General features: G+C 40.5%; 1 protein-coding gene across 1 annotated transcript; it reads left to right on the forward strand.

Annotated features, from left to right (window-relative positions):
* Window positions 1-16,986: 16,986 nt before the first annotated feature.
* MTNR1B (melatonin receptor 1B) lies at window positions 16,987-38,707 on the forward strand. The gene is made up of 2 exons (XM_058799890.1): window positions 16,987-17,203; window positions 37,839-38,707. The coding sequence occupies exons 1-2, from the start codon at window positions 16,987-16,989 to the stop codon at window positions 38,705-38,707; spliced, it is 1,086 nt and encodes a 361-aa protein (XP_058655873.1).
* Window positions 38,708-72,089: the final 33,382 nt, after the last annotated feature.

The following is a 72,089-nucleotide window of genomic DNA, read 5'->3' on the forward strand; positions in this document are numbered from 1 at the left end:
GCTTGAACCCTTTGCAATGAAAGCACAGCTATGGCCTATCAATTTTCAGAAGACCTTGGGAGCACTTTTATGTTCATAATCAGCACTCCTACAGAGGGGAAATTTTTATCTATTTGGTTTCACACAGGTTTGGAAAACCTTGAAGCTGTATTGTGTACACTAAGGAAACCCGCAATATCATATTAAATGGAGGAGGTTTTGGACTGCTCTATGCTGCAATGTTGGGAAAAGATCAGAATAACAGAACTCAGAGCTCAGAGCACAAGGAGTTATTTGCCTGTTCACAAAGAGAATTTAACACAGTAAGCCCTACAGTACCCTTGTGATCTTCTTATTATATGCTCAAAAAATTAAAGCTGGAGAAGAGTCTACAAGGAGTGACAAACTCCTACTCTGTAGTATCCTTTAAAAACATTTTTCTTAAATGAAAAAAATAATTGCCTTTTAAGATCCATCCTAATAGTAATTTTGTGGAAAGGAAGAGATGCTTCTGAAGAAACAGGAATTCAAATTTTATTCTTCTGACCCAGCTGCTGTCTAAACTCTGCAGCTAATATATAGGAAGCGTGCTCCCTATGCACCTGCTACATGTAGGGGCATCAGTTTGTGAAAACAGTTGTGATTAAGTAGATGAATCGCATGGATTCTGCCAGTGAAAATACGATCTCTTGTCTAAAGGTAATTAGCTAATTTTTTTTTAATCTTTTGAGCTTATTAAAGCATATATGAAAGCCAAGGTATGTAATCTGGACATCATGTCTCTGCTCTGAGGGATTAAGGTCACTAAAAGAGGACCATTTACTTCTTGTCGAGGTATTCAGTCACAGTCAAACTAAACCACATTCAAACATAAATACATCTTTACTGGATTAGAACTGGTGCTAAGTATTAAAAGAAATCTGCAAGGTGATGGAAGTTCTCCATTTTCTCTTTCAGTTATTACTTAGTTCCAGACTTTAAAAACTATGGTATTTTTTAACTGCAAATTCTGTTTATTCAATGGAGGTTTTGGAAATCAAAATGAGGTTTGTCCTGGCTAATCACAGTCTGAAAGAATTTTAGAAGTGCCTTTATGGGGAGACAGGGGGCTGTCAGAGCAATTTTAGACATAGTGGAAGGAGCAGAGCATGGTAATGATAATTTCAAAGAGTTTTCTTTATTAGAGGTGCTGATAATTGTAAAGTCAAGAGCCCCATTGGCTATCAGAGATGAAATCTAGTTTGCAGGACTAAAAATTAGATTTTTGTTTCTGAACTCAGTAGATCTGCTGCTGAGTCACTGAGACATAGAAATATGGCAGCTCTTTGTTTTTTCTCATAGTCATTTTTTCAGCCCATGCATTGTAAGCACTTAATGGATTTGATATAATGGCACTTGGAAAGGGAACACAGATCAAAACTGTGTTGCAATCCATATATATCCTACCATTATGTTACCAAAGTAAGTTTTGCTTCTAGAGCAGACAGAAAGTAACACATGAAAGCAATTGTACCATGCAACAAGACAGGTGAGACTATTATTAGCACGGTCAAAATCAAAGCTAAAACATTCTTAGTGATGGTTCAAGCCCATTAGGGGTAATAAGAACTCATTTAAAAATTAATAGCACAGTAACCAGTTTCACTAAAATCTGTCTGCAATAGTCTGTGAAACTGATGAAGGAATTAATGTACCTTCAGCCATTTATGAAATCTTATAGATTTTATATGTTGATACTCCCTTGAGTACTGATCAAACAACAAAAAATTCACTTTTTCGTATTGGTTGTGCCATTGAAGTCTCACGACACCTTTTCAGATCTGTATTGCACTAAAATACAACTTAATGTAAAATTAACCTTCCTTTGCTGATTCTGGACATGCTGCATAAATATTAATGTGTGAAAGCACCCCATTTAGAACCAATCAGTTACATTCTCAAAATCTGGGGGTCTCTCCCACAGCCTACACCCCTTCTGACAGCCTGCTGACCACACTGACAGGAAAGAAGCAGGTCAGCAACTGGCTGAAGACAGAAACAGCACTTTGCTCATATTTACATCCCTTCTCTGACATCAGACTCTAGGTCCTCTTTGCAGTCCTCTTTGGACTGGAATGGGATGGGCCTCATTGCGAGGACGCCACCACTTCCCAGGATACTTGGTGGCAACTGCTCACATGCACTCAAATGACCCTGGTCTGAGGAGCCATTTTAGAATAACAGGCTTACATTTGGAAGAATTTGCCAAAGAAGTGTCAGATTTAACAGATGGGAATGTGGCTTTGAAAAGCAGAAGGCTGTTTCTTTACTGTGTAAACTCAAACAGTGTAAACTCAAATGGCCAAGGAAATGTCCTGCAATGTTCAGTGAGAGGTTGTGGAATGAGAGAAAACCAGAGGACAGTACCAGAAGTGCAGGTTTTAATTCTGGAATCAGAGAGGCTGCTGACCCCCACTTTTTTTCTGCCAGGGCTGACCTTAATGGATGAAACACACAGCAGCCCTGTAAGCACAGTTTCAAAGTCAGAACACACTTGCTACAGCTCTTTGGGACACCTGAAACACAAGGATGAAGAGAAACAGAGTGATCCAGACAAATCCAGGGTAGGGACTGATAATAATAACTGTGCTGGGAAAACTGGAGGGGAACTCACCACAGCTGCATTATTATTCACCACACTGTGCATTATCGAAAACCCAGCTCTGACAGACATGCAGAGGAAACCAATAGCTCTTTTAAGCAACAATACTGTAGTAAATGGGAAAGAATGGAGGTGAGAAAGCAAATTGATACCACAAGGAACTGAAATTCCAAGCAAATGAAACCAGTTAGAAACACAACAGTGCTCTTAGCAGGCATACCTTCGAGGACTTATGGGTTAAATGGGGGAAAGCCATTAGGGTAGCAGCAGGGGAACCCAGCTGGAGCAGCAGCAAGCACTGAATCAGACTGGGAACCACTTCTTCAACTGAATTATCACAGAGGTTCCAATAAGCAAGGAAAATGTTGAGAGATGAAGAAAAGGTTCAAAGAGATGATAAACACAGGAATGAGTCAGGGCTTTAACATTCGCTAACGATAACCTGCAGCAATTGGACTTAAGGAAGAAGGAAAAGAGTGAAGCATTGTATAAATAGGAGAACCAAATATGGTACAAATCCCAGAAGCAGAAAACGACAAAAGAAAATGCAGCATCAGCTCCGAGACTCTCCAACATTCATTCTGAATAGTTTTGGAAGAAAAAGAGAACCACATACAAAAGAATATCTAACTGCTAGAGCAGCTAAAATGTTTGAAACTGCAGAACCAGACAAGCAAATGCAATACAAATAGAATGAAAATGAGCCATTCAAATTAACAGAGAGTATTGTTAAATTCAGTGAGTCATGTGAGTAGGTGGATGAAAGAAAGGGTGGGGGGGAGGTGGTCCATTGCCTACAAAATCAACAGAAAAATAGAAAGGACAAAACCCAATGAAGTGCTACTTAGGACATGTACGTAATTAACAGTTGAAAGGATGGTGGATTAGGTGTGACCCTTCAATGAGAGAGAGAGAGGTATTAGCTATTTCATCTGAACGTGGAGAGATCTGTCTCTTGAATACTGAAGTTAACACTATAATGTCTGATTTTAAGTGACATGTGAAAACCAGTATTTTTTTCAGAGTACAGATAAGAAAATGAAAAAAACAAAACCAAACAAAATGTGCCTAAAAAACCCAACAAAACAAAAGGAAAGGAAAGGTTGTGGAAGCCTATGCATATGTAAGAACTGCTATTTTAAGATAAAACAAATGTATCTATAAATATATAAATAACCTCCCTATATATAATAGCTATAAACCTACCTATAAATAATAGATAAGAAATGGATAATAAAAATTAATTGAGTACATATAAACAATAGTATAGCCATCTTAGGGGATGAATTACATGAAATGAAAAAGCAAACATGCAGTAATCAGGCCTTTAGGATCACTAGAAAATCCTATAAAGAGAGATACTTAAACTGGAGTAACTTGGATAACTATTAATAACAACCCTTAAGCTGGAGTAATTAGGATAACTAATAATAACAATCTCTAAGCTGGAGTAACTTGGATAACTGTTAATAACAATCCTTTCTGCTTTATCTGCCAGAGGTAGAACAGAAAAGGAATCTATTCAAACACTACAAGTATATTGAATTGTAAGTTGTTTGACTCCATTTCACTTAATTTTAATTTTATTTTATTATCATACCTGAAACAGGATAGATGTAATACTTTTATAGGTCAGTGGCCTTGTCTGGTGTTGTGACTGATGAAGGATATATCTTATTCTATCAATATGAATATGATTAATCGATCACCAACTCATAAAAGTGTGTATGTAATATAAAACTGCACATGGATATAATTTTGTCTCTTTATAGGACTTACTATTCCGAGTGTTGAAAAGCAAAGGTGAATCAGTCAGATACACAAATGTAAGAGCTGTATTTTAAAAGACTGCATGTTTATGTAGTGCTACAGCCAAGACTTTTTAAAACACCTATGAATAAAATCATGGACCTGGGGTAGAACAAAAGGTGGGATTTTCTGGATAGTCTCTACAGAAGGAGGACAGCAAACATCAGGGCAAGGCAGGCATTACACTTTGGAAGATAACAGCTTTCTGTTCCAAAAGTGGTCAAGAGTGACTCTGGAATTGTCCCATCCATATCCAACCAATCTGTAATTGCTTATGCAGGCTGCAATGGTCTTTGTGTGTGCTTTTGCCCAAACTGCCATAAACTAATTTATAATATGCATGTCTGTGAATATTTACTGTAAACTCTATGGAAGGATATTATTTCTTATTATATACATTTTAAAATAACACTTATGAATGAAATTATTGAAAATGTGAGTTATAATAGGCCAGTAAATTTTGGGGTAAATTTCAATCGATTGCAACAAATGCTAAGGGTATTTAGAAGGTGAGCTGAGTTGGACTTGATGGCTGAAGAATGATCAGGGTGATTTTGGTGACTGTGCAAATTGTGTGGACCACAGCAATTCAAAGCTTAGCAGGCTGGTACATAACAAGTACTAGAAGATATCAATGGGCTGCACTTGGACTTTTGCAAGTTCTTACATCACAAATCCAATAGGAAAAATGAAAGCCTTGAAGAAGGTCGATTGCCCTGTCCTGATTCTGACCTCAAGTACAATGATTTAGAGTCTCAGTATTAAAAATTATTAGTGGGAACTTTGTCCCTGTAAAACGTTTGCTTTATATAAACGTGAATTTCAGAAAGGCTTTGTTGACACAAACATTAATTTTAGAGGTACATCCTTTATTTCAGTCTAACATTTGATATTTTTTTCCCTCAAACAACTAAAGTTCTTAACAATTCTGCTTTAAACTTGTTGTCTGACATGAGGCAGTAGTACCAGAAGTACGAGTAGTCAGAACTAGCAAAGTGCAGATTAAGGTGCTATTAATCAAGTGCCAAGACCTCAGCATAGAAGTATTGGTGTACTTCTGCAGGCATTACAAATGTCAGTATTTCTGTAGGAGTTACAAAAGCAGGAGACTTCCATAACACAGCAGTGTTTGGTTAATTTTTCCTTTCTTTTGAAGCCCTTCCAGTCTCTTGTCCAGGAAGACAAGAAGATTTTTTTATCAGTGAGTAAGAGCATCTCTTAGGCCTAGGGGTGTTGGTGGATGGCAGGCTGGACACGAGCTGGAAACAGAGAGCCAATCACATCCTGGGCTGTATCAAAGCAGCGTGGGCAGCAGGGTGAGGGAGGGGATTTTGCCCCTCCATTCTGCCTTCATGAGACTCCACCTGCAATGCTGTGTCCAGCTCTGGGGTCCCAACACAAGAAGAACAAGTAGGGGAGCAGCCATGAAGATGATCAGCGGCCTGGAGCACATCTCTTAAGAAGAAAGACTGAGAGAGATTAAATGGTTTAGCCAGTAGAAGAGAAAACTCCAGGGAGACCTTACTGTGGTCTTTTAATACTTAAAGGGGTCCTACATGGAAGATGGGGACAGACATTTTAAGCCCAAACCACGAACTCTTGACAGTTGCATAACAAAAGACATGGGGACCTGTGGCCCATCCAGGTGACCAGACACTTAGAAACACACCAGGATCTGAAGGATCTGGAGGAATCTGAGATTTGGACTGTGAGGGTATAACAGCCCCAGGGGTTTCTTTGTTCAGAGTCCCTTCTTGAAGGCACCAGCTTCATTTTTTTCTGTGTTGCTGCACCATGAATAAATTGCTTGATAGAATAAAGCAATTTATGGGACTGTTACGGAAAAATCTGTGGTTAACTCTGGGATTAAAATCTGCAGTAAGAAAACCTGGTCTGCCTGTGTGTGAGTGCGGGATGTGTCTGGAGACAAGCACTGGACTCCTGTTGGATCACTGGAGCTTCTTGCTGCGAAGAGGCTTCAGTCCCAGCCTCTGGCATTGAGAATGTGATTGCCAGAGAGTCTCAGACTGTGAAGTTTACCGCCATCCAACCCAAACTGATCTATGGTCTGCCAGCACACCCCTTAACCCTTTCCAATTAGTGTTTCTTTTCATTGTTTGCTCATGTTTCAGTGACACAGTTTTAGTTAGGACTGCACAAAGCTGCCATTCCTACTAGACCCATTAGTCTATCCTCCTCCAGCTTCACCTACTTGGTCCTGTGGTCTCTGAAAAAATGCAACCTCCACAATCATAAAGGCAAGACTGAAACAGGGAACTTACATAACAGTGTGAGCCATCATGTTTCAAACACAAGGGAAAAGACAGGAAAAGGTTTGTAATTTCAAGGGTCTCTGAGGAAGCCTTTAAAAGAGCTTTCTAAAATTATGCTAGCATGGAATAAGAAAAAAAAGCAAGATTGGAAAGTTTTTAATAAAGAAAATTCCTGTAAAATTATGAAAGCTTCTTCAAACATTGAGACACAAATTTGGGAATGAAGAAACTCTACTATAAATATAGAGGCAGAAGGACTGTGATGCCAGGAAATGGTAATCTTACCTACCAAAAAACTGACTGAAAGAAAAGGTCCAGTTTGTCCCAGAGGGTGACCAAAAAAGAAAAAAAGTTTAAAATTACAAAGCAAAAAGCCATACACATATATGGATCTAAGACTGAAGATCACAGACTTGGATAGGCAGACACTTGGGAGAGAATGATCTGGAGCTGCTATTCTCTTCTACTTCCTTTTCCCAGAAGATGCAGTAAGTAGTCTCAAAGCTCACCAACCCTTCTGCTGCAGACCCTCAAGAAGATATCCAAACACCACCATGCCCCCTGTTGCTGACACATCCTATGGAACTGAGCTGCTTGGACACAAATTTTGGTCTAATGTCATGTTGTCTCCAAAGTTACAGGGCAATCCTGTCCATAGCTTCTATTCTCCTTTAAGATGTATGTGCTTTTGTCAAGTTCTAATGTTGACTAAAATGGGGGAATCCCATTTGGGGGAATCCTCCCAAAACTGCAGAGATTTTTCTCTCTCCACTCTGTGACTATTGTGAATATCACCTTAGCAGAGTGGTTGGGTGTGTTTCATCCCCTCCATACTGCTCACACTGACCTGACTTTCCATGGTTCAGTTGAAAGCTGCTTCCCAAAGTCCTCTGTCCTGGGAGTGACTGGGCTGGGTTTATGACTGGAAATGAGGAAAAAAGGCCCCTAAGTTCTCATTTCCTTTAAATCGTGTGAACACCCTTACAACAAACAAAGGAATTTTCCTTCGCTTTGTTCGGAGAGGACAAAAATCAATCCAAAGCAAGTCAAAAGCAGGACAGACATAGCAGGAGGAGCTGGTCAGTTAGCACAATCTGTCTGGCAAAGCTGGTAGAGGGCCCAGCCTGCTCAAGAAGCCTAGGCTAGACTTTGAGAAATGAAAAGGGAACAAAGCAGTAAGATAAGATGACATGAGGTACAGACAAGTTCCTGGGGAGAGAAAAAGGGATCAGCAGCAAGGGAGAAAGAAAATACAGGATGGATTGATATTAAAGCAGGAAAAGGATGGTGAGACTGGAGAGACACAGGAGAAGGGGAAAGGGTGAAACAGAACTTCTACAGTTTTGAAAGGAGAATTAGGCTTTGTTAGGCAAGGAGGCTGCCTGCACATCAGGAAAGGGAGGTCCTGGGATCTCAAAGAAGTTCTCAAAGGGGATACAAGGACCATCTGAGAAAGCAGCCAAGAATGAAGCAATGAGGGGGTAGAAAAAGAGATTATAGTATGAACCAGATGTGATACACCCAAAGGAAGAAGACGTGGAGGAACTTGATAGGAGAGAGCAGAAGGGAACATATATGGGAGAATCAGCTCAAAGGGTTTAAATCCTAAAAACACAGCTTTTCCATACCCTAGAAAGAAACCCAGATTCCTGAGCTTCTTCTATCTTCTGCTGAAATCAAGTGGCCATGAAAGTCAATAGGTCAATAGCTTCAGACTAATTTAATGCTGATGTAAAAACAGAGAATGACAACAAATTGTGATGTCATCAATTTGGAGAGAGCTGTAGAGAAGATTTAAATACATGAGGTTCACTATCAGTGACAGCCCACAGGAAGGCCAGTAATTCTGAATGACAGAGTATTCAATTTTTGGGTTTTTTTCCAAATGAAAATCTATGACATGACAAAAAAAGAATGCCAGGAAATTACAGCTTAAAGTTGTCAAGTTATGTGTCAATTTTGGTACAATCTAAATTCAACACTTTTTTTGTCACCCTGTGTCACAATTGTGGATGACCACTTACTATCCCTAATGGACTGATGCGCTCCATAAGTGGTTCAAGTTTTGCCCACACCAATGGGTGGGGAAATGATTATTAGGTTTCTCCTGACAAAAGAATGTCGTATTGCCAATTTGCATATCTCATTGGTGTACTGGTAGGTTTTTTAATGTGGGCCCTCTAAAATTTTGAGTCAAAAATCCTCTATATTCCATTGTTCTTCATGTCCCACCTTAGAGACCTTAACTTTAAAAATTGGAACTGGTTTTGGTTTTTTCTTCTGTGAAAGCTTAAAAGTATGATAGTTTGAATTGACTAACCCCTTATGACACAGTGCATTTTTCAAGTATCCTGTTTTCAGTAATATACTAATTACTATTAAAAATAGAAAAATAGGCTGTTTTTGTTGTCTTTGTTTTCAAATTTTCATCCATGACCTATACCATTTCTCCATAACTCACGCAGCCCTCATCTACTGCCAGCCAAGTTTCACTTCATAAAGCAGACTCAGTCCTTTCCCTTATGTTAGTTTTAAACGTAATGCTGCCACAGCATGTTCCAAATTGCTTCCTGAATTCTTCCTTTGTTGTTCTGCTTTCAGTCATATCCCGCATGCCAGCCATACCAACCCTGACAGTATTTACTTTCTTATTGTTTGAGGTAATAATCATTCTGAGTTAAAAAACAATTCTGAGCTACTTCCACAAACATACCTCCAGGCATTTTGTACAGTTGATGAATTCCAGTCAATGTAGAATAATTAACATTTACTATAAATATAGCTTTGTCCTAAATGATTTTGTCCTTTGTGCTAGGAGAATGACAGAAGAAAAGCATGATTATTACTGCACAAAGATGAAGAAGTAGTTGGAGATTCTTTTGAACTTAATACAATAAAATTCTAAACTAGATGTATATTTTCAACATTAAGAAGAAGACTCTAGTGCAGTGAATGATATAATACACATAAAACCAACTCAATAACTTTCATAGATGAAACTCACCTGGAATGAAGGCCATCACAAGGGCACTGCACCTCTTAAAACCTATTACAATAATGTTTCCCTCTTAAACACTGCTAGAGTAACTGAAGTGGTTTTGAGCCTTTATGTGGTTTGCCACTGAAGACAGACACATAGCACTGCCTCTAAACAGCAGCTATACCTCGGGTGGAAGATTATTCAGTAGGTCAGCAGGCAAAGTAATGAATCCAGGCAGTGAGATCCAATTCATACCATGATCTATTGTTCTGTCTCCCAACCCTGAGAAACATGATCCATCTTACATTGCAACTGAATCCACTGCTGCTGACTTGCTGCTGGTCCTATTGATTATCAAAGTCAAAGGGCCACACTCCTGCTGCATTGGGTTTGCATGGCCACATTTTGGTAGCAGGGGGAGACAGGAGTGGCTTCTGTGAGAAGCTGCTGTAAGTTCCCTCCAAATCCAGCAGAGCAAATGCCGGCCAACTCCAAGACAGATGTGCCACTGGCCAGGGCTTGGCCAATTAGAAATGATGATAATGCCTCTATGATAATACATTTAAGAAGGAAAAAAAAAAAAAAGTTACTGTACAGATGTAATTGTGGCCAGAGAAGAGTGGGGCAAGAATATGTGAGAGGAACAGCCCTGCAGACACCAAGGTCAGTGCAGAAGGAGGGCAGGAGGTGGTCCAGGCACCAGAGATGAGATTCCCCTGCAGGCCATCGTGCTGCAGGCCATGGTGGGGCAGCTCTGCTCCTGCAGCCCATGGGGGTCCAAAGGGATGCAGAGACCCACCTGCAGCCCATGGAGGAGCTGGACCCCACACTGGAGTGGGTGGATGCCTGAGACAAGGCTGTGAGCCCATGGTGGAGCAGGCTCCTGGCCTGCAGACTCATGGAAAGAGGAGCCCATGCTGGAGCAGGTTTCCTGGTAGGACTTGGACTTTGTTGGGGACCAGCACTGGAGCAACTTGTCCTTGAAGGACTACACCCCATGGAAGAGTGACCCACATTGGAACGGTTTGTGGAGAATGGCTGCCTGTTTGGTGGACTCACAGTGGAGAAGTTCATGGAGAACTGTCTCCTTTGGGAGACATTCCATGCTGGGGCATTGTTCTTATCTCCCTGAACAGAGACAAGAACAATGTGTGATAAAGTGACCATAACCCCCATTCCTGTCTCCCTGAGATGCTGGGTTCAGCAGGTAGAGCTGGGAAGGGGAGGGAGTGGGGGGGGAGGTTTTTTAAGGTCTATTTTTACTTCTTATTATTCTACTCTGATTCTGTTGGCAATAAATTCAGTTAATATCCCAAATCTGAGTCTGTCTTTCCTGTGAAGTAACTGGTGAGTGATCTCTCTTGGTTCTTACCTCATCTCGTGAACCCTTCATTATATTTTCTCTGCCCTGTCCAGCTGTGGAGGGGAGTGATAGAAAAGCTTTGGTGGGTGTCTGGCATCCATCCAGGGTCAACCCACTACCTATGAATCACAGGTAATAGTGGGAAAACAAATTCAGCTCAGGATGTAATTTGGTTGGCGTGATGGTCGTTATCAGAAAATTATACATTCTAATCAAGTAATCACCAAGTCTGACTCATATTTTATTTCCAGGGGTCTATCATGTTCCACTTCCAGTCCCGGTTCTTATTTACCTGGCACAGAAGAACATATGTGAGAGGAACAACAAGTGGATACAGCTCTTGGTAGTCTTGGTGGAAGTGTGCTATTACAGAACCACTGTAACCTAAACTTCCCATGAAAATTGGACTTCAGATAAGCAGGCCTTCTATTAACATATCTGGCCTGTTCTTAGCTCCTCCCTATAACTTTAAACTTTTGCTAAATTGCACTGGATTTGAGTCCTGGCCTCAAGCTTTGAGGTTATTGTACTTTCAGACATGTTGTGAAAATCAAAAGCTGGGTAGAGGAGCCAGACTTCCACTCGTTTGGGAAAAAGCCAGTTGTATCTGTGTTTTGTGTATATTGTATCAGCCACCTGACTGATCTCAGGTGATACCTCATGTCTCAGCTGATACCTGCACACCATGAGAAAGCCCAAGATAGCACAGTTCATATTGTCTTGGGGACAACACTGGCGGAAACTGGTGGTGAAGAATGAAATGTGACCTCTATCTTTATTTAAAAAGTTGTATTTAAGTTTTGAACTCGTTTGATTCACCAAACCAAATTATTCCTTGGTTCCAAATTTCAGCTCATGCATGGTCAACCCTGTGAAGCAGACATCCTTTACTGCTGGTGTTGGCAGACAGCTGCAGGCTTGTTTTTATGCAGCTTAGACCATTCGTGACAGCTTTGCATTAACTGTAAAAAAAGACCATAAGCTGCATAGCAAAATTAAATTTATTTTAAAACATTAACAAAATCGCTCTCAATTCCCTTTCCAAGAAGTACATAACAGACTTTCCTTAGCCTCTTTTTAATGCGACAAAAGAGACAAAGAAACAAAATTAGTTAGTTAGCCCCAGTCCCATGACAGATTCATGGGACAGTCACCACCAGGACTTCAGAGCCTCCTGACTGCCAGTGCATCTCTCCCTTCCCAGCCCATCTAGGCCTTCTGGCTGTGACAAAACTAACAGCTGCTTGCAAAAAACAAGCTGAAGGAAAGAGATAACAGCACCTGAATGCTACATAAACATCAGGATTGTGGTAGCTCTCTCTAATAATATAAACCAATTATGTTCTTCTGGCTCTGGTTTCCATCTTAAAAAGGATTAGTCATAGGGTTATGCAGAATAAGGGAATTAGCCTTTCACCTCTGAAAAATGTAAGTTCAAATATTAGTTGAGGTCATGAATGAAAATCAGTTTCTTCCACTCCAGCTTGTGGTTATATATTAGGGAAGCACAACACAAATTGGCAGAACAGTCCCAGGAGAGGAATAGCAACAGCAGCTTGTGGTATACACAGAGTGTGTGCGTACATATATTGTATACAAAGTACATATATACATATAACCACCTACACTAAAGAATGGGAAAGGTGGAATAGGAGAGCCTGTTTAAAGACAGGATGGCTTTGAAATGTTTTGAAATTTGACACTGAGTCCTAATCAAGAGATCTGACGTGGAGCTTTAGTCCTGCGATAACCCTTGGAATAATCTTCCCCAAGCAATCCTCCCCTTTAATCACCTCACACTGCAATACCTAGTCTAAGCTAGTCCTCAAAGCTCCTCTTCAGTTTCAGCAGAAAGACATGCACAAGGTTATCTATTCCACCTGCTTCCCACACCCATCCAATGATTACAGGACAATAAATGTTCACAATCCTTGGGAAGATGATCTCGATTTCTCCCTCCCCCTTAGGTTGAGATGTACTCAACCTAAATCCCTTCCCACTCGACATCTCTGTTTTGTCCAATCTATTGATTAAAGCTTCAAAAATGGGTGACTCTTTTTACTGAAAATTCACAGCAAAAGGATCTTCCTATGTGCCATGGAAATTCATTGTGACAAAAACAACAATAAATTATTGTGATTGGGATGGCAGATCTCATTTTATGGGCAATTTCCAGCAGGTAAAAAGAGGTTGGAAAATTATGGACAACAAAATAAAATTCCTCTAACTAAAGCTTTTATTTCTACATTAAAAGTACTAACATTTCATGGAAAAGAAGAAACCCAGACCAGAAAGTGTTGATAAGTGAATCTTCTGTTCCTACAGAAAGATCCTTCTTGATCAGAGAAGATACACCCTTTAGTACAGGCTCATGACAGCAGTGGACAAGAACACAGACTTTCATTTAAACAGTGGGCTTAAGTTGACTTAAAAATATAGACTTGTATTAAAAAAACCCAAATTGTATAGAAATGGAAGAGGTATAAAAGGTAGAATACTCCAGCCCCTACCATGTTGTACACAGTGAGAACAGTCAACTCAAACTGAGATCGTTAAAAGTAGGAACACTATATGGAAACTGCATTTTAGCTCTAAGTGTCCCTTGGTTTTGCAGAAATGTGTGCTGAAATAACAAACATAGAGGAGATATAATTTCTTCTTCTGTGGAATACCTGAAATTCAAGAGATTTTGCCAAATGGATCCTCTGTCCTGAAATTTCATTTGTGCTCCTGAAAAGTTTTGACTTCTGTGACCAAGTACAGATTCAGAAAATCAAATCAACAAATCACAGAGAAGAAAGTGCTTGAATGCATCTCCAGAAAGCAGTCATTTGTCTTCAGAATGAACTGGGGAAAAAAATTAAAAAAATAATAAGACAAACAAGAGAGTTTAGCCTCAGGCAGCAGAGCAATGCAGGGAATATTTGATTGCTCCACCATTCGGGCAATTCCTGGTCTTACCCTGCAAAACAAATAGAGCTTGCCTTTAGAAAACTGTAGAGTACTTTCAAAAAGAAACAAAAGACATGGCTAATTTTCCTAGACATAGAAGAAAATTTTCCCAAAATTAAAAATATAAAGGTCTTAACAATCCAACTGTGAAGAATATATGTCTTCCTTTGAGATGGAGAGCTTTCTGCAACAATGAGTTATTTTATAACAACTGCAACAATCAATAGGATTTAAATAGCCATTTAACTTTCAAAGAGAATTTGGTTAATTGGAAATAAGGCTACTAAAAAGCTGAGTAAGATCATCCACAGATTGTATAATGCATTTTAATCAATCATTTTACAAAGCAAATAAGATTAACATTTATAATTTATCCTTTGACAGACAACACTAAATAATAATTCCACTCTATGTTACTGATACTAATGAAGACAGTGGAAATTCAGAGCAGATAAAGAACATGCTCTTTACAGGTTGCTGAGGCAGGAAAGGTACCAGTTTTATTCCTACCTGCCTGGTTTTGTACTGTCAAATGCCAGTGCATCCACAGAAGTCAGACTCTTGTTCCAAAGCCAGAACGCTCACTATATTTCACATTTTGTGGCAGGTTCATACTTCAGGCCAAGCTCAGGCCATAGCTTTCTAATTTTTCTCTAAATCACTTGGTACACTTTTGGGAGTTATTAAATGAAGTGAGCAATGATACATAACAATTGTGTGTGACAGGGAGAAATACATTGTTCCTCTTGTGGGGACACACTGCAAACCTGGATAATGCCAGGAGCAAAGCCTACCTTGAAAAGCCACATTTATGCTCAGAGGCAGTTTAAGCTTTCAACAAACAGTTAAAGATAAATCCTGTAGTAATGACAGACAACAAAATGGTACAGCTCTCCTGAAGGCACTTACACAGATTCTGGAAAGATGCCCAGAAAGAGCCTCAGGCATGAAAATAAATGATAATGTGTTTAAGTTTCCCATAACAAGTCCATAAGTCTAGAGTAGTACATAGATAATGGGCAGAGAGAATAACAACTTTCTGAAAGGGGAAATTGGAACAGAGGCAGATAAAGGGAAACACTGTAACACAAAAGTTATTCTTAAACTATTCTTAAGATTCATTAGGGGAAAATCCTCCTTTGCACTGATGAATACAGAAAACAGGCATTTCCTTGGACCAGCTACCTGTTCAACTTCTGGAGAAAGAAAAAGGAAAATCAAGTGAACTCTCGCTTCTATCAAAAATGAGCCTGTCCTGTCAAGTTGCAGTTATTAGTTTCCTATATCAGAACTGCAAAATAACTATTTAGGAGTGACAATTCTCAGAAGAAGATTCTTCTTTGGTCCAAGCCATGAAGCTGTGATAACTCCAGCTGTCGTTTGAAAAGGACCATGTTGCCTTACATATTGCCTACGTTAAACAGAAAGCATCTAAAGTAGGGTTGTTTTCTTTTTTTTTAAAATCAGTGTAAATAAGACTGGCACAAAAGTCCACATGCATGATTCTATGTTTAGTCCAACAAAGACTACTTGAGCTTATCTAAAATTGACTAGGATTTTAAACCGAACTATAAACTATTTCTTAAAAGAAAAAAATGCCCACAAAGTAATCTTTGGCATTTTGACTACACCTGTGCACGTTAAGCCTCAAAGAAGCAAGGAGCCACAATAAGTTATTTACCTTTAGAAAAGACAGGAACTTGTCCTGTTTTTCAAACTAACGCCAGAAGGCAGGTTACCTCAGGATCTAATTCTTGAAAACCTGAGGGGCATACCTTCCTCTGAAAGCAGGACAACCACACAGCGTGACCTGGATGGCCTGCAAACAATGCGAAGTAGGGCACGAAACCCTCCCGAGTTACGTGTGCTGCGAGCAGCGCTAATTGCGGGTCCCGGCGGTGCGAGCGCGGTGTCCCAGTGCCCGCGGCACGGGGCGGCAGTGCCACGCCGCCAGCCGGGCACGGCGACAGGCGGGCCGTGCCCTCCCCTGCCGCACGCCTCTCGCTTGTTTACTTAATGCAAATGAGCGTACGGCAGCTGTCACTTTGAGGGGCCAAAAGGAAACGATATGTTTCAAGCGTAATTGCAGAGTGCAGCCCGCCGGTGCCCTTCTGTCGGCCCTGCAGCTTGGAGGGAAAATCCCGCGGAGCGCGCCCGGATTCCGAAGCCGACAAGGGCGCGGGCACGTCCCGTCCGTGGCGTTCGCAGCTATCGCCCCGACTGAGGGCGCTGCCCTCGGTCTCGACCCGACCGCTGTGTTCAAACGCGCGGCACAAGGCCACGGCGAAGGCAGGGTACGACCCCTTCAGATCTGCCGCCAGGCCGACGGCAGAATGTGCCAGGAACACTCGTCTGGGCGCACCGTGTGCCTGGCGGCGACAGCGGCGGGAGGAGCGCTGGCCTTGCGCTGCCGGGAACACCGCGGTCCGAGCCGCGGGGCAGGGAAAAACCAACTCCCCGGAACCAAATCACAAACAAGCCCCAAACAAGCGCTCTCCCGGCGGCGGATGGCGGATGTCCGCGGCTAAGCCCTGGGGCAGGAGCAGCGTTTGGGACAGCGGCTTCTCTGCCGCCCTCGCCTGTCTCCGCGGCTCTCCAGCCACGCAAGCTGTCACAGGGGATGGCCGAGCGCGGCTGCCTCCGCTACCCGCGGATGCCGCTTCTGCTACCCGCGGATGCAGCCCCCGCCCCGGCAGCCCGGGCAGCCCCCGCCGCTGCCGCTCCCGCTCCCGCTCCGCGCCGCCGCTCCCGCCGGCCCCGCCGCCTCCTCCTTCCCTCCCTCCCTCCCCCGGCAGGCGGGGCTGGGCCCGCCCCCGGGCTTCCCCCACCGCCCGCGAAAGGGGAGGGGGCTCTGGCACCGCCCCTGCCCGCCCCTGCCGGCGGAGCAGCGCCCGGCGCGCCCCTTAAAGCCGTTCCCGCCCGCCCGCGCGGGCAGTCCGCGGGGCCGCCGCCGGTGACCGCGGGGAGGCGCCGGGACGGGGTGGCCGCGATGCTGGAGAACGGCTCCCTGAGGAACTGCTGTGACCCGGGCGGGCGCGGCCGCCTGGGCTTGGCGGAACGGGAGGCGGCGGCGGCGGGCGCCCCGCGGCCCGCCTGGGTGGTGCCGGTGCTGTCCAGCGTGCTGATCTTCACCACCGTGGTGGACATCCTGGGCAACCTCCTGGTCATCCTCTCCGTCTTCAAGAACCGCAAGCTTCGGAACTCAGGTAAGGGCTTGACCCCCGCACCCTGCCCCGGCGGTGGCAGGGAGCAGCGAGCGCCCGGAGCCCCGCCGCTATCCTGGTCCTCGCTTTCCAGCTGTCCTGAGGAGTCCAGCCCGCCTGCCGTGTCCGTGCGGGCCGCCCGCTGAAGGCGGGGAGACAGAGCCCCCATCCCTGGGTTCTTGTCCTGTAGTGTGTGCAGGGACCCCCAGGCGCTCGGTCGCCGTTCCCAGCGCGCCGCCTCTGCGCACCCCTCGGGCTCCGTGCTGCCCTCCGTCCGGGAACGCAGGTCCTTCAGTGGTTCCTAATGAGGCGTGATGTGGTCTCTATGGAGCTCCCGAAGAGGGGAATCGGTGCCATCCGGCGACAAAAAGCGTGCCCAAAGCTGTCGGAGGAGTGAAGGAGGAGCTTTTAAAACTTGCTCAAGAGTCATAAAGATACGGTGCTGTGCATGCGTGGGGAAGCGGCTCAGCCCGCTCTCTGGAGCCCGCACCAGAGTTCACGGTAGTCTTCACGAAATCGCCTTCTTGTCTCCTCATCGCTCATCCTTCAACCAGAACGCAACAAATAAAGTGCGGTGTTGTCTTCGAATCGCGTCTGCACTTTCTCCTTGTGTGTGCTAGAATGTTGCTCTGCGGTTTTTACTTGCTAAACGTACTGGTTTTATCTCCTCATCTCTGCGGGGACGTTTACAACCTGTTTCAAACTACAAAACTCTGTAGTTTCTCACCAACTTCTCTGATTTGCCTCCTGGCCCTGATTCGCGCCCGTCCCGCGGCGTGCGGATCCTGCAGCGCCTCCGGCTCCCCCTTCCACGGAGCCGATTGTTCCCTGGTGCGCCGAGCCGGGCACACCCGCGCTCGGCTGGATGCTGGGTGTCGGTGCAGTATAGAGTCCTACCCCCGAAATTATGGTGTATCTACTATAGTTCTTGTAGTACTGAGCAGTTCCCGGAACTCCTCGTTCCTTCGGGACTGGAGTTTCCTCGTTTTCCATGCGCACGCAGGTCGGGATAACCAAACTTCGCTGGGAGCTGGCAGGAGTCCGGAGCGCTACGCTCCCCGCGCTCGGAGCCAGAGGGCTCTGCCGTCGGTCCTCTGTGTCAGGGGTGCTCCCTTGCCGCCGGGAAGGAGGGAGAGCTGCTGCCTTGTTTCTCCTGGGGGTACTGGGGGTGTTGTTTTGGGGTGTTTTTAACCAGCGTCGCTTCCCAAGAGCTGTCGTGTCTCACGCGCCGTGACTAGAGCTCCTGCTAACGGGGAGCAGGCGCTCCTTCGCTCTTGCTCCAAGTTAAATCGGACTCAGGGGCAAAAGCAGTTTATGGAGGGGTAACTCTTGCGCTCCCCAATCGCTGCACGCCTCGCTGCAGGCGGGAGATGCCGGCAAGACCCGTTTACACAGGGATAAGAGACCACACTCCCCGAGCAGCACCGAACCCGAGAGCGTCTGCAAGGGTGGTTTGGCCGAGGGAGGGAAGGCATGGGGTGGCCGCTGCGAGTCCGTGCGCTTGTGCTTGGACTGTCCGTCCCGGGGGAGCAAGGCGGGACGAGCAGAGCCGTGCCGAGCCCGGCAGTGCCGCACGCCGCGGAGCCGCAGCCCTGCGTGCCCCGAGCGGGACCGCGGCCGCCGAGCGGCGCTGGCTCTGCCCCGGGACAGCCGAGCGGGGCTGGGATGGGATGGGACGGGAAGGGCTGGGCTGGGAGCCGCGGCGGGCACGGAGTCCCACGGGACCCGCCGTGAGTCGCCGGCGCTCTCCCGGCCCCTCGGCGGCGGGGGAAGGCGAGTTCCCGAGGGATTCGCGCCTGGAAGCCGGGGGCACGGAGCGCCCAGGGAACAGGGCTCTCGCTGGAGGGGGCGGCCGGCCCGAGGCACCAAATCCCGTCCAGGGGCGGGAGGAGAGGAGAGGGACTCTCTTCTGAAACGTTCCCTTCACCCAAACAACAGCACAGGGAAGTCTGGACTTGAAGAGAGTGGTGCGTGGAAGAGTAAGTTTCAAGATACTGATCAAAGTACTCTGTGGCACCCTGGGACTGTTGGGGGAAAAAAACCAACACCCCCCCCCCCCCCCCCGAAAAAAAAAAAACAAAACCAAAAACAACACCACAGAACAAAAAATCCCCCAAACGTAGTCGTCTTACCTAGTTCAAATACCTGCTAATTGATCTCCTTCTAGGATAATCCTTAATGTCATGTCACTGACCCTGTCCCAAAGATCTCTTTATCTTTGATAAGTACTGTGAAAAACAGCGGGGAATTCTTTCTGCATAATCTTCATAAGGTTAAATACCTTTTAAATTGGCAGTTCTTAGTTTTACATCAGGGGGACGTGACTCTTGGAGGTGTAACTGAAAGGGCATAGTTTGGGAAATATCTACAGAAGGCCTTTTCAGGAAAAATTTCTTAGGGAGGAAGCAGAGTGGAAGAGGACTGGAAATTGATGTGGGTGGAGTGATAGAGGGGATGGGAAAGGAGCCCTTGGCCTCTGACAAAGGAAGGAGGAAAAGCAGGTGGACTTGCAGGTTTCTATTCTGAACAAACAAGAAACGATGTGTTTGCACCTGCAAGGGAAGTGAATGCAGTAGAAAGGGAAATGGTGAGGAAGAACAGCATGAAAGGAGTGTTGGACCTTGTCAGAGAAGAAAAAGGTGAAGTTAGGGGAATGGTTATGACAGGAAGACATTTAGATGACCAAAGGAAAAAGGAAGAGCTATACATCATGAGCACTCAGGTCCCTTTGAAGACGTTAGTGAGAGATTTTTCTTGGATAAGAGTTTGGGACTTCAAATAAGTCACAGGTGTATAAGGAATAAATTAACCAGCTCTGCCTACTTCTGTGGCACAAGAAGTAATCATACCTCCAGGAAGCAATACAGGTCTAGCAGTTTTTCCAGGATTTATCAACACTATTCTGTTCTAGACTTCACAGACAGATCTGATAACAGGAAACAATGTAGTTATGCATCACTGTCCTAAAAATTAAAGCATGACCAAAAGTAAATCTATTCTAATGCTGTTATATAATGGGAGGTGCAAGAATGGAGTGAAATAAAATGACCCATTAGCCGCTGGGCTTGTACCCTATTATGTTCAGCAGGAGAGAAATAAAGAATAGATAGGATTGGTGTTTCTGGACATTGCTCATTCACTCCTCAAACATGGGAATTTTGACAGCCTTTCAACAGAATGATTGTTTCAGATCACACAGGAGCCTCTTCCCCACATTTAAATTTGGTTTTGGGGAAAATCTGTGAAGATTTTTCCAAGTAATGCATAGCATAATTGGTATGAATCAACATGCTTGTCTTACATAACTGCACCCAGTCTTTCTGTGAGAGGCTGAGCAACTTCTGATCTCTGAAAGTGATTTAATTTACAGAAATTAATGCTTTTATCAGTTCTAATTTGGGAAGAGAGCAATTTCATCAAACACACTACAAAATTAAATAAAACTTCGTATGTGGAAATAATAAAATTAAATCAGCTTGCCTTTCTATTTGAAATGTCAAATGTGTTCTGAATTTTCAGAAACAATTATTGATTTTGTGTGCCTGCAATTAAACATGCCCGGTTGACGGCAGCTTTTATATTGCTGAACTTTTGAAGTGTTAAAGTTTACATGAGCTCAACAGCCACTGCTGGATGATTAAGTATCCTGAAAGTGCATCAAGTAAATCAAAGCCACTAGATGCTTTTAAGAACCTTAAAGATACTTTTGTATAGCTGTAGTGATAAATGCAACATTATGGGCTGGGGTAAGAACCTGGTAGGAAGCACTCTAGAAAGTGGGAACCAGCAAGGCATCTCCCAGAGGAGAGAGATAAAGCAAACCATTTATACTTCATTGGTCCTAAAGCCAGCATAAAATCAGTGAGAAGTGAGAATTAGGCACATTAACTCAATATCATTTCAAATAGTAATGAGTACTTGGGACCCTTTGACTTTTGGCAGAATATTAATACTAACCTTGGTGCATTGCCAAAGAATGCATTAGTGGAAAGTGGTATTTTTAGTGCATTTTGTCAGCCCTCCTCACCCTCTCCACTATTTTCCTTTCTATATATACCAGCTAACACAACACAGTGAGATTCTTATTTCCATTTGAATAGCAAGGTGCTGTTGCAACACAAATTAAATCAAAAGGCATGTTTCTTTGACCTGTAAGAGCATCGGTGTATTCACATGTTTAGTTCTGTCTAATGTGTATGTGGCTCTAGAGATGGACAATGCTTCTTATATGGTCATCTGTACAAAATAAACAATCCTGCATGTAGGATTTTAATATTGGTGCTTTTCCATCTACTAAATAAACTTGTCCAGCAATATAAGCAAGTCTTGTAGTATTTTTCCATGCTCTTTCCATAGCCTTCACTCCACATTTCTGTGATACAGCTGAAGGTAAGTTATCCCCATTGTTAAATGCTGTTTTCAGTTATTCTTCATCTCTTTGGCCACACCAGTTCTCTTTCCCTCCTTTATTCCTCCACTATTATTTTTCCTTTCCTCTGGAATAAAGGGTAGTTTTTTCCTGTGATGGAATCCATCTCTTACAAAACGACAGTGGAGAAACCTGTTTCTGAAACCACTTGGAAAAATTGTCCTTTAATACCAGCAGTGACGCTGACAAGAACACATTTTGATGAGCAGATCATGAGATCCCACTATGATGGTTTCAGCTTTTGTACCCCTTACTTCTTGAACCCTGGATCCACAGAATCCTTAGCTCCAGGACTGGATGTGTTTGGCTTTCATATTCTCTCTCACATTCTCCTTAAAGGTGCTCAATGCTAAGAAATTGATGGAAACATAGCTTCAGTATTCACAAAGTTCATTGAACCCAACACTTGGAATAAAGGTTTTCTATCTCTTACCATGATTCAAACTCATTTTTACTTTATTTTAACTTTGTGATTATTAGTTGCTTACTTAGAGTGGATATCTTTATTTGTAGAACTACAATTGTCATTTAATTTGAATGAATTTTTTCTCCACCTGTTGAGAACTCTTGTGCAATATTAATGGGAAGTAAACAAATATTTACCCCTCAACCTTTTTTTTTTCCGTAGTAGACAAGTCAAATACTTTTTGTTTCCTCTAAGTCACTAAGTTCTTAATTTTCCTGGGGTTTTTAGACCTTTCCAAACTACATTAATCTGTCTTAAACAGAAAACTGACCTGTTCACAGTAATGCAGATCAAGTACCACCAATACTCTCAAGAAAATATTAACATTTTATTCTGCTCTGGCCTTTCCTGGATAGACAAAATGGACCTGGCATGCCTTGAAGACACATTTTCCTTTTATGTGGTAGCATAATACGGGTGACTGTTCTTGGTGCAGTCACTTGCTGATGCAGCTCTTCTTTTTCCTTTGTTACACTATTATTCCTTCAGTGCCTGACCTCATATCTCATGTTATTATACTCTATCCACTTTCTGGTCTTTTAGTCCTCAAGCAAAAAAAGATCTTGGCATGTCCATGTATCAGTAGGCTCTCAACTCTGTATTATCACAAAATTTCATTAGCTCTCTTTGTGTTTTGTGATGTAATACTTCTGAAACAGACAAAATTAGTTCAATATAGGTTATCTCCCTCCGGTCCAACAATTCTCTTTCATCATTGTCCAGGAAGTGGTAGCAACAGACTGTAAGTGGTACCCTGGTGATTCCAAGGCTAGATTTGTTTAGAGCAACCTCCCAGATCCAGAAAGTCCAAGTCCAGCTATTATTAAATAAAGATGGTCAGATTGGTTGGTGCAGCCACTTTGTATAGGCTCACATTGATTTTATTCCATTTCTCTATCCATGCATCTTTAATTTTCCTATCCCTCCAAGTTTGTCTCTCCAATCTTGGCTACAACTGAGATTAAGAACCCAAATAGTTCTCGATTCATTCTTCCTTTTCAACAATTTCCCACCTTGAACACAGGTGACATGCAGGTGACATGTTAACACATACTCTATGGTAGACAAACTAATCTTCCAGAGGTGGCAGCACTGGTTTGCTGTTCTTTTTACTCCCTGACTAATATCTTTTCTGACTTACTGCGAGCACCATTCATGCAAAAAGAAACAGCATTTGTGCAGCACCATAGCAAAGGAGGAGGAAACGGGTAGTAAAGTGTGAGAGCGCCACAGCTGCAAGTGAGTCATGGCAACACTGCTCTTCGGGATGCATGTGGGAGCCAAGCTCTGAGAGAAATCAAATCACTCAAGCCTGAGAGAAATCTGCACTTCCCTACTGGCAGGGAGGACTAGAGAACATCTCAGCCCCTTTTTACAGGTCCCACATGTAGCTCTCAATGCTTTCAGAACACAACACTATCTCTGAGATAACAGATGTTAAAAAATTCCTGCCATCAAGAAAATTCAATCTTTCTGATATTTTCTCTTTATTGTAGTGTAGATATGCTAATTCCTCATCTGTCAGCCTGCTTGGTCGCCAAGACCACCAGTTTTGTCTTTATTAAAAGGCCTAGCAAAATCTTTCTTCAAACAAGGAGCCATTTTAAATGAATTTTCAAGGTCCCCCTCCCCCAGTAACTTGTCTTTCCTTCCCTCTTTTCACTGTGCTGAAAGGGCATTTTAATAATTTTAGAAGTTTTTGTGAAGTCAAAGAAGTTTAGGGGGTTAGTCAGTTTCCATTTTATCAATTTTTGCTCTCTCTAGCAGTTTTCTTGGTGGACATATCTTTTACTTCTATCCTCATTTCTTGTCCTTACTGAGACAACTTCTTCTCCATCTAGATCTGGAACCTTTTCTTATATTTTTCCCTCTTTTGGATGCAAGTTACAGAATATTTTTGTACCTTTAATATGAAGAAATGCCAAGCTTCTTCCACATTCAAATCCCTGAGCTCCTCAATACAGCTGATTTCACTTTCCTAATTAGCTTCTTTTATTTATCAAAATGTGCAAGCCCCCTTCTTAGCTATGTCTGCTTTGTTTATTCTTGTATTTAATTTAACCAAAATAATCTCATCTACTTTCAATACAACCTTATTTTCTATGGGAGGCTCTTCAGGGATATCTTTGTTCTTTATGAAAACAAAGGCTGGGATATATTGGGAAATAGACTCTGAATTGAAGAAATCTGCTGGGTCTATGTCCAGAACTCAGCTGCCATTTCTGTGCTTATTTTCTCCTTTACATATGAGGACCTGCATTGTCAAATTGGCTTCATTAATGTTTTCCTCCTAAAAGGAAGGTGTTCTCATCCAATTTCAGGTTTCTGCATTCTTCACTGCACATTGTCATTGCAACTCTTCCCCAACGTAATTTTGTCTTTTACCAGGATACCCTCTCTAGTCTCTCTCCCTCTCTCTCAATCTCTCTCTTCATTCTCCTTCTTTTATGAAGACAATAGACCTTTTGGTTGGTATTTCTCTTCTCTGATCACTGGTGAAATTCCATTCTAACAGAATTGTTTCCATAAAGTTTTATTTTTATTTCTCACTGGTTTTGGATCCCCTATTTTATTGCATAGGTTCCTGGCACCCTTTAACTGACTCCAGTGCTTTTTATATTACCATTCCAGTTGAACTCTGCAATGTTTGAGCTCCTGTTTTCTACATTTTTTGCCACCACCTTCCTGAAGCCAAAATTCCCTTGCCCTGGGTGTTAAATGAAGAAACTGTATGGTTTCTTCTCAAGCTCTCTTCCCATCTCTCAACTTCAAGTTCTTTTTATTCATTCTGCCAGCTTGGATTGCAAGCTGGTATCCCATATGCTTAGGTGAAGTCTGTCCGTGAAGACATGAAACCTCTTCCCAGAAAATACCTCCAAATGATCAATACTCCAAATCTTTCCATATAACTTCTAGAACTATTCATTCATGTGCCCGTGACTCATCTCATAATTCTAATTATACTTCTATTCTCTTCTTTGAGAGGAAACAGAATTGGTTCATCACCAATTCCGTCCTCTTTTCTGTGAGACTTAGTTCAAACAGTAACCAAATGAGAAAATAAGTCTTCAAAGTTACTTATGAATTAATAACTCTGAACTTTGTTAACCTGTAAGTAAATCCAAAAGTAGAAGAGCAAAGTGAAGAGCCAGTATTAATAATTTCCAAAATAAGAACATTTCTTTAACAAAGAGGGTGAATCTTGCAGGTAAATTTAGAAAAAAAAAGTGAAAAGTGGGAACCTAAAATTGTTCCTGAAGAGAAAAAATCTGAAGGATACAGAATTTTAAATTATTTCAGAAACAGAAAGTTTGTAAGGTAATTATGATCCTAAAGGGATTGAAAGAAGTATTTAAGAGTACAGAAACATCATAAAGTAGAAAAATAACTTCTCTATCAATCTGCACTACAGGGAATGCTGTTTAGGGTAAAACTGTAACTTAGTGCAGGTTATTCTGCAGCCATAGGGTGTTTTGTATCTTCCTTTGAAGCACTTGGCAATACATTATTGTTCTGAATTACCATTTACTGTTATCCTGTATGGTAATCCATTTGTTGATAAGCAAAAAAGAAGTTTATTGCCAAGATCAGGTCCAAGATACTTTTCTTTTAGAATGTAATATTAAGTCCTTGTCCACTTAGTAAGTGGAGCTATTGGTATGCTTATCTTTATAGGAAACAGAATGATAAGGATATGTTTGGGCTGCAGAAGTATGTTTTCCTGAACTTGTGAAGAAGAATCTAAGGGTCATGTATTTCATTTGGCACAAGTCCACTCCATCCATGTTTCAAGGGAAGGAAAACCAAAGGAGGCTGTCAGAGTGGTGCTTTTGCTGCAACAGTGTATTCAGGCTCCCCTTAAGGCCCAGTCTAACACAGCCACACAGCTTTTGGGGGTTTTTTTGGTTTTTTTTTCAGTTCAGAGTATGAATAAGTTTCTTTCATCTCCTTGATATAACCAACACAAACATAGTCTCAAATACAGGAAATTAGAAGGAGCTCTTAGCAGCTGTACTGTGGCAGTTCCAATGGGTCTTAGGAGCACTCCCTTTCCTGCCAGCTCTCTCCTGGATTCTGGACTGACATTCCTTTTGCAAGACACACTGACTGCATGAGGAATGACCTCTCTGCAGTAAAGCTCTATTCTTGGATGGACCAGCAGAAGCAATTCAAGGATTCATGGTGCTCTTTGGCACAATCAGCCAGAGCTAAGAGACCAAACCTCCCCGCAGAGCACTAGGACAACTCAGTTTAAAAGACTAATTTTTTCATCTATTCTTAGCAGATATATATTCACCAGATTACTTTAATCATTGTGTTGCGGATGTTATAGGAGACTACTCTCATTCCATTAAATCAGTGACAACCTGTTCTCTGCCTCTAGGAGTAAATTCTACTCCTACTCCAATTCAGATCTATTATGAGTACCACTACCTTCAGATATGCTTCAGATTTTAGCTTCTTAGAAGTTATCCTTTACCAGTGCATATTGGTGCCTTGAACTGGCAAGTACATTGCCCTGTTCCCAAGAATACATACGAAAACAGCCACGTAATCCTGAGCTGATAAAACCATTTCTTCATTTGCAGAAAGGAATACTAATGCTACCGCAATTTTCATCTTCCCAAAAATGAATCCAAGCAGTTGTTCTGCTTTTTTAACTTTTCACCTTGATATGGGCATAGAACAGATTTCCTGACAGAAAATCCCACAGAAACATGTCTAAATCACTGTGGGTGCAACACTGTGGTGCATCCTCCCTAACAAGAGTAGCTGCTTCAGAATCTTCTGTTTTACTTTTGATCTCCATACTGATAAGGACTGAGATGTATCAGAGGCAGCATTTTCCTGACATTTCAGCTTCATATGGAACAGCTACATCTTGACATGAAAGCAAATAGAAACACCTCAAGCACATTCATCAAATGCCTAGAATCCTGACTGTTGGGATTCTTTTGTTAATTATTTATTAATTGTAGAGGTATTTGATTACACTGTTTAATAAATGCTGCTTAAATTATGTCTGCAGAAAATATATGCAGAAAATATCTGCAGAAAATATATATGCAGAAAAAACATTAACCTTCTGACAGACTCACTAATTTTTTCAGCTGTGTTTTATGGACTTGGATCAGTTTCAATGTTTAAACACCTTATGAAGATGATAATAATTTATATGATAGTTCCATTTATACTGTCATCTTTTTGCTATAGAACAACAGCTGCTTACCTGTTGGTTTATATTGCTGTATTTGCTCAACGTAGGCAATAATTGCTGTCAGAAGATAGCACATGCAGCTCCTGGAACTAACAGTCTGACTAACAAGAAAAATATCCACTTGGTATCTCAGCCCTTGTAAATATAATTATGTTAACTAATTGTAAGTTTAGAGCTAGCAGCAAATTGTAAAATATATCACTACAAAGAAGACAGGAACCAACAAGCAGCATCCTCAGGTCTCTATGCTTTGCTCCAATGCTGCCCAAAATCTCAGTGTACTCTCATTCTAAAACCAGTTAATTTCTTCCAAATAATTCAAGTGTACACAGAGTTTCATTTGAGTGCAAATAGGGAAAAGAGCGTTTTGTGTGAAGGCTGTCGCCTATGAATATATGTAATAATAATCAATCTAAGCATTTTTATGTGCTGATTTTTTATTCAAGTAAAAATAACCTGCTTTTTGAATATTATCCACACAGTTTAATGGAAAAAAGTGTCTATTCAAGGTGCCCATTCTGTGCAGATCCTGTCCATGGGGAAATTCATTGGAGTTGTGATCCTTAGGACTTTTAAAATATGTTCTTAGTGGTCAACTCTAATCAGATTTTCTACTGAGAAATAAAAGGCTGTTATATTAAAACATGCTGCTTTTCTTCAAGACAAGGAAAGACATGTAAATGGCATAGTCACTATATGTGCCAACTGGGAGTTGTCCATCCCTCCTTTCTGTGAACTGCCACTTAAGGTTCTTAAGAGTCTTGTGAATATATTCAAGAGACTAAACATTCCAACCACCTTGCTTGAAATTAGTTGTTACTCACTGGAATGCACAGAATGTAATTTTTGGATTGTTAGAGAGGAAAAAAAAATTGATTAATAGGGGACTGATATCTTTGTATGCCTTTGTCTTGTTATATTTGTGGTCATGAAAGAAAGAATATTTAAAATTCAAACTTCCCTGCCTAGAGTCAGACAGTACACCATTATACTCCAGGTGTTTTACTGGCATAAAATATAATGTCAGAAAGTGAGTGTTGTGCTGTGGAAATTTAGAGCACTCCTACTCAAGGACAAGAAGTCTCCCTGAGATATTTTTCAAGCAACTGCAAAAGTAATTGTTATTAGATTCACAGGTGGGGTTAGAGCCCATGGACAAAAGATTACTTTCTGAATCAGTTATCATGTTAAGCAAGACTTTCCTTTCTTTTTTTATTCTTCCCTTTGCAGTGATTAGAAGTAAAATGTGTAAAACATTAATCAGATGTTGAGGCAGGCTTTGTAAAAAGATGGTGTAACAATATTGATTTGCCTAGAAAAAAATATCTACTGGTAAATGGGTTGAAAGAGTTTATAAGATTTTTCCTATGATTATGGTGCTGGGTATGAAACCCCAACTACACAATCCAGAGTCCAATTTCAGCACTGGACATCTGTTGTTTCAGAGTGAAAGAAAAGTGACATCCTGTAATCATGCCTTTGGTTGGATAATCTAAAAACAATACAATCTTCTTTAGTCACTCCTATGAAACACGTGGTATGCTAGGACCATAAAGACTGTAAAACTTGCTGTACAGTCAGCTTCCTGGTTAAAGATAAAGCAAGAATATCTGCTCTGCTTATGGAGAGCAAACACAATAGTGAAGCAGGTGACCTTCGAACACTCTCAAACATTCTTGTGTAGTTTATATATGTATATATATGTGTGTATATATATATAATATAGTGATTTCCATTTGAGCTCATCTTAGTAAAAGCTCTATTGGTTTGCTCCAGTTTGCAAGTGTATTCATGGAGTACAAGAGGTGTGACTCAGTAGGTTAGGCAGACAGAAGTCACCCACAGCTGTGTTTCTGGGTCACAGGCCACTAGGTCACTCACTGGGGTGAGCTAGAATGCCACAAGGAGCTGGTCTGAAGGGCTGGTTGCAGTCACTTCACAGTGCTCAAAGGTCATCAGAGCAGCATGTGGAACAGGATTCTGCAGAATCTAGGTTAGATTATTCTAACCTAGTAGGTGAGTATTTAGGTAAGGAGGAGCATTCTAGCCTTGCTAAAGCCAGTGGGAATTGCTTTCTGAAAATGATTGTGCTAGGAGCTGGTGCCTCCTGCCTCTTTCTGTGCAGCCTTTACCAGACTCCACACTCCATCCCCACAGAGTTCTGTGCCTTTACTGGTCTGTAGATTTACTGGTCTGGAAACGTTTCTTGGTCCAGGTTCTGTGTTTGGCTCAGGCTATTTTGTCCAGTCAAAGATTGTTCAAAAAGTTCTGGTGTCACAAAGAATCTGAAGGCAAAGTATAAGAAAAACAAAGCCCCATATATTCTAATCTGCACTGGGGCCTCTTCTTCTGACCTAGCAAGTCTAGGCCATTGTTAATGACCATGTCTGGTGTCTGCATGCATAGTAACAGGCATGATCTTAAGTACCCTCTGATATTTAGTAGACCAAGTAGACCCCTCATCTGTGACAAAATTGACAGCATCTTGCCTCTATCCCCTAGTGAGAACATTAAAAATCCTGTACACTGATTCCTTACTGGAACAGGTCACCCTGAGAGGTTGTTGAGTCTCTGTGGCTGTAGGCAGTGAAAGGCTGACTGGACATGGCCCTGAACAACCCACTACAGCCTATCCCTCTTTGAATGGGAGGGTTGGACTAGATGAACTCCAGAGATCAGTTCCAGCTTTTGTGGTTCTATGGCTATACTGGTTGCATGCCTATCACCCCTCATTTACCTATCTCAACATCATCATGACTTGCAGGCCTAGCCACAGTAGAGCTGTTGTCTTGTCATTTTTCAAGGCTTCTACTGGCTCTCAGAAAAGACCTTGATTCAGCAAATGATCATTACACACTTTGTCTGTATTGAGTTGGAACACAAAGCAGCTAATACTTCAGAAGAGAATACACAATCATCTTCTTTAAAAGCATTTTATTTATTCATCTGTTCACATGCTGTTTACAAACCTATGAGTATCATTATAAGATGAATCATGTCACTGTACTTTGCTTTAAGACCTTGTTTCCAAAAGAAGCAGATGGCAGAGACTGACAACAGCTTCTGAAGACATTAATCTCCCTATGCATGTTACAGTAATGAGGCCTTCCAAAAGCTCAGAACAGAAAGGGTAAGACTTTTCCTTTCTGCAAGGTTATAATGGCCATTTTTTTAATTATCATCTATTTTCTTCCTTGGTGAGACAGGAAACAAGAAAAGAAAAGAAGATTATAATGAAGTGACTCGGGTTGTTTAGAAGCATTGGCAACTTGTCAACACAAACATTTTCCAATTAGATGTTCCCGTGTACTCTATTTACTGCAGTGTATCAGATCCTATTTTAAAAAATCCAGGACCCTCCACCATGTCTGGGAGTTGAACACAGGAACACCCAAAAGTACATAGGAGGAGTAATGGGCCTAGATTTGGTTTCTTTTAGCAGATGGAACCAGTTGACATGTACATGCTTTGCACATATTTGTTTCAGTAGCTGCGGGCTGCAAGTCCTCCACCCGCAGGCCTGTGGAGCAGCTGAGCAAAGCACTGAGGAAATTGCCACTTGCATGACTTATGTTCTCTAAGTGGAGACCCCAACATCTACACTGGTCAAAAAATTCTGGGCTGCTTAAATTGGTCTGCAGGGCTAAACTACAAGGTGTGCCTTATCATGGCTAATCAAATCTCTTGGTAAATTAGTCCTGATTCATTGTGCCCCATAGTCTCCAGTTTTATTCACTTCATATACCAGCCTGATAGCCTCAGTGTCTTCAGTAATATCTTAAGCCTTATATTTTAAAATAGAACTATTTAATGTCTGAGATTTGTTGGTTTGTTTGGGTTTTTTTTAAATTCAAATAATCTGCTAGCAAATATTAAAATAGAACAAAACACAAACCAAACAGCTTAACGAAACAAAACATGGTCTTAGTTTGAACAAAATTATTTTCATTTTTCAATTTCCTGTCTTTTTTTATAAAAGAAGGTGGAAGTTAAGTTATTCTAAGGACTTGAGCAATGTTTTGTTGGAGTAATAAAGAAAAATACCAACATAATTTCCTTTGACACAAATATAGTTTAGATACAGTAGCAAAGATGAAAGTAATAATAAAGGTGATGGAATGAACTATTGTTTCACACAATATAAATTAAAATCTGTCAGAGCATAATGAAGTTTTTTCCCAGAGTTTTTATAAGTGAAATATTCTTCCTTTGTTTGGTTCCACATTTCAGTCTTTTATAGTTGATCTTGAACAAGTTTTGGGGTAGGGTTTTTGTTTGTTTCTTTAACAAAGCAACATCCTATAAAATGCAACATATTTCACTTTTATTTTTCTGACATGCAATATAATGCTGAGACATTGAATAAAAAAAGTTATTAAAAATTATAGGTGGCCCAGCTCTTTATAGGATCTAACTAAATTGCACCTGTTGTATTTTACAGCTTTTCATATTAGCCCCTTTGTCAGCAGTAAATGAGTTTTCATACTTGCAGTTGTACAAGTAGGTTTCCTATTCTTTCTTGGTTGAAGCAATCAACAGCTGTGATTACTTCAAAAGAAGAAAATTAAGCTGATGTGTACTGGCAGATATAGAAAACAGGACTTATTTCATGAACCAGTGAAAAACCAGTCAGGTTTTGTTGTTATTTATCAGCAACTGGAGGTTCTGAGGCTGGGCTGCCACTGGTGCCATGGCACTAAGCCTCAGAGTCTTGGCTTCAACTCCCCGTGTGACATCTAAACTGGAAAAGGGGAGATTTTAAACTAAAGAGGGTAGACTTAGATTAGCTATTAGTAAGAGATTCTTTACTGGGAAGGTGGTGAGACAATGGCACAGGTTGCCCAGAGAAAACGTGGATGCCCAAACCCTGGAAGTGTTCAGGGCCAGGCTGGGTGGAGCATTGAGCAATGTGATGCTGTCAAAGGTGTCCTGCCCATGGCAGGGGGTTAGAACAAGATGACACCTAAGGTCCCTTCCAACTCAAACCATTCTGTGATTCTACAAGTCTATGATTCTCTCAGCAACAACATGGGCCTTTTCCATCCTAGACTACCCTCAAGGCAGGAACCTGACTTCACTGTTAGGGCATAGATATAGGGGATCTTCTCCCCTGAGCCTGCTGCAAAATGCAGCTCAGTTTCAGATGGCTGGACACATAGAACAAGGCATAGCTGGACTCGTACTCTGTCTTAAGCAGTAGAAGGAAGCAAGAACTGACGAGAAAACGAGAACAGAGCAACCCTGCACAATAGTTCTGTATTATTACAACTTGTGATTCCTTCCATCTCAGAGGAGTTCCTAAATCTAGTATGGTATGTCTGTTAAGTAAAATTCAAATGTAGTACTTCAAATAAGTACTCTTACAAGTGCTTTTCCAGTCTTCCTTTGAACACAAGTAAAATTTTTTTCATCTGCAAAATCTGTTAAGGATTTACTACCTAGTGCAGCAACCATTCCCTTTTATTTGCTTTTAATACAACTACAACTAGCCTTATTTAATAGCTCTAGCTCTTCTCTTTGCTCCATCCCTCAGCATCAGTATGCCACTATGATGCTGTTTGGGAGAAGAAAGCTGGACCAGTGCTGCCACTTTTCCCAGAGGATGCCTAACAAAGGTGGTATTATCTAACAGAAAAGTAAGAGCAAAATTCATGAACCTGCAGTGTTCTTCCTAATCAGTGCCTTGCACCTATCTCAGTTTCCCTGCTGTTAAATCATGAGAGGGATTTTTAAACTTTTTTTTTGGATGAGCGTACTGATAAAGAGCACTCTACAATACAAGTGGTAACCTGTGTATTCTGATTCTAGGCTGAAATTCTTGAACATAACCTAGAAAGAGACAAGCACGCTAACCCCAGAAGAGCAGCAGGGCTGGTGAGTAGGGCACTCTCTGGGGACTACGGGAGACATAAACTCAAGTCTTTTTCAAAGAAGGGTTCTTCTATCATGGAAGAGTCCTAACTGCTAGGCAACAGTGAAATTTTCTAGTAGTAAAGCCTGTCTTAGCTCTTCTGCTTCCCCTTTTCTTTCTGAAAATACCCTGTAGTGGAAAAGTTCCTGCAATCTCAGAAAGCATCAGAAGCCCAGAAAAGTATTCATCGCCCCGCAAATGTAGTATCTGATTAAGGATCGGCGTTCTGCTTTGGAAGCGCCAGCCCCGGGCGTTTCCCGCTGCCCTGCCAGGGGATGCGGAGCGCTGTCTCTGCCGTGGCTCCCGCACTAGGTGGCAACCGAGCGTCACCGCCGTCCCCAGCAGCGCCGAGCGAGCCACCGGCGACCAAGCTGCGCACCCAGGGACTGCAAACCTCAGGCCTTTTAACAGCAGCACGGCACTTATACAGCTGTCGTCTATTGGCAAACTCAAGGCAGCAAACTCGCAGCAAGGACTGGTGTTCCCATACTTAACCAGAGGGAGAAGAAGCGGAGGTTTTGTTTTGGGTTACATTCATGCCTAGTTGCCAAGCATGCCAAAATCATGATCTCAAAAACAACAGTGCAGTTTAGATACCTCCTTTCAGTAAATCTGTGTCTGTGTCGACAGCTGAGAGATCTGCCTAATAAGCCTAAAATTCACCTCCTGCGAATGTAGCTTCCAGCGCTAACTCATAGCTGCAGATGTAGGGCCAAGAACACAGTTCTGTTCCAGTCCAGGAGTCTGCAAGTCACTTAGCCACAATCTCTAAGTCCTTTTTGCATGCTAAGGTTTTGTTCTTGTGAGTCCAGCATTCTTCTTCAGGCCAGTCCTGCTTAATATCTTTATCAGTGATATGGACAAGGAGATTGAGTACCCCCTCTGTTGTTTGCAGACAACACCAAATTGGATGGGAGTGTTGATCTGCTGGAGGGCAGGAAGGTTCTAAAATATGTTGTTCTAGTGGAAATCTATCACCTCTCCCTTTCCCTTACATCAAAGCCTGCAGTTTACCTCCCTAATATCTGAAATATTGAGACAAAACTACAAAAGTGCATATCACTGCCTTTAAACTGTCACATTCACAACAAAAACAAACACCCATCTGGCATTTGTTTGGAGCATTATGTTACACCTTCTGTTAGCTACACGCTGTTGAACATTATACCAAATTAACATGTCTCAGTAAATCAAAGCTTACCCTAGGTCTTGGCTTGTACTGTCACAGGGAATTCAAATGTCAGTGTGTGAAAGACTTAATTCTCTGCTCCACCTGATGTCATAGATCGAAGAGGGTGATGTCTGTATGCAACATATAAAAACTTGTTAAACAAATGTGTAACAACCAAAACACTACCTAAAAAACCCACAAACACCATGACATATATAATTAAGCATTTTCACCAGTTTAAAACCAAAGAGAGAAGAAAAACCTTTAAAAAATAGTTGCTCATTGCAATTGCTCCTGGTTTTAGTAAAGAAATTCAAAGTCAGTTGTCTTCTCAGAAGGCAGATGCTAAGCCCTTAAATGTTTTGGCCTTACCAAAAAGTTTGTTCTGTAAGTAAATTCCCACAACATCAAGTCATATCAAGATTACAAGAGGGTGTGACAGTTCTCTTTCTCCTGTTAGTTGTAGTAAGTAAACTAGTATGCAGGAATGCTTCATGAAATACCTATCTAGTTCTGTTGCACCCAAATTCAATATCAGAACTTATTTTCTTTTTTATGCATAGAACTATCAGTGTTTAAAACAGCACAGATGTGCATATTTTTAAATACCTGGCAAGACATATGGCTTTCAGTAGCTACTGCTTGTAATTAAGGGATATTTCCACTCCAGTGAAAAAATGAAAATACCTCTCTCTCTAGTGAAACTGAAATCTGAGAACAAAGTCCATCAAGTAAATTCCAGAAGCAATGATGATAATTCCAGCTAGATGAAAATTCTGTGCTTTCTATTTTGTTACAAGCAGCAAAAAGTTACCTCTTAAGTTATATTATTAATGTAATTTAGGCCACTCTAAAAGCCCTGGGTTAGGTATGTCAAGGAACATTTACTTTCTCCAAGCACATAGAAAATGTCTAAGACTTTTGATTTCTCAAAATGTCAATTATTTATGTTTTTTGAATTAGAAAAGTTTCTCTCTACTTCTGTAGATTATTCATTGCAGTAATAAACATTAAACTTAATACTGTAGTCATCCACAAAGACAGAAAAATACCATTGGAGCTTACTGTGCAGTGCACAGTGGGAACATTCAACCCTGTAAAAAGCCATAGAAGTGACAAATCACCTGATGCCTTTATAGATATTGGATCATTTTTCTTCTGAGTTGTAAACCAGTAAATTAAGTTTTCGACAAGTTCCTTGCTCACTCTATTTATTCATTGCACCTGGAATTTTCAAGAAGTCCTAAATTGAGCTCAAAACTTTGAAAATATCTTGCTAAATGTACTTTATAGTTTATTTACAAATGTGATTGAAAGAGCTCAATGCCCACTCTATTTCAACTGAACAATTACATTTTGGGTAGAAGCTGATGCTGGAAGGCCTTAGAGTTTAGATTAATCTTAGTGAACACACTAGACTAAATTCTCTCTTTCTCCAAAAGACATTCTAAAACAGAAAAAAGAGTATTTTCTTTCCTTCCTTTTCCTGTCCTTTTTTCCTTCCTTCTTTTCTTCTGACTTCCAACTTTTGACTTCTCTATTTTCTAATGTTAGATACAGTGATGAAAAAACGTAAGAGAAATTCTTGTTGCCAGGATGTAAATATATTCTGATAAAGACGCCCTTGTTCTTTTGTTAGTTTTGTTTTTGTCCTGTTTGCCATGTGGCTACAAGAGGCCTTCACAGTCATCTCATCCTTCCTGCACAAAGAGATCAGCTTTATTTAGGCCAGTACTGACAAATATTTGTTTTCTATTTTCTTACAATCTTCAGTGGCAGACTCAGAGCAAGGTGTTCCCACACTTCCTTCTTCTTGCCATTAATTTTTTTCCCTGTGTCTATATTGAAACTTCCTTGTTGTGACTGAAGCTTGCTTGGAATCACAACAATCATAGGAACATTTGAAGTTATCATGGCTCACTCAATCACCTCCCTAATTTGTTCAGTCTTTCCTCACAAAGCATCCAGCTGCAGCTATGGAAAGACTTGTGTAGCTTTTTAAAATATAGGAAACAGGCTACTAAATGCATAACAAGGAACTATCTTTATACAACTATCTGAAATAAGTTGTGCACTGCTCTTGAGATAGGCTATGTTTCTGAGGGTGCAGATGGATAATCCTGCTTTCCATTAAGTTTACTTGCTGTTGTGCAAATTCTGGTGAGCATGGTGGTCCCCTAAAGTGTATGGGAGAAAGACAGCTCCCCATTCCTTAATTCAAGAAGCTACAGATGTAAAGTAGGTGGAGAAAACCGAGTCAATGTGAAATTCCGTCATTTTTGATTAGCATATTTATACATGGTTGTTGCTTTTACAACTTCCAGTTAATGCCATTCTTAATATGACATGGAGAACTTGTTAGTTGAGGACTAGTAAGCTCAGAATATGTAGAATGGAGCACCTAACTTCTCCTTTCAAAAAATAATTATGTTCCATGCCCAATTTTTAAAATTGCTTGGCTTTTTCCATATCAGTTCATGCTGTGAAGGACTTCCAGGAAAGAAAGAAGAGTAGGAAAGTCATATTCAAAACCATACAAACCATATACATTTTATGTTACCTAAATGCCAAGAATTCAACATTAGTACCTCTATCTTCTAAAGTGAAGTTCCTAAAGAACATTTTTCAGGAATATAGCTTACTATCTCATTGTTTTATAAAAATACCCTTAGATACAATGTCAGAAATTTCAAACTGATGAAAAGGACGCTGGTTACAGGGCCCAACCATATCACCTATATTCCCTGAATATCATCATCAGAAAATATGAATACTTCCTCTTGCATGCAAGGAACTTTTCTTTGTATAATTAAATATGCCTTTCTGCAGAGGATGGTGAAGATGATCCACTCTTCCTCAGACAATCCAAAAAGAAAATAACTGCAGTATGACTAGGCCATTCATGCAGAAAATATCTATTCTACAGAACAATGTGCAGCAATTTAGAGTATACATAAAACAAGACATCCTTCCAATACCTATAAACCTAGTCTTTGTATATCCTTCTCCTTCACGCTTGTGAAGCCCATTAGCCTGCAAGTGATGGGATAGAGTGGCAGAATGGCTTACTTACCTGGCACAATTTAGACCTTTTTTTCTTTTTCATTTTATCAATCCAACCGTGGAGTTAGCTACACTTAAACAATGCAACATGTGCTTATGTAATGGCTCACTGATGACTATGTTTATTAAAGATAAAAAGAGCAAGGAGGATATAATCCAGTCACCAACAGACTGGAAAACACCCTGTTGCTCCAGATATTTCCGTGGCGCTCCAAGTTACGTTGTAAAATCATTTCCCTGTTGGTCCTATATACCAGCTGCTTGCTGACATCACCAATAATTTAGCATTGCAGATATCCAAAATAATGAAATACTTTTATTCTTCTTCACAGCTATGCTTGCTTTCAGACTTATGCTTCTGTATTTTTCTTTCCTTCCAGGTAACGCATTTGTGGTGAGCCTAGCTTTGGCTGATCTGGTGGTGGCCTTGTATCCATACCCGCTGGTGCTCTTAGCTATTTTCCGCAATGGATGGACACTGGGTGAAACGCACTGTAAAGTCAGTGGCTTTGTGATGGGACTAAGTGTAATAGGCTCTATTTTCAACATCACTGCAATTGCAATAAACAGATATTGCTACATATGTCATAGTTTTGCCTATGACAAAGTGTACAGCTGTTGGAATACAATGTTGTACGTCTCCTTAGTCTGGATATTAACAGTAATTGCAACTGTGCCAAATTTTTTTGTTGGCTCTTTGAAGTATGATCCACGCATCTATTCATGCACGTTTGTCCAAACTGCAAGCTCCTACTACACAATAGCTGTGGTGGTCATTCACTTCATCGTCCCTATCACCATTGTCAGCTTCTGCTACCTTCGAATTTGGGTTTTAGTGCTTCAAGTTCGAAGACGAGTCAAGTCAGAAACAAAGCCAAGATTGAAGCCAAGTGACTTCAGAAACTTTCTTACCATGTTTGTTGTTTTTGTGATTTTTGCCTTTTGCTGGGCACCTCTAAACTTCATTGGACTGGCTGTAGCCATTGATCCTACGGAAATGGCACCAAAAGTTCCTGAATGGCTATTCATTATAAGTTACTTAATGGCCTATTTCAACAGCTGCCTTAATGCAATAATATATGGTCTTCTTAATCAGAATTTTCGGAATGAATATAAGCGAATTTTAATGTCACTGTGGATGCCAAGGCTTTTCTTCCAGGACACATCCAAAGGAGGAACTGATGGCCAGAAGAGCAAGCCTTCTCCGGCTTTAAACAACAATAACCAAATGAAAACTGAAACCTTGTAAATGTGTAATAGTCAATACAAGAGTTTGTCATGGAGAAAACAAGATCATAGTTGTAATGTTCTGGTCATTCCTGCTTAATTTTGGGGAGTTTCCACTTGGATCACACTTTATGACTGGAATACTGTCTTCATAGTAAAGCACATTGCTCTGGATTAGTGATTTATACAAGATAATTATTGAAAAGATGTTTCAGAATTAAAGCAGCAGGTGGGTGCAAGCTGTTTTAGTTCTCAGAGCTGAATCCTGTTTCCAGACATATGAATGAGGTATTTTTTTACTTCTGCGGGAGTTTTGCATTCTTTATACAAGACCAGGATTCATTTCTTTGAAGATGTAGTGAGTCTATGTGTTCGGCAGAGCTCATCAAAGCTCTGGAGTGTTACTTTCCTCTCTTCTGTGTCTGAACAGAGAGTGAGACAAACCCTATTTTTCACATGTAAGCCAAACATTGCATTTCTGTGACAATAATGGTGTCTTTGAATACAGTTTGTAAACTGGAGAGAAGAATATTTGCGTAAAAGCAAATATTAACATTAGAGACTTTCCTCACAGGTTCTTCATACTTACATACATTGAGAATGGGAATACGCTGTGTCTACTCACTTCATCTTTTGTGGTTAATTTTATGGTAGATAATGTAATTGGTTGATTTCTCACAGATTTACCTTACACAATATTCTTCCTTTAGAAAAGATTGAATTTTCATTGAACTTCTTTTATTCACCAAAATATCTGTATAAAATGTCATTTGCTGCACTTTAGCACACCTTACACATTTGAGACAGACTGGAAATTACAGCATATGACCTGTAATCATCTGTACTGGCAACTGAACACAGACAGGATATCCTAGATCATCTCAAATGATGCTAGACCAAAAGAAGAAGCCCATTTGACTATAATGGTAGCTGATAAACTCAACTCACGTCTACATCTAATCTCGAACAAAACCCACTGCTGGTATCTAACCTACCTATCTAACCTTCAGGGTTCCCTGAAGTGGAGATATGTTTCCTTCCATCTGTGATGATAAACACACATCCAAGGAAAAGATTAATTGCTTTGTGGAGGTGCTGGTCTCCTTTCACTGACTTTAAAAACAGCTTTGATTAATAGTTCAAACACCTAATTTTGGATAGGTAGAGAGGGATTTATCTTGCTTAATTTGGGATGAACCCAGTGTAGATGTTTGCACTCAATCCATTTTCTAAATGCTCACAGTAGTTCTTAGAGTCCTAGGAAATTATTCCTTTTCTTTTGAAACAGATATTTTTATTGATCAGGGGAGCTATCAGCAGAACTCAGTAACTGTATCTTTACTGACTCTAAAAAAGGTCAGGAAGCTCACACACACACATTTCAGGCAAGGACAGGCCATGTCAATTCCATAAATAGTTTACCTACACTTCATATTTGCAGTTCATAAAATAAAAGATTATTTTCCGCTTTATTTTTAAACTCATCTCAAATTCTGACAGGATTTCTGCTTTTCCGGGTAACAAATTGCAAGTGACTGCGCAGATCAGATTACAATTAGGGTTATACTCCAGAGCATCACAATGTGGTTGTACTATCTCAAAATCAGACTAGAATTTGTGCACAAGCACATAGTCAATGAGCTTATTTTATCATGAGGCTTGAAATGCACATTGCTCTTAGCATTTCTTAGCAATGCTGTTCAGGGTAGAGGAGCTAGGTTTCTGGTAAATCCATGTCAGGGATTGAAATGGAACAATGAGGAATTCAGGTTGCCATTACATTCCAGGTTTCCTGACCAGGCTATTATGAAAAATATTTCTGCAGTAATATTAATTTGTACAGCAAATATACTCCTTCTGAAGCCATAAAGATGTATTAAACACCACCCTTGTATTGCTAGAGTGATAGAAAAATATCAAAGAACCACAGTATTTTAAATGTTCTATTAGCTTGCCAAAAGCCTATGTAAAGTACATCAAAGTAACAAATGTGAATATTATTTTAACTGCTTTCTTGTTCTTCACATGATTTCTGATAATCTCAGAAGTCCAGCACCCTCAGACTCATACAGTGGTGAGCTGATAAGAAGATGAAAACTTTGTGCATAGGGGTAATGAAGAGATGGGACAAATATAACCTCGTGGTAGAAAATAAAAATATTGTGGCTAAAAGTAGTAATCATTAATAAGTAGGTTTTACCTGAAACATAATTTTGTAAGTCTGAAACAATTTTGATAGGCATTGTCTTTTTCCACGATGTCCACAGCAAGATATGGAACACAAAATCAATATACATGTATATCTACAGAGTAAATAAGAAGTTTCAAAAGTCTCTGAAACTTGTAACAAAGCATATAAAATTTGATTCCTGATTCCTGATAGTCCAGTTTTTCTGACTTCTCTGAGTAGTCAAAATTGTGATTTGAAAGTTAAAATTTGTTGTCTGACTTATTGGTGAACTATTATTAGAAATAAGTTGATAGACCTTGGTTTATCTCTCACTGGAACAAGTCAGAATAGAGTCCAAAAACAATTGGTTTAGCTCCATAAAATAAATTTAAATGTTAGAACCATTTCTTTGGCCACAAAAATGAGCTGCTATCGCTCTCAATACTCATGAGGAGCAAACTTGAAATTTGTATAAAGTCATTTTACGAATTTTATCTGCTCTTTAAAAATTAAGTATCACTTTCAGAATCCTTGTTCTGATATGTTCCCAACCACCCTAAATTAAGCTCACACAAATAATTGAATAGAATCACGGAGACGTGGAATGGCCTGGTTTGGAAGAAACTAGAAAGATCATTTTGTCTCAGCCACTCTGACCCAGTCAGGGACACCTTCCACCAGACCAGGGTGCTCAAGGCCCCATCCAGCCTGGCCTTGAACACTTCCAAGGATGGAGCATCCACAGCTTCTCCAGGCAACCCATGCCAATCGCAGAGAGAACTGTTCCAAAATCGGATCTTTCATCACAGTTGAAGGAAAATTTCTGGAACAGTGCTAATATTTTAGGTGTGGATTTTATCACCACAGCATTACCTGGAAGGGGCCCTGTACTGTATGGTAGTTGCAAAGCCAATTTGCTATTATTGTGCCAGGTACTGCGACTTGTTGAGTCCTGATGTATGGAAAATAACTCATGCCTGTTAAAATAGTTTTTATACCATGTATTACTACAAAGCATTGCATTTTAGTTGACCTGGAAATCAATCAAATCCATAAAATCTAAATTTTTAAGTCAATCAAATGCATAAAAATTATATTTAGATAACCAAATGCAGCTCTCAATGGTGAAAAGTTTTTGTGTAGAAATGCATATTTCTACCTATATTTCTATCAGCAGCCTTAAATTAGTTTTCTCCCTTTTCTTACTTTAATTCAAAATCCATTTTCCCAAAGTTAAGTTTGAAAGAAACCTCTATAAATGCACTATCAAGAGAGTTGATATGGTTGTAGCATGATTTGAAAGTATAGTCAGGAGGAACATATCAGCTCTGAAAAGATCTGTGTGTGTTTGAGGAAATTGTTACTTTTGTTATATAAAAGTATTTACACCAGCATATCTGATATAGGCACTTTAAGAAAAAAGAGGAAAAAAAGTCAGGTAGACCCTGTGTCCTGCACAAGGTAACTAGTGAAGGAAAAACTAGGGCCTCAGGGAAAAAGTCTGTTTCCAGAAAATGTGGAGTGTTTTCAAACCTTTAGTGTTACCTTGATTGAAAACTGTTGTATTTTCTGTTAATTAAAAGAAGTAAATGTATTCTAGAACTGTTCTTACAATAGATTTCAGATTAGAAAAAAGCTTACTCCCATGTAGATGTGTGAAGTGCAGTTGTAAATTCTGTTACGGTAAAGAGAGAAGTGGAGGTCTGGTAAAGTCTAAATGAGACTGAAACAATGCATTAATCTTATCCTGTCTCTCTGTGCTAGTGAAAATATCACTCTCAAGGAAGAATTAAAACTAAAGGCACAGTCCTATAATGTTGACTTTGATGAGATTTTTCATTAAATTATTGACTGAATGGGATAATTCTGCCTGGCTCATTCTCAGGAGCAGCAACGCTTTTCTGTTTCTCCACTTCTTCCTTTAAGAACGTACTTGGATAAAAATTATTGTTTTCATTTCCCAATTGTATTTTAATGAATTGAACCAGTCTGGGAATTTGCCAATGAATAAATATATATGGAAGATTGTATATATTTCTTAATATGTATATAAAACAGTTTTGGTCATCAGAACAATTTGTTGCACTTAAAGATGTTTACAGATTTAATGGAAAATGAGGGAGACAATTTATTTTCATTCATCTATTGAAATGTTGCTAGTTTAACTGGATCTTGCACATCATTATTATCTATAACAATAAATCAATATTTTACCTCATGTTACAACGAACATGCAGTGACACCACTATGAATGTCAGCTGCAGGACACACAACTGGTTCCTGTTCATTGTCTTGTTAGTAACACCTTCATCTGACTAAGAAGATTATTTTTTCAGTCTATATTTATAAATACTTTTGTGGCATAAAATTAGTCCAGGTTAAGAACATGAAGGAGCTGTGAAAAACTGGGCACTCCTAATTTGACTGGAGTTGGAGGTTAAAGCTGGAGGTGATGCACTCTGTGACCCTCTGGACTCGGTCATAGAGGTGGAACTGTCCCATTCACCAACTGTAGAGACTCTTGTGTTAAGCCCTGGGGGTTTTACTCCTTGTGGATAGCTGGGAAGGTGCTATGGAATGTTGCTGTGTTTCACTCACAGAACAAGTTAATCTCATGGCATTGCACAGGCAAAACTCCAAATAGCTCAGTGGCTGCAGAATGAAGCCTCGAAACTGCAGCATAAAGGGAGAATTCCTCTCTGGTACAAAGAAGTAGAGCTGGCCACAATAACGGCATTTTAAAAAATAATATTTTGTGTCTGAAATGCATAGCAACTAATTTTACTCTTCTGTAAACCTAGTGAGGTTCCCTTTACCTGCAGTCATGGGATAAAATCAACTAAATGCATGTGAACTGATAGTACAGACCTCATAAATGAAGTCTGTTGGTGCCAGATGTGTTTTATTTACAAACTAATGAACATTGAGGTTTTGTTCAAGGAGGAAGAAAAAAGATGGAGAAAAAAAAAAAAAAAGCCTGTGAAACCAATTCATGTGACTGTAGTTTTAAGATTCTTGTGGCAAATAACCTGTATTTGCCTGTATTTTCCATAAGTGTAATCATTATATTCTGGGAACAAAAATCCAAAAGGCTTTGCAAAAACTTAATTATACAGTCCTGTTTCAAGGCAAAAGATACTCTACTCTAGAAACATGTACTTCCCAATTCCTAATTTTCAGAAGTGTTCATAGGACACACAGGGTGATGTGAGGGCAAAACACGGAAGATTGCACGATTGCGAATATAAATGCTTTTTACTTTATCCATAAAACAGACGCTGCCTGACTACTTATGAAACACATCTCAAAACTGTTAAGGGACTTGAAAATAAAGACTACCTCTGTTTTGAAATGTTCATATCTCTGTGGCAATCAGTATATGAGCAGATAGAAATTTTCCCTCACAATCTCAAGCATACTGCCAGAATTGCAGAATTATGTCTTAGGCTGGGAGGGATTTCCAGAATTCCAATAGTCATTATGCCCTGCTCAAAACAGATGTAAACTCATCAAGTTGTTCAGGTCTATGCTCAGTCAATTTTGTACATGTACAAAGATGGAGACTACACAACATTTCTGGACATTCTGCAGCAGTATTTGATTGTCTTCATGGGATTTTTCCCCCCCTAATATCTATTTGGAATCTCCCACCTTGGAGTAATTTGCTCTCATTTCCTCCCATCCTATCACTGTGTGTCCTCAAGAAGACTCTAGCTCTATCATTCTCTGATCAGCTAATTGTGGACAGCAGCACGGCCTGTCCTTCAGCATCTCTTTTCCAAGGTGAACAAATCCAGCTTTCTCAGACTTTTCTCATATGGCCTGTGCTCCACATCCTTTATCAGCTTTGTGGTCTCTGCTGGGCTTAGTCCAGTACATCAATATCAATCTTGTACTTTAGAGTCCAGAAGAGGACACACTGTCCTAGATGTAATCTTAAAATCACTGAGCAGCATGGATCCCTTCCCTTGCACTGCTGGTGACCCTTTTCCTAATGCAGCCCCCTGCTGCAAACACATGCTGCTGGCTTATGGTGAGCTTCTTGTCCACAAAGGAGACCCACATCACTTTCTCCAGACCTCCTTCCAAGATGGGTGAGCCTCAACCTGTAGTGTTGCATGGTGCTATTCCATCCTACAAGCAGCATCTTGCTCTTATGGAGCTTCATGATGGTCCTTGTAACATATAACTTGTCCAGGTCCCTCTAAGTGGCAACCTTGCCCTCCAGGACACTGACTGCTTTCTCCAACTTGTTGTTGTCTACAAACTTACTAAGGATGCACTCTGCCCCATCACCTGGGTTGTTACTGAAGACTTTAAGTGGAATTGGTTCTGTTATTGATCACTGAGGGACCCCATTAGTTACTGAATTTTGCACCACTAATCACAGCTCTTCAGGTCCACCAGCAGAGCCAGTTCCCCACCCACTATTTTGTCTGCTTATACAGCCCTTATCTTCCAAATTCAATGGTACGAGACTATGGGAGATTGTGTCAAAGACCTCATTAAAATCAATGTGCACAACATCCACATGCTTTCTCGGCCACAGCACCCATCACTTCTTCGCAGAAGGCAGTAAGGAAGGTCAGGTATGATTTCCACTTGCTAAACCTGGAAAAATAGTTAAAGCCAGGAAAATAGAAGACTTGAGGATGACCTCAGTGTGGCCTTCCTGTATGTTGAGGGAACTTATGGGGCAAGATTATTTATGAGGGCAAGTAGTGACAACACCAGTGGAATGGGTTCAAATTGGAAGAAACTAGGTTTAGATTAGATTTTAAGGGAAAATATCTTTGCTGTGAGAGGCACTGAAACAGGTTGCCCAGAAAACCTGCAGATGTCCCATGCCTGGAGGTGTTCAAGGCCAGGTTGGACAGGACTTTGAGCAACCTGGTCCAGTGAAAGGTGTCCCAGTGGACATAGATGACCTTTAGGGTCCCTTTTGACCCAGGACACTCTATGGTTCTATGATTCTATAATAAACCTGTGCTGGCTGCTCTTAATCTCCTTTTCATCTCTTTTTGAGTTTAGAAATCAATTACGAGTCTATTTGCCCCATCATCTTCCTGGAGACTTAGGTGAGACTGACTAGCCTGTAGTCCCCTGAACCCACCTTCTTACCCTTCTTAAAAACCATGTGATATCTGCCTTTTCCAGTTCTGAGGAGCATCCACAGTTGCCATAACACCTCACAAATGATGCAGTGGGGCATCACAATGTCATTAGCAAGCTTAGATTCATCCCACCCAGTTCTGTGGACTCATGTGTGCACAAGAGGCTTAAATGATGCCTAACTTTCTTCCTCTGAGTGGGTACTGGTTTGCTCCCATGGATTTTGCTAGAATGCTTCCAGTGAAAAACCTGAGATGAAAACTGCAATGAGTGCATCAGTCTTTTCCTTGTAGCTTCTCACTAAGTTCCCTACCCTGCCGATAAGTGGACACCCAGCATTCTTACCCTCCTTTAACACCAATGTGTTCATACTGTCCTAGTTGCCCTTCACCTTGTTCACTCCAGGTCTCTATGTGCTGTGTGAAGGTGATTACTGCACAAATTAAATTCCGATCTCTGTGCTCCAGAGCCTGAAGAAGCCTTTCCCTCTCCATTCCAGTTGCAGCAGTCCAAGATGGTGGCTGGGAGAAGGAGGTGCCATTTTATGTCTTGAGGTGAGCTGGCACAAGTGAATCTTGATGATCCAAACTGAATGCACAGCCCAGGGAGAGAGAGACTGTGCTGGCAAGTCATTTAGTGACATTTTGATCAAATGCTAGAACAAGTTGTGAAGGACATATTTTTGTGAAGAAATCAATCAATCAATCAATCAATCAGTCAAAAAGAAAGAGCAGGCTTTGGGATTTTTTCCCCCTCTATTTCATTAGCATTCTAGGGACTTCTAAAGGACATTTTTATATGGAAAATGTTATTATCATATTCTGCTCACGTTCACTACTATTCTGCTCTTTTTCACTTTCACTTGTTCACTCTTTTTCACTACTCTCAAGCAGAATTTCACTGAAAGTCCATTTCATCAATCTGGTTCAAGCAGTTGTCTCTCTTAGTACTATAGCATCATGTCAAAAGTTGCTTAGCCAGAGTAAATACTGCAAATCTATTTTCTGTTTCCTATATAATTCACTTTGGTTAAAAGGCAATAAACTAGAAATATTTAAAAGAAGTGTATGTCATATATATAACTTTAGAATTTTAACCTAGAGTTTTCATGCTTTAATGTATTCACCAATCCCACGTGCCTTAATTTATGAATTATAATCCATAAAGTCAAGAGCTAGTGATCCCAATGCTTTCCAAATAGTAAACCCTAATTCAGTATTTAATCAAATGCAGTCTTTTTGTCATGCTTCAATTACTATGTCACTGGAAATTAATGCAAATTTTAAATTCATAGAACTAGGTTGCTGCAAGGGTTAATTAGTTTTAGTCTAAGCACTTTACACAATAGCACAGCTGGAAATTGGAATTTCAAGCAAGATTTCCTCATTTAACCTAGTACATCAAAGATTTTTCCCTTTGCCCTGAAGTAGCACTGTTCTTAAATTGGGTGTCACTGCAACACCATAAAAGCTGTTCTGCTGCTAAATTTCAAGCAGATATTCTGTATTTTGGAGTATTTTATACAATTATCAGATACAAACTATCAGAAAAGCTACTTCACGGATTGATTTGGATACTCCTGCACACACAAAGTGAATGCAATGGCCCTAACAGCCCATTCTGGTATAGATCATAAATTGGTAGGGCCTTCAAGTCAGCTCTGCATATAGAGTTTGCGTGGAGCAGAATTTAAAAATAGAACTGTAAAAATCCTCAAACAACATGATCATGTCCTTTATACAGTGACCATCTCTCAAATGGATTACATGCAAGGAACTAGGTGACCCCAATTTTGGGAAGGGGGAATGCATATAGATTCTAGAGTTATATGGTCTGTCTTATTCTCTGGCTGACCATCCAAGAGATACACTTGCTTCTTGAACAACTTCTGCCATCATCTTAACTTTTCCAATACAAAAAGTACATGAATTGAACCGAAACTTTTGAATGAAAAAATGTGCTATTTGAAATAATTTGATGTCCTACTGATGCATTAAGTTCTGTGCCCCACTCCTGTGCCACCTCAGAGGGCTTTGCTACAACAAGGCTGTGATCCCATGTCCTTTGTATCCTAATAGATTCTCCCTTACATGCTCATTTTCTTGAGCAAAGGAAGGAATTTTACAGTAAATTTGAATGTGTCTTTTTCAACTACATATAGTTATTTAAAAAAGGTATCAGAAACAGTGAGGTCTTCTTCATAGTTTGTTAAGGAATGCTATCTGAAGTTGCAGGAATCACCAAAGAATATGCATGCAAATCATGATCCATTCTGTCTGTCCTTAGGCCGGTATGCAGCAAGTGGAACAATGTGCAGACACCAAGGCTTTTTTTGTTGTCGATCTTCTAGAATAATATGTCTTTGTTACTCAAATTCATTCCAAAAAAGCTGTCTCTAATGAGAAGGGATTTTAAACGTATCAGATTTTTATTCATGGAACGAATATGAATTAAAAGCGTGAAAGGCATCTGGACAGTCATAAAATTCAGTCTCTGGTGTGAAAACCTCCTAGATGTCACACACCATGCATATGATTCCTTGCCTACACTAAACGCTCTCCAGAGCAGTAGAAATCCCTGTAGCAGAACATGTCCTACCTGGCTTCCTAAAAATGAAACCCAGGTAAGCATATTTTCAACCTCATCTTTTTTCCCTTGACCCAACAGATTTACTGACACTACAAATCATACTTATAAAATATAGATTCAACTAAAAAGCAAGACTTTACTGGTTGTGAGGATGAACTTTTTGTGAGCTGCTGTAATGCAAATGGTACAACCAAGGAAGTGTTTCTGCTCCTCAGAGTAAGATCTCTGGAAAGGACCTCAGTTCCCAACACACATGCAAATACAGGCACTGACGAACCTCTCACAGCCTCCTCTGGGACACAGGCAGATGTCTGCAAAACCAGGTTTTCTGGAAATGGTTCAGTAGGCTCAGGGTTCCTTGGTGACTCTATCAGCAGCATTTCCTCCCCTCCTGCCCTACTGCTGCCACTAGCACTTGTATCATAAGACTAGATGCTAAAGAAAACACCTAATTGTCATGAGACTAGTGATAAAACCACAGGGGTTAGACACAACCAGAATAAAATGGGAGTATTTTTGAATGAGATGACATTTAAGGCCACTTTCTCTTCACAGACTGTTCTATGATTCTGTATTGTTTCTCTTTTTCTTTTTTTTCTAGATGATATTTCTTACAAGTAGTTTGAATGGGGTGCCTTATAGTTTAATGATACAAAGCTAAAACATGCAGTATTTTTCATGGCTCTATGGAAGACTCAAAGGAGGGAGGTTTGTTCTGATGTCTTGCAAGTATTAATATTCCAAGTTTAGAACTCACCACCTCATGACCTCAGGGTAAGGACAAGAAGCCAGCACTTCTGTCAGCTTTCAGTTCTGGCTTCCTGGACTTGCTCCACTGAGGTCCTGGGCTTTGCCCCCACCCAAACCCTAGGGGCACTCCACAGCCTCAGCATTTATGGGCCATGCTGAAGCAGCTGAAGAGAGGATGGTGGCTCTACCATGTGTGGCTCCTGATTCCTTATGATCCCAAGGAACCTGAATCCTTTTGCAATCTGTGTTCCTTACCAGTTCTGTGCTGCCCATACGTGCGGGTAAAGGAAGACCCAGCCTGCCCAGCTGCTGGGAGACTTTGGCATGGTGGCAGCATATTTTTAAAAATAGGTAAAGAATATCAGCTACAGATTTGTGTGAACAGGTAATACCACACATACACATACAAACTCCCTGGAGCTGTTATGCCATAAAAGACTGCACAAGCAGGATGGGATTAAGCTGATATTTATTAAGTTGCAAACCTACTGTGAGACTTTAGGAGGGATATATTTAAGAAACCAAGACATACCAAACTTCAGTTTATTCCAGGAAGTGGGAAAATTTACTTGAAATTTCCCACTCCATCCTATAATCCTACGTTCTTAAATTTATCATGAAATATTCACTTAAATTGGCAGAAATGGGGTACAGGGGTAAACAGTTCCGTCATGCAAATGACATTTTAAACTCTTTTATCTCTCATCAGAAGTACATGGAAAGAAGTTTATTTTATTCTTCCCCAAACATCACTGCCTATTTCTATTTTAAACCCCAGTATATGTATTAAAAATATGTTCCTCTAATTTTAAAGGCCTTTTTTGTATTTGGAGACTCATAACTTCATTAGGATTTCTGTATTGTAAAAGGTGTGTGTGCTTTTGAAAGGCAAGCAGCAAGCACAATCTCTCATTAGGCCACAAGTAGTTTACACATTTCTGTTTTCCAAGTGGCTCACAGCTCATTTGTCTGTTGCATTTAAGCAGTGTCTTTGTGGTTTTAATTGAATAGATTGTAACACAAAATATTTAAAAATTAGGAAAACTTATTTTTGAGAATCTCTTTGAAGAAAACAGTTGGCAAGAAGGTTTTTATCACTTCATACTTTATATCTGGTTTCTTTTGCCTTTAGGCATACTGGTAGACCTCTTTATCTACAGTGTGAAGCACCAGGAAAAGAAGAAGCAGGCACTGGAGTGCTCTTTAGGAAAACTTGGTAAAATATTGCTCCTAGCATCCATATTTCTCCTCTGCTGTATGAGATGTGACAGCAATAAGGGCTGAATCATTTCCTATGGTTCTTCAGAGACAGGATAGAAGGATGGAAGGATACTGATGGAAGGATACTGACTGTCTTCATGTAGAGAAAAATGCTTCAGATTTTACTGAGGCTTCCCTGGTCATCCATGTGTTAAATCAGCTGATTTTGAAAGGATGCATAAACTAAGTATAAGAGACCTTTTTTTTCCAGATGCTCTCATTCCAGGCAAAATTGCATAGCTTGGTATGGAGCCTCTGGACTTCTTCTCATGGCCCTTTTCGTTTATGATTACTGGATTGGCACTGGCTGCAAGAGTTAACTTAGGGTTTCCAAAAGTCCATGATTCCTTCTTTGAAGATGTAAAGTGCCCTTTGTAAAAAATTCGCATCCTCAGCTTTGAACTTCAGCAGCAGCCTGTTATTTTAACACTTCATTTAAATGTTAATGTGCTATTTTCTAAACTTCAAACTGCTAAACTGCTGCATGATTTCCAGACTCCACAATGAAGGTTTTCATGTTGGAATGACATTTTCTCTAGATTACACAGGTACAAGTCTCCATAATTACAGAGATAATAGAGCAAGGCAAGCCTTCTGCAGAGTAAACCATAGCTGAGTTGTTAACTGAATAGCTGCATTGAGATAGAGGACAGTCATTCTCAGGCTGCATGGCATTTAAAGACACTGGGAAAAGACCATTTAAATCTCCCATGCAGCCACAAAACAAGATAGAGGCCTCATCCCATGCTGTAGTAGCCATCTATCAGTTGATGCATTTATGCAAGACATACATACACATACACTCCCAGTGAGGTTCAAACTGCCAGAGAAAATAGGGATGCTGCATTTTGGAGTAGGAGGGAGTCTTCACATTACAAATTTCATTTTTCATCATAGGTGGCTCCTATATGGCATGTGATCTGCAACAAGTTTATATTTTAAGTAAACAAGAGGTAAGTAAAAATATCCTAAGATTTCCTGTCTTGGTGAAAGAAGAAGAAATTTTCTTGACCAGAGTGAAATCAAACAAAAACCTCCAAGAGAGCAAAGAAAACATTAAAAAAAACCTCAAAACAAAAACAAACAAAAAAAATCCAGCTGCCAATTCTGTCCATTATTTGCTATTTCCTTCTATCAGTGCAGCCACAAAATGTCCACCCTCTTTTCCTGGAGTAGGAAGAAACAAGCAAGAGAAGTATAGAATATCTAAATGTACTCTGCATTTCCCCCTGTATTCAGAGATCAACTACAAGGGCACAATTGCTACACATAGTACACGTTCTTCATCTAACTATCTGGGTTCTGGAACATCCAGGAACACAATGTGGGTTTAGATTTACCCAACTCCTGCGCATAAAACTGTCATGTCAATGTCTTTTTGCTAGTGGATTAATCTACATATCAGGCACATTAAGCCACCTAGTACTCACACATGGGTGTGCAGGGGGTCCTAAAGATTTCCTGGGGACATCTCCTTGTTGCTTCAGGGCCACATTTTTTAGCTGCATGATGAGTTTCTAGACTCTGGTCTTCAAGATGCAGAGAGTAGATTCAGTAATTTTAGCTTAATTTTGGTTCCCCTAGAGTCCTTCATTTAAACAGCCTCCCAGTGTACTGGGTGTGGAATCTCAGGTTCAGTTTTCCTCCACAGATGAGCAGGAACTTCAGGCAAATAGATAAATCTAGAATCATGTTCCTATAAATCCATAACATACAAACTGTAGTGGGATCATACCTGAGATATCTGAGGCTGTATTTTAAGGCATGTATAACCAGGGATCTATGGGAATGTGGACATTTCATAAACTCTAGGATATTTCAGATTATTTAAAATGCCTTTGCATAACCTGGTCAGTTGGACCTCTTGTGTCTGGTCAGACAATTTGCTATCAGTGCCACTTGGGTTCTATGAGTGGATCTGTCATAGATGAGAGCTTAGACACTTGGCTTATAAATGTTAATTTTCATTTTGATGTCTTAATTTATGACTTAAACCTATTTCTAGTGACTTCAGCTGATGTCAGATCTGATGCCCTGCAGTGTAAGCACCACACCTAGCCCTCAAAACAAGGAGTTAAGGAACAGCAAATTTTCTGGTCAGCAAGAAGGACTGGTGGACAGGCAGCAAGACTCCTCCTAGAGGTTTTGCTTCTTTTTATCAAAACAAAAACCAAAACCAAGACAGAAACTCATCAAAAGAGTAGGTTTTGCACAGGAATAATAGAGAGGTGTAGCCAATATAAGCAGAATCACAGAATCTTCTGCAAAGTAATTGAATGTTTTCTGACATAGTCTGCAGTTCTAATTGGGGTCTGATGGGGTAAAAGGGCTTTGAGAAATTACTATTTACTCAGTAATTCAGAAAGGTCCTTTTTATTTACAGCCATTTGGGTTTATTGAGTAACTACATAGAATATTTATAGTATCTGCAGTCTGTTCACTTTTCGTTTGGAAACAAATAGAGCACATCCACGGTTGGTAAGTTAAAACCCGGTATTATGTCATCATGATGGAGGCAAGAGCCTTTTACACAGCATTCATAGACACCCCCACAAAGATCTGAATCATACTGTGTGTGGAGTTGTGGGCAGCTCTCCCTGTTGCCTCTCCCTCCTGACTCAGAGGGGCTGCTCTACCACAGAATAAGGAGGATTTTCTGTGGGGAAATCTAGCCAGGAATCAAGCTAAATCAGATAGGCATGTGACATGCAAAAATCAAGGAAAATACTTAGGATTTTAAAGCTTTGCAACATTAATAATGAAATACTGACTTTCATTAATTAGCAACATTAATGTATCTTAGCGGTATCATTAAGGAAAAACTGACACCAAAAAGTGAAATCTCTCATTTTCACTGCTGTGTTGTAGTGGTTCCTGGAGAATTTGAAATCAAAAGGTAATTCATGGGCCACATCAGGGTTGGTTTTAAGTGTGGTCTCTACATGCCGCAAAACTAAGGATCTGTTTGATATGATTTTCAACTTTTTCCATATTCCCAAAACACCACTTTTCTTGTAAAAAACAGCTCAAATAATGAGTGCTTTGTCAGATTTATTTTACAAAAACATCTTTAATACAAACACCTAGCAGTCCAGGAACTACATTTAATAAGAGAATGACTCGAAGCAATTAAAGACATTAATAAATTTACAATAATATTTTTCTAGTGTAACTTAAAGCATGTCAGTGGTTTTTCTTTTTCCTGCTATAGAATCTCAAACCTCTAAAACATTTTCCAACTAAATTATGGACTGGACTCTGCTAAGTGAGAACTGACTTGTATTTTTGGGCCATTTAGAAGTCTTTAGTATCTAGTGGTGAAGAGATCTCTGCACGACTTTCTGGTTGAAAACTCATATCCAAAACAAACAATTCCCAAGGCTGAGAAACACAACACAGGCTAAAAGCTTAATAAATTCAACTAGGTTGTCAGTGGTGGGCAGAGCTGATCTGTGGAGGACTTGACACATAATTTAAAACAATGTCTGCTCTTCAAAGAAGAAAAAAGAATGGTTCCCAAAATAACAAAGGGAAATATCTCCACTCTTATCAAGAAGGGAACTATCTTAAAGGTGTGAGGCTTTTATCATTCATCTTCTCCCTTTCAACTACCTCTTAGGCTAGATTAAATCCTGACAACCACTCATTCCTGACTTTTCAGTATTTGTAGCTCAAAGTTAATTTGAAACCTTGCTGTGCACTCTTTTCTACAAAGGTCTAGAGTCATGACTTGTATTCAAAACACCACCAGATATCACATATCTTGTCTTTGGTTGCAGCTGACTCCAATGAAAATTTTTTGTCCCTATCCTGTGCCCAAGGCTGGTCATTGCTCCTCACATCCAATGGCATAACTGTCCCTGTAATTGCTCCTTGGCAGAACTAATTCAATACAACTGAGACTAAAAGAGATCTGCTACCCAAGAGAAGCTAGATCATGCTTAATCAATTAGGTTAGACAGCAGTTCCACAAGCACTTCTGCTGGAAAATAAAGGTTCAGAGTCAGCATCTGTAGCTCAATGAAGAATGATTGCAGCAAATCTCTACAAAGCTCTATCCACACACAGGTAACTGATGTGGTATGAAATTACACAGAAAAATCTGCTTTTAGTCTCCTTCTTCAGGGGTAAGAGCTTGAAAAAGGATAATTGGAGTCTGGATTCATAGCAAGAAAAATAAAAGCCTTCCAGGTGCCTTCCAGGCAAACAGGAGTGCTTCGGGCTTGTGGCAACTTGTCCTCCAACCAGGTACTTCTGTTTCATGATAGGAAGTGCAAAAGCAGGTAAATATAACTATATGCTGTTGGGACATCTTCACAGTTTCCAAATGTCTTGGACTCAGGCTTGGGTAAAAGTAAAAGTAAAAATTCTATTTCATTTAAAGAAATTGAGGAAAAGAAAGAAAAGAAGTTTTTAATGCAATAAAACTCAGAGTACAGCCCAAGCCATGGGTCCTCCTATTTTTCTATTGGTTTTCAGTCAAAAAATTTTTGGTATAGCAATAAAATACAGAAAAATTCAATACACCACTAAATTCAGGAAAATTTTCTCTAATGCTTCAGTTTCTGGACTTCACAAATGACCAATTTACTCCATAATGCCTCTGATGCAACAAAATCCTTGTTTGGCAGAGCACCACTTGTGTACTTCTGTTCTGCCTTGTTTAGATGCTAAATATTAAATATCAGTCAGACAATCAAACTATCTTCCAGGATAAAAAGTCTCATTTTACCCTAATCCTCTAGAGGTGCTCTCAGTAAGGAGCTAACAGGTCACCATCATTGAAGCAAATTAGGTCAACTCATCTTCTTACTTGCAGATATTCACCAGTGAAAAAGGTGTGGGCTGAGATCTTCCATCTACATTAAATATTTCTCTTTTTCGCTGTCCACCTTTTTATGGAAGAGATTGGGCTATAAATCATGATTGTTATGATTTGATCAGACCAGAGTGTACATAAAGCTTCTAGAACATTGTAAAACAAGTCTTGGCTCACAAATGAGCACACCGGATACAAAGGAGGTTTATGGACAAAAGGATGCAATTCAAGTGATTTACTTTCAGACTCAGCTGTTAGTGATGCAATTGAAAAGAAAGGAGACACAGCTCTTGTTTCTCTCTCTGGCACCAAGTTAAAGACAGAGCTCAGGTCTTGAACCAGGTTCTCAGAGTAAATGTATAGCTGATCAGAAGGCTGACACACCAGCTTGCAAAGCTGCAAGATGTCACAGCTCTGAACTTCCCAGGCCCGGGGCATTGGCACATACAGGTAATCAAGGGGAGCAACCAAACCACAGCTGAAATGCAAAGAGTAGATTTATTTCATTACCTCAATGACAGTTTATTCTGTGATGGAACTAAAATCTTCCAGTCCCTGCGGAATTAAGGCTGGCACTCTGTCAGCACAATTGAGCAAGGTTCAGGTTGCAGAGACAGTCCATACACTGTGAATGAGAACTCAAAATTTTACAAGGAAGAAAGTTAAAATGAAAAACCTTTGCATTCTCCTTAGTCCTCCCTGTGCAAGTGTTAATATCTTCATTAGTCATAATATGTCACTTGATCTTACTTCCATTCAAAAACAGTTGCTTAATTTCCTTATCACAGGCAGCAAGGGATGAGGGCTGGCAGAGACAGCTCTTTGTGTAAGAATGGGTAACACATACTGTGAGTAAAGATAGCTCTTGATTACTTTGACCTTTCATCATTATAACTTTGCTTAATATTGTAATTAGAATATTAGAATGTGCTTCATTTAGCCAAGAATGTGATAAAAAGTAATTCTTTCTGGGGTATTTTTATACACCAGAGATGATTAAGAATTCAGTCAGTGTGTGATTTTCCATTTTCTTTCCTATATCCCCTTTTTAACTTAACTCATGAGAACTATTAAGTTAGACCAAACCTTAATTATTGCATCCTTTTGCTTGACAGATTGAACTATATCACTAGAATCATTTAGCCTAACACCCGGGAATCATCATTTGGAACAAATAAACCATTAAGAGTGAAAAAAGGTGCGAAGGAAGGGGATGAATCAGGGCATGAAAAAAGGGCTCCACTGGTGAAGTAAGGAGACAAAACCAGTGCCGTAAGGAGTGTGAGATATGTGAAGATAAATTTAGAAGCATCTTGGACTAAAAGATTTTTAAATCACCTCCTGGAATAATCTTTTAGCCAGTACTTGAGATTTGCTTTTCAGTACACTCAGCAGGATCAGGATTTGCCTGAATGTTCAGAAATTCTCTTGATTTCCTAGCCAATATATTACATTACCTCATGCATGCAAAAAAGCTAAAGTCAGGAATGCACTGTTAACTGCTTGTCACAATCCATCTTTTCTAAACATACACTTTCTGAAAATTTTGGAGGGATTTGAAAATGTGACTTGGAGACTTTCCTCTGTTCCTTTGTTGCATCATTTTTCCCCCAGTGAAAATTTTTTGAGTTTGCAGGCAGCAAATTTTGCATTTGTGCTGGAAACGGTGCTGATAGCACAGAGATATTTTAGTTCCTGCTCAGAAGAGCTTACACAGATTTTAAGTCTTTTGTGCTTCTCATCCCACCCCACCAGCCATGAGGGTGAGGGTGCACAAGGAGTTGGGTGGGGACACTGCTCCCAATATCTCCCAACTGAAATGGATATTCCAGACGATGTGGCATTATACACAGTCTATAAAGCTGGGTGGGGGACAAGAAGGAAGAGGAAGGCATTTGGAGTGATGGTGTTCGCCTTCCCAAGTTGATGTTGTGCATGATGAAGCTCTGCTGTCCTGGGGATGGCTGAAAATCTGCCTGCCCATAGGAATTGGTGAATGAATTCCTCAATTTGCTTTGCTTGTGTGTGTAGCTTTTGCTTCACCTATTAAACTCTATGTCAGCTCAGGAGGTTTCTCACTTTTGCTCTTCCAATTCTCTCCCACATCTCAATGTGAGGAGACTGAGTAAGAGGATGTGTGGGGTTTAGGTGTCACTTGGGGTTAAACCGCAACACCATTGTAAAGAGAGGAAAACTGTTATGCCATGGTCTCAGTTAGTTGTACGCATTTGCCAAATGAAAGTCAGACAGGGTCATGCTGGCTTCAGAAATCCTGTGGAGTTAAATAGACATAAGACTGTATAAAGAAACTACTGCAGATCCTTGAGCTGTAAGTGACGTCTCATAAGTAGCTCAGGATTTCTTGGAGATCAAACCATGTAGTAAGAAATTAGATGCCACAAGGAAGGCAGACTCCAGATCCTACAGCGACGACAACTGCATGGTCTTGGGGTGCTCACAGTCTGCCATATAAGGTGAGCAATACCTGAAGGCTCAAGAGGAGAATGCTGATCCAGGCAGTGGTCTCTGAGCTCTTCTAGCACACAACTGCCATGCAGAGGCCAAGGGACAGCCCTGAGGGAGCTGGGGAAGTAGGAGCCATGCTTTTACAGAAATGGAGATTGCCTCTGTTGGGGGAGTATAGGCCTGATCTAAGGAGCAATGGAGGGAGCTAAGCCAATTTCCATTTATTTGAAATGAAGGTGATTGTGACTTTACTTTGGAGTTAGGTGTTTATATATATAGTGCATAACAGTATTTTGGTACATGATTATATAAGGCAATGCTCCCAAGCCTCTAGGAGTTTGATCATGCCTCAATTTTCCTCAGTAGCTAAATCCAAACTCCCTTCTTGGTTCCTTTATTTAGTTTCTTCATCTGTTTGTTCAGGCTTACAGAATTATAATAAAAATACCTTCCTGGTGCTCTATGCGTTTTGACGGTACATTAAAAATAAAATCGAACCAAAATCTTACCTGAAAAATTACTATGTAACCTGGTTTTGAAGGACTCCGCCTTCACAGGTTATCTCCAGGGTGAGCAGCATGTGCTCTGCATTCCATGCCATGAAAGCACCAGTCTGGTGAGCTGTAACACAGCCCTTGCATTATTTCACACACATTGAATGGCAAAGATATCATACAAAATCATGATTGTGCCTTGGGCCACAGTGGATCAGAGTAGACTGAGGACCAAGTGTTGTGAAGAGCAGTTTGTGTCCCTCTGCTCTAAAAAGGTTTGTCCTCAACAGCAAGGCAGTAAATCCATGTGCATGCTTATGTGTCTCTCAAAGACAGAGATCAGTCCTTGTCTCCCCGCGTTGAGCAGGAGAGGTAAAACTTCTGTGTTCCTTTATTTCTTACTGTGAAGAGCTGTTGACTGCCTTGAAGGCAGTGAGGTCCTGCAGAGGGACCTTCCTAAATCAGAGGACAGGGCAATCACAATCCATATGCAGTTCAACAAGGGGAAGTGCCGGATTCTGCACCTAGGATGGGTCAAACCCGGATATATGGACAAACTGGGGCATGAGATGCTGGTGAGCAGTGCTGCACAAAGGGACCCAGGGATTCTGGTCAATGGCAAGCTAAGCATAAGTCAGCAATGCCCTGGCAGCCAGGAAGGCCAAGTGTCTCCTGGGGGGCATCAGGCACAGCATGGCCAGCCTGGCAAAGGGAGAGGATTGTCCCGCTCTGCTCTGGGCTGGGGCGAACTCATCTTGGATATTCTGTGCAGCTTTGGGCACCACAATGTAAGAAAGATTAAGCCACTAGAGAGTGTCCAAAAAAAGGCAACAAAGACAGTGAAGGGCCTTGAGGGAAAGCCATAGAAGCCAAGAAGTAGATGAGGTCACTTGGTCTGTTCAGCTTGGAGGAGACTGAGGAGAGACCTCATCGCAGTTTACAACTTCTTTGTGAGGGGAAGAGGAGGGGCAGCCACTGATCACTTCCCTTTGGTGATGAGTGGCAGGACCCAAGGGAATGGCCTGGAGCTGTGCCAGGGGAGGTTTAGGTTGGATATCAGGAAAAGGTTCTTCATCCAGAGGGTGCTTGGGCACTGGAACAGGCTCCACAGGGAAATGGTCACAGCACCAGCCTGACAGAGTTCAAGAAGTGTTTGGACAATGCTCCCAGGCACATGGTGGGACTCTTGGGGTGTCCTGTGCAGGGCCAGGAGTTGGACTTGATGATACTTTTGGGAACCTTCTAACTCAACTTATTCTGTGATTTTCCCACTATCATGAGATTTATGTTTTGGTTGATTGTCTTTTTTCTCAGAAGGTCTCATCCACACTCTTCGTTTAGTGACCCCCTTGTTCTGTATGTCCCTTTCGTCCCTACCCAGATATTTTCAGCATAACTCACTTCCTACTACTTATTGGAGACCTCAGATCAAGCCTGCATCTTTGACATGGAAGGAACATTCCTCCCTTTTGTCCATAAATACATTATACCCTTTAAATCAACATTTTTAATCAATATGCCAATTATGTGAATTTTCTCTCCAAGTCTATTCTGTAAATTAAATCACATTCTGAACCTCTGCATGAATAATTTCAGGTTTACAGATGTATTCTCCATGGTTTTTATCATATACAGAAATATTAAATGTTTGGCAGGCTTTCTGTAATCCCCTTTGACACTCCTAAACTCTGTAAAAAAAAAAATATCTCTTCTAGTTTCTTGGCCTTTGTCCAAGTCATCAAGTCAGCTTGAGTTTATACTCATCTGTAGGGCACTGTCCATTGCTACTCTTGATCCTGGTTTAAAACTCTTCTCAACAAATTTACAAAATAATCTTCAAAGTTTCTCTTCCTCTTCACGTATTCTAAACTCTGCCATCAGTCAAAGAATGACTCATTAAATATCCTTGGATGAAGCAGTGAAAACCCTCCTGACAGCACCATCTGCTTAGCCATGGCTTTGTCAATTGGATACATTTTTATGTGGATGTGCTTTGTCCCTTTACTGGAGGAACAGATGGAAGTCCCCAGTCCTTCAATTTTCCTTCCACTATTTCACAGTCAGTTTCGATCAGCGTAGGAACAGTAGCAGAGCTCAGGAGAAAAAGCAGAATTGTGCCTTGACCAAGAGTCTGGATGTACCTCAGCAACTTTCAGTAATATTTCACCTCCCAAGTACTCTCCAATACATCTCTGGGAATCTCCGGGAATCTGGGCAGAGTTTTTCCTCTGCAATCCTCACAATACTCACCTGCTGACTCTGACAGAGGCATGGAAACTAGAAGAGATATTTTCTAGAAGAGAAATTTAGTCATTATAGAAATGTACTCATACAGTCATACATTCATCTAGATCTCTGCCCCTTTGGCAGCATGGGTTGCCCAACTGAGCTCACTTTCAACCTGCCATGCAAGCTGTCCCTGGGCATGCAATGGAACAGATGACATATAAATAGGTATTTCCTCCTCTTCTTTATTTTACTGCCATGTTATTTATGAAATGTCTCAATTTTGAAAAACACAAATTTATCTAAAAACTCAAATTAAACAGGATTTTCAAAATTTGGAAAGTTTTGAAAGATGAAAGTGAAGCTAAAAAAATAGAAACAGAATCATAGAATGGTTTGTGTTGGAAGGAACCTTAAAGATCACCTAGTTCCAGCCTCCCTATTCCACTAGATCAGATTGCTCAGAAAAAAAAAGAAAAGAAAACACAGTATTTGCTGATTTTTTTCCTTCATATCCTTTTGTACCTTACTTTATATATGTTATATTTTGACCTCCCAACCTTCTTCCAGATTATACTTATTAAACAATATATTTTAAAAGTCAGGAGTACTAAATTCTAACATCACAACCCAATAAGTACTTCATCAGCCAAATCTTTATCACTGTAATCTGCTAAAACCATGACTTCATTACAAGATTAGCTTTGCTTTTTACTTTGTTCCTAGCCAAACCCAATTCCAATTCACCACTCCAGCTCAATTTTCCCATGCAGTCAACATGCTCTGCTGCAGGAAGGTGTTGCACTTTTGTGGGTAACATGACAATTTCAGTGGATTGTGACAAGAATTCAGTTATACCAAGAAGAAAGAGTGTTAATGAAAGGGATTTTTCAAAGTCAGCCTCTTTTCAGCCTTTATTTCTGTTTGTCAAAAAACATCTCTGTAAGGTTAATGCATCAAGCGGCACATATTTAGAGCACCAGACTGTCTGCAGTACAAAACCAAATAATCTTATTTCCATTATCTGGAAATTTTTATCTCTATGCAATTAATCAGAGGTAAAGGTATAATTTAAAGCTACATTATTCTTGTTGCAAAGCTCCCTATTTGCAATGTACTTTTTTTACTCCTCGCTGTAAATGGTACAAGCCCACAGGCAGCCTTGCCAATGTGTGGTTCCTGGCTACACTGAGTTCTTGCCAAAGTGGCAATTTAATTACTGACAATAGACCTGCAAATTAATGGTGGTCACTCAGGACAGGTTCATAACCTGTCATACTTGTATGAATAGAACAAAATATTATTTTGTGGCAGAGGCTTAACCCATCAACCCATCCTAGTTTTCACGGATACTTATGGATGCCACCAAAATCCCTTGTGGCATTTTGGTGGTATCCACATGTATCCATGAAAACTAGGGTTTTCATGGCCTCATAACATATGCAGTACTGTACATATCTCTTTTTGTCTGAAAAGTGCTTACCTTTAAGCACCTAGCAAGAAAACAGGTTTTGTCCTCCAAACACACCACTGGGTGTATCCTGTTCTGGTTCCCCTTTAGCACTGGGTGTTTTCCACTGATCACTGGGGCGCAATCCTTATTTTTGCAACCCAGTCAGAATTCTGAGATACCTCATTGTTAGTGACTCTTCCAGGGTCACTTTAAGTATACAGCATTGTTTCCATTGTTTTCAGTAGTAGCAGTGTGATCTTTCTTTCTCATAATTTCTGCAAAAGACATAATTTACCAAAGAATTCTAGAAATATCTAGATTAAAAGAGACCTCTGGAGTTCATCTGGAGTCACCCATAGCCTTGTCAAATGAGTTTGAATTTTTCCAGGGATAGATGCCCCTTGTTCTCTCTCAGAACACATCTTAATGCCACAGAACACTCATGCTGAGGATTTTTAAATAATACTGGTTCCCTTTCCCTTGTCACAACTTTTGCAACATTTCTTCCTCTTCTTGCACTGCACACATCCTGGAAATGATGGTTTCATCTTCTTCACATTTCTCATTATGAGAGTGAACCACTGTAATTAAATCAAGCCTTCAGCTTCCTTTGCTCCAAACTAAACATATCCAGTTCTCATCAGTCGGGCACGTCTCCATGCTAGCGGTCCTCCACTGTGTTCTCTGCAGTTTGTTGGTCTCTGTTATGCACCAGAGACCCCTAAACTGGACAGTGTAGTCCAGGTTCAGCTGTCCTCTTCCCCAGCATGAATGCCAAACCTCAGCAGTTCAGTGCAGGGAATCACAACTTGTTTTGGTACCACATTTGTAGAACACTCAACACCATGGGGCTCAGCACCTGTGTAGATTTTGTCTAAAGAAACCTAAAGGGGTTCAAGATAAAAAGGTTATGACTTCAAGCTGCATAAATGCTTAACATCATGTATGAAACGTACAGTGACAGGTGCCTTCAGGACTAGTGCATCAGTCAGGCAAAATAGGACTGGAACTGCTAAAACAAGTTTTCATAAAAGAAGAAAATAGAAAGTCATTAGGATATTCAAACTGTGGAAGATTTGTAAAACATGAAAGCCATGTTCACACGCTGACACCTGTCAAGACCACAGAGGCCATAGGCGAAAATCTGTAAAAATAACCAAGATATCTTCTCTGTAGGCAGAAGACAGCTGGTAGTTACCCTGGCCTCCTGCTGAATTCTGGAGTCACTGCTGTGAGCACATTTACCTGCTACTGACAGATTCCACCAGTCACAAGAAACCCAATGTTCCATCGGCAGACATGGGGTGACCAGGCAAGGGATCCAGGCATCAGCTGAGCCCTGCAGCCAAACTGGAGAATTCAGAAATAAATAAGAACTTCCTGGTGACCCAATACGGGCACACATCCTAAGCTGCAAACACGGTGAGCAAGAGGGAATATACCCAAATATAGCTGGTAAAAGTTCTTATCCAGTTATTTCACCATGGTAGCCACTGTGAAGAAAATTAACTCTACCCCAGCCAAAACCATCACAATCACACAAAAATAAAATTCTAAAACATGCTTCTGTGCTATTATAATTTTATTTTCTTTAAAGTAATATGACTCAATATTTCTTAACCTTAAAATCAAACTTTTTTTTTTCTCTCCATATTAGAAGTAACCCCCTATGGAAAAACAAAAATACAGCAATTGACAATAAAACAATATAAAACTCTCTGACTATGACTGAAAGAACACACTTAGGAAAGGTTAATTTTCTTCTACATCATGAAATGAAAAATAATTGTCATCACTCCCCTGCAAGCCATCCAATGTGATTTCTATTTCATAAGGATGCAATTATTGTGAAATGCTAAATCCCCTCTAAAAGATGCTTGAACTCACTGAACGGCCATTAAAATTTATCAGCCTCACATCACAGAGGTCTTGATGATTTTTCTGCCTTTTGGTTTCAGTTAATATGGCCTCAATGACCTCAGCTTACATTTAAATGTCAGATTAAGATTAGATCTCCAGCCTGGCTAAATTCTGTCAACCCACTTTGTTGTGAAACTAGAGACTGCTAGTCTGATATGACCAAAACTAGTATCATATCCTTCCAAGTACCCAGGGAAGTAGATAGCTTTGTCTGGGAAGACAAACAAGGAGGACAATGGAACCTGTTTAGGACAGGGATCCTAGATGACAGTCACTTAGGTCAGGAAATAAAGAAGCTGCACAGAGCAGCATCTTTGACAGAGTATTTCTTCTGTGTCAGGGATAAAACAGACTAATCTGACTCATTTTATACTCAGTAGCCTTTTATCAGTTCAATTTGCAAATCTTCACATGTGTGTTGGTTTTTGCTGGGATAGAGTTAATTTTCTTCACAGTAATTTGTATGGGTCTGTGTTTTGTTCATGTGCTGGAAACAGTGTTGATAGCACAGGGATGTCCGTTCAGTGCTCACACAGGCTCAAGGCCTTTTCTGCTTCTCACCCCACTCCACCAGAGGGGAACCCGGGGGTCACAAGGAGTCAGGAGAGGACACAGCTGAGACAGTTACCCCAGCTGACCCAATGGATGTTCCATACCAGAAGGTGTTATGCTCACAGATAAAGCTGCAGAGAGAATAAGGATGGGAGGACATTTGGATTGATGGTGTTTGGCTTTCCAGGTCACCATTATGTGTGATGGAGCCCTGCTGTCCTGGAGATGGCTGAACACCTGCCTGCCCATGGGAAACAGTGAATGAAAATTCCTTTTTTCCTGCTTTGCTCATGTGCACAGCCTTCGCTTTACCTATTAAACTGTCTTTATCTCAACCCCCTGTATTTTCTAGGTTTTACTCTTTGAATTCTCTTCCCCATGCCCTCATGGCAGTGGACTGAGAAAAAGGCTGTGTGGAGCTCAGTTACCAGCTGGGGTTAAACCATGACAAAAGGTTAATCAAGCTATTGCCATGCAAACAGACATCCCACAAAACAAGACAGAGGATGTCATGCTACAATAATGATATTTAAAAGGGAATAAAAACTTTAAAATATCTAGATTGAAAGAGACCTCTGGAGCTCATCTGGAGTCACCCACAGCCTTGTCAAATGAGTTTGAATTTTTCCAGGGATAGATGAACCTTGATCTCTCTCAGATAAGATCTGAGATATTGTCTTTGTAGCAAAGGATAGCTTAGCTGCATGGCCACAACACAAGTCCTGGCAGGCAGACCTGATGATAGAAGTGCCTTTCTTACCATACCTGAAAAATCATCCAATTTCCTCAGCTCATCCTAAATTTCAGCTCTTTGTTTCTAGCCTAGATTTCAGATGCTACCAGTCAGCAACATGAAATGTCTGACCAACCGTCATATAAAAAAATCACAGGGGAAATTTCCCAAACGTAGACTTTTAAAAATAATGAGATTCAGAATACTGCAGCTGTAAGCCCTTTTTGTTTCTGCTAGGAGCTTTCTGTCTTTCAGCTCTCAGAATTTACACAATTCCGCTTTTGAGTTTCTAAAAAAAACCCAATAAATTCCAATAGCTGTCAAGTATCACATGAAGAAAAAAGAAAAAGATAATACAATGATTTCCATGGACCTTAAAAGTGTTCTGTGTAACAGTTTATTAAGGAATACCTATGCTGCAAATGCCAAAACATAGTGTCTCCGGATCTGATTCAACTCCAGGAGCTAGCAGACTAGAAGTCTGCCACCAGAAATTATAGTCAGCATCATCCTATTATTCTCTTCTCCTGAGGACAAGTGGCCTAGATTCTTCAAAACAAAGATGTCATTTCACTTCTCTTGTCGCACTTGACTGTATCCATAAGTGAAGTTACTACCTTGCACATGATCTGCCTTCAAAGCAAACAATAAAATTGCACCTTCCCTCCTGCAGTACAGCTGGGATGCTCAAAACCCCTTGCACCTCCACTTCTGTCAGCCCCAAATACTGCCATCAGTGTTACTCACAAACAGCAGAAATCAAAGTGCCCAAAACGGCTGGATTCTAACTCAGTCCTCATTACAGGTTGGTCTCTACGTTTTGTGCTCGGTGCCAATGCAGATGTTTGTTTCAGGATTTCCCCTCACTCGCTGTAAGACCATGCTGACCATGCTCACATCCTGCCTAGAGGTTTCTCAGCTCACTACCTGTGAGTCCCAGCCCACTGTACAACAATCACCTCTGTGACCAAACATTGCTAAGGAAAACTACTCAGCCTGGATTTTCCACTCTATGTCTTATTACTTAATAGGCAAAAGTGAAGGAACATCCAGTACCATCAGAATTCAGGACTACTAAGAGCTGCCAACTGGATAAGTCAGTAAGGGCTCCATAGGAGCCACAGGACTTCCTATTACAAAAAGTCACACCAACAGCTTCAGCAGGAGCATTGATCAGGACACTAAAGTGAGCAGAGCTTATTATTCAGCACATTAAAATCTATTCCTTTGCTCATTCTGCCATATAATGATCCTAGCTGGTCAGAATATAAGCTCCACCTCTCCTCTTTAAACTTCACGGTGTACTGAAGCAAATTCTTACTGTTGTTCTTAGTGGAAAACTCCTTCCAATAAAAACACCTGTGCCAACAAATCTTACCAAGCATTGGCTGGTTACCAAAATCAAAGGACCACAGTCATCCAACCCCATAAATGAATCCAAAATATAGTCTCATAGAAGCATGCCCTCCTCTGTACCCCATCATACCATACTCTCTTTCTTCCCCTTAACAGATATACACATAGTTATGTACATTTAGTGATGGTTCACCTTAAATTTTTGCATGGATTTCCCATACCTTACACCATTTGGAGCTGATGGAACTGTACATTCACTTTGAGGAGTAACCCACTGGACTGCAAGGCCAAAAGTGACCACTGGTTGTCTTGAGCAGATTTTATGTGTTCCAGTTAATCCTGGCAACAGAACAATAATGGCTCTCTCCAATTTGCCTTCTAAATGCTATTTCCTCATTTCTTCCTCTCTTAAAAATCCCAACAAACAAAATCAAAATGAAGGCACAGGGAGAATGGTGGAAAAGAGATTTGCCTCTGCCCTGCCATCTGGGCTCTGAGTATTTTTGGCCGCCATTTGTTTATGTGAGCCTTGAAGCTTGTCCTTGTTTTACTGCGTTGAAGCAGAGCTGGAGTACACCAGCTCTCGTTGCTGTTCCTGTGCTAAAACTCTTCTCCAGCTTTCAATTCCGCTTTAGCACTCTTACTTGGTACCTAGCTCTAATTTCATGCTTTTTTTCTTTTTAGTGAGTCTCAGACCATTAATTCTCTACAACTCCCGGATATCCAGCTTTCACACTGCCAAGATGGTCTTGTGTCATGTAGTTAACTTGCCTACAGATTGTTAAATGCTCCCCCACGAGTCAATTCAATTTAACATCATCCCACAGTGATGGTTCACAGGAATATGGATCAGGTGCTTTCTCAATGCTGCACCTCAACACGATGGAGAAATGGGCTGACAGGAACCTCATGAAGTTCAGCAAGGAGAAGTGCAAAGTCCTGCACCTGGAGAGGAACAAGAAAATGGAGCCAGGCTCTTTCCAGTGCCAGGTCCAGGGGCAATGGAAACAATCTGAAATGCAGAAGGTTCCCTTTGAACATCAGGAAACACTTTTTTCTTGTCCGCGCTGGCACAGATTGGCCGGGGAGGTTGTGCAATATCCATCTTTGGAGGTACTAAGAATGTCTAGACATGGTCTAGGACAATTGTTCTAGGCGGTCTTGCCAGAGCAGGGGGATTGAACCAGGTACCTTCCAGAAATCCCTTCCAAACTAAACCATTCTGTGATTCTGTCTAAATGCACTAATAGGTTATTTCCCTTATAGAATCTTTCAACCAGCCTAAGAAACAGCATCCTAGTCAGGTTATCTTGTCACATTATTGGAAACTGTAGGAGGAAGAGTGGGATCTATGCACTGGTTCATGTTTTAGTGAGTGGAAGTGAGCATCACATGCAGCTGGGATTAGGAGAAACTGGATTTCCAGGTTTTATTGTTAGTTTCCATGCTGCTTTTATGGATAGAATAGCTTAATTCCTCTGTATTTTACTTAATCCACATGAATAATGAGAACAATTTACTCCCATACATACTTACCACTGGGTAAGATATGTCATTTAATGACTTTAACATGTTTTGAGATCATTATGTGAAAGACACCACACACGCTGGTAACATCAGTTATTGAAATGGGTATACTAGCAAGAGAAAGGCTCATGTCTTAACCCTGGAATGCATCCTAAACCATGAACACAGGGTGTGAGAGGAATTTGAATATACCCACAAGATTAAGACCCAAACAAGGTTGAATGTTGGTAACCAAAATCACAAATCACTTTTATTTACAGCCAAGGAAGACAGTAAGGAGGAAAGATAGAAAAGTAGGAAAAAGCAGAGAAGTAGAGAAAGCAAGAAAGGATCCCACAGCCCCTTACTGAACGGGTACATCATATGGACAGCTCTGGTGGATGGCGCTGTCGGGTGTAAGAAGCTGCCATCTGCTCCTTTTGTTTTCTGAGTGTCTCAATTAGCTCCAGTGGACCCAAGCAGCGGTGAAAGGGGTTGTTTTACAGCAGTTCCACAATTAAAGACCGAATTACCATGTGGCTTAACATGTGAAATTGCTTTACATAAATATTACTAGTTAAATATAGGCCGTGGAAATGCGTGTGCTGCATATATGAATATTAACAAACGCAGGGCCTATTTGAACAAGGCACAGGCAGCCTCCAAACCTCAAAATAAGAATCTGAGTCAAAGCATAATTGTGTGTAAGCTCAAAACTCTGTCATTAGTATTAGCTGTCTTCATTAAAGCAGCCTTCCTCCTGCAGTCACTTTAAGCCATGTATCCTTCTTTCTCTGACCAGAAATCAGCACTACTTTGAAATAAATATTTGGGTATTAAGTCATTACAGGTCTTCTGTTGTTTGAATCTTAATGTTTAGCCAGCAAGTCAGTTAAGCTTAAAATCCCTGGGCTGAGGGCAAATTCCAGCTGTGGAAATGCAAAATAACTGGTCATGTTTGAGGAGAATGGCAGCACTACAGCAACAGGTCTCCTGTGTTTGATGGCGTGAAGAGAGCTAGGCACTTTGGCTATGGGGGGCACGGGGGGAATTTGCCACAAAAAGGACAAACCCAAGAAACAGCATGGAGGTAAAGAAACCACAGGAGGAAGTGCTTGGAAGGGGAGTTTTGAAGCTCTGTTTGAAATACTGCAGCTTAAACTTTTAAAAATGTTCTATCATAAAGCTAATTTCAATCACAGCTTTAAAAGGTTGACATTGTATACTAAATTGCTATCAGTGGAATCTTTACCTTTTGATATTTCCTTCTGTAATCATTTGGTTGCTATTATTTATCATTAGGAGAAACAGTTTGATGAGCTTTGGAAGACTAAGACTCAAAGCAGGTATTGTGCAGTTAGGTGTACTTCAGAGTGGAGCTATTTTCAAATGGACAGTAGAAGCAGGAGATATACAGGTTTGGAAGAAAATTTTGGTGTCTTAAGCTGCTTTTCTCTTTCAGACTAACTGTGCTAATATTGCTGTTAAAGTAAGATTTTGGTTTAAAAAAACCAAAAAGATAACAATAACTGAGTTTTTACACCCTGCCACCCTTCATATGTTTATCCCTAACCTAAAGATTGCTGCTGGAATAGCAAATCCAAAAATACTCCATTTTCTTAACCCTTGGCAAAACTACTTGCTACATGACAGGAAATGGAGACAGATCAAGTGGCTCCACACACAGAGAAGGCATCAGTTAGGCAGCAGCTGAACCATAATGAGTCTCTTCTAGAGACTCTTCTCTCAAGAGTCTCTTGGCAATGCTTTCACCAAAACATTACGCAGCAGTTAAGATAGGAATGCTTTTATCTATTCCCCCTATGAACTAAAAGGAGGACACAGCCCTGCAGCCAAAGCAGCACGCAGAGGAGAGGAGAAGTAAGGTTAGCATTTAAAGTTGAGGTGAACACTTCAAAAATTTCTGATTCTTTGACCTCATTATGTTTTTACACAGTTTCTGTAATAATAGTCTCCAAGAGCAGCTATAACACGTGCCAATCTGGAACTACAGAAAAATAATTAAATAGAAGGCTTTCAGTCCAAGTAGTCCACATCTAGATAGTTGCAGTGTTATTAAATACTACAAACTTTTTCAAAGTCCATGTGTAGGAGTTTACTGACTAGGCACAAATGTACTTTCTTCCATTATTAGCTAATTCTTTTACGAAACACTGAATATTTAAGTACTTTTCATTACTTTTTTTTTCCTTGAAGCTGAGATTAAAGCTTGATTCAAGTTGCAACAATGTTATTCCGACATGTTATAAGAAATTTTTTAAGTCATCTAAGATCTGTTAACCATGAGGTAAACCAATCCCACCAAGGGGTACTTTTAGTGATCTCCTATTCCAGCATTGCTTTTACAATTGATTATATTCCTGGCTCTTGAGAATTTATGCCCATTTCCCCTTTTGGGAAGGAGAGAGGTTTTCTCTCTCTACTTCCATATATTACTTTCAATTGATGTCTAACACTGAATTTATCCTAAACAAATTCCGACAATGACTGTGATAATTATAATACAGATTAAGGCCTCAAGTAGTGTAGCCAACCCTTCAGTGACTAATTCCCAATTTCCTGCAGAATTTTGTTTATCTGATTAGTCTCTGCAGCCTGTTGTAATTCCTCGGGGAATTGTCTGGCTCACTGACTCAGTGAAAGGTATACAGGTGGTGATATTACTCAAATTGCGCATCTCACTAAACCCTTGAACTAAATCTAGTATGAGGTTCCCAGTTTCTCCAGAAGAAGCTATATCCCTTTGAGCTACTATTGGACAAAGTATAGAAATATGATCTTCATTAACCATTTCATTTCAGACAAACACTATCATGCACTCTATAACCATAAAAAAAAAATCACTTTATCCTGAGTGCAATTTATTAAATATTTCATTTCAATCTTATCTGTAAGGGATTTACTGTCTGCTGAACAGCCCAGTGAAGCGTTTCCCGGTTTGGGGCTGGCTTGGTCCAGGTGTAGTGAATTCAGGAGTCTCAGGAGTCTCAGTCAACAGTTTTCATAGCCATGTGGGTAGCCAGGAGAACTTGGAATGGTCCTTTCCACTTTTCCTTAAATGTTTCATCATTCCACATGAGGACATATACCTAATCCCTGGGCTGATGAGGATGTACCGGAATGTCCAAGGTTGTTGAGGAAGCTAAACAACAAACCTATGCAAAACTGAGAGCTCTTTTCCCAAAGATAATACATGCTCTTTTAAATTACCATTTCCTATCACATGGCTTTCTCCTGAGATAGTTTGATACAGCGTGCCTTAAATAATTTCATAAGGACTTAATCTTTCTTTAGATCTAGGCTGTATTCTAATTCTTAATAAGGCCAAAGAAAAAGCCTGAGGCCATCTTAGTGAAGTTTCTTGACAAATCTTACTCATTTGCCATTTCAAGTTTTGGGTCATCCTTTCTACTTTTCCACTGGACTGAGGTATTTAAGGAGATTCCATGTAACTCCCAAGCACTCTGCATAAACTTTGAACTGTTTCAGCCACAGAATGAAATTCTCTGTCTGAAGACAGATCCAGTGGTACCCCAAATCTGGGTATAATTTCCTTTAAGAAAATTTCTGTTACTTCTAGAGTTTTGTTGGTGCAACAGACAAAGGTTTCTGGCCATCTAGAAAAGCTATCCATCAAGAACAGCATCAATAACCATCATCTCAGGGTAGTTCTAAAAAATATGTCTTGGTTTAAGACAGTTTAAAGAGGTGAACACTCTAAAATGAGTTACCTCCCCTTAATTCCATCCAGTCCCTTTCCAAAAATAAGGAACAAACACAAGAAGATATAAAAGAATAGATAACAATTTATTGACAAGTGAAACAAAAACAGGCAAAAAATAACAGTAAGTAATCATTAGATAGTGATCACTAGATACAAAATTGCTAAATTTCACAAATCTCGTGGGAACAAAGAGACACCCAAAAGGGTGGAAACACCTTCAGGGTGACCCAGCCCCAGGGATTGGCTCACTTTG

The sequence above is a fragment of the Ammospiza caudacuta genome, chromosome 2 (assembly GCF_027887145.1).
Source record: "Ammospiza caudacuta isolate bAmmCau1 chromosome 2, bAmmCau1.pri, whole genome shotgun sequence".
Lineage (NCBI taxonomy): Eukaryota > Metazoa > Chordata > Aves > Passeriformes > Passerellidae > Ammospiza > Ammospiza caudacuta.

Coding starts and splice junctions, on each gene's coding strand:
- MTNR1B (XM_058799890.1), top strand. CDS start 16,987: ATGCTGGAGAACGGCTCCCTGAGGAACTGCTGTGACCCGGGCGGGCGC. Junction 17,204..37,838: donor CCGCAAGCTTCGGAACTCAG/GTAAGGGCTTGA, acceptor CTTTCCTTCCAG/GTAACGCATTTGTGGTGAGC.